Source organism: Salvelinus namaycush, chromosome 2 (genome assembly GCF_016432855.1).
Source record: "Salvelinus namaycush isolate Seneca chromosome 2, SaNama_1.0, whole genome shotgun sequence".
Lineage (NCBI taxonomy): Eukaryota > Metazoa > Chordata > Actinopteri > Salmoniformes > Salmonidae > Salvelinus > Salvelinus namaycush.
The window spans coordinates 78,316,693-78,367,458 of NC_052308.1; the positions used below are offsets into that span (position 1 = coordinate 78,316,693).

Consider the following 50,766-nt stretch of genomic DNA (forward strand, 5'->3'; position numbering starts at 1 on the left):
ATGTTGAAGGGTTGGGTAAGCTAAACACATAGCAGATCAACATGTTGAAGGGTTTGGGTAAGCTAAACACATAGCAGATCAACATGTTGAAGGTTGGGTAAGCTAACACATAGCAGATCAACCTACATGTTGAAGGGTTGGGTAAGCTAAACACATAGCAGATCATCCTACATGTTGAAGGGTTGGGTAAGCTAAACACATAGCAGATCAACATGTTGAAGGGTTGGGTAAGCTAAACACATAGCAGATCAACATGTTGAAGGGGTTGGTAAGCTAAACACATAGCAGATCACACATGTTGAAGGTTGGGTAAGCTAAACACATAGCAGATCAACATGTTGAAGGGTTGGGTAAGCTAAACACATAGCAGATCAACATGTTGAAGGGTTGGGTAAGCTAAACACATAGCAGATCAACTACATGTTGAAGGGTTGGGTAAGCTAAACACATAGCTATCCTACATGTTGAAGGGTTGGGTAAGCTAAACACATAGCAGATCACCTACATGTTGAAGGGGTTGGGTAAGCTAAACACATAGCAGATCATCCTACATGTTGAAGGGTTTGGGTAAGCTAAACACATAGCAAGATTCATCCTACAATGTTGAAGGGTTGGGTAAGCTAAACACATAGCAGATCAACATGTTGAAGGGTGGGTAAGCTAAACACATAGCAGATCATCCTACATGTTGAGGGGGTTGGGTAAGCTAACACATAGCAGATCATCCTACATGTTGAAGGGTTGGGTAAGCTAAACACATAGCAGATCATCCTACATGTTGAAGGGTTGGGTAAAGCTAAACACATAGCAGATCAACATGTTGAAGGTTGGGTAAGCTAACACATAGCAGATCATCCTACATGTTGAAGGGTTGGGTAAGCTAAACACATAGCAGATCAACATGTTGAAGGGTTGGGTAAGCTAAACACATAGCAGATCAACCTGTTGAAGGGTTGGGTAAGCTAAACACATAGCAGATCAACCTGTTGAAGGGTTGGGTAAGCTAATCACATAGCAGATCAACCTACATGTTGAAGGGTTGGGTAAGCTAAACACATAGCAGATCAACATGTTGAAGGGTTGGGTAAGCTAAACACATAGCAGATCAACCTGTTGAAGGGTTGGGTAAGCTAAACACATAGCAGATCATCCTACATGTTGAAGGGGTTGGGTAAGCTAAACACATAGCAGATCAATCTACATGTTGAAGGGTTGGGTAAGCTAAACACATAGCAGATCATCCTACATGTTGAAGGGGTTGGGTAAGCTAAACACATAGCAGATCATCCTACATGTTGAAGGGTTGGGTAAGCTAAACACATAGCAGATCAACATGTTGAAGGGTTGGGTAAGCTAAACACATAGCAGATCAATCTACATGTTGAAGGGGTTGGGTAAGCTAAACACATAGCAGATCAACATGTTGAAGGGTTGGGTAAGCTAAACACATAGCAGACCAACCTACATGTTGAAGGGTTGGGTAAGCTAAACACATAGCAGATCAACCTACATGTTGAAGGGGTTGGGTAAGCTAAACACATAGCAGATCAACATGTTGAAGGGTTGGGTAAGCTATACACATAGCAGATCAACATGTTGAAGGGTTGGGTAAGCTAAACACATAGCAGATCAACTGTTGAAGGGTTGGGTAAGCTAAACACATAGCAGATCATCCTACATGTTGAAGGGGTTGGGTAAGCTAAACACATAGCAGATCAATCTACATGTTGAAGGGTTGGGTAAGCTAAACACATAGCAGATCATCCTACATGTTGAAGGGGTTGGGTAAGCTAAACACATAGCAGATCATCCTACATGTTGAAGGGTTGGGTAAGCTAAACACATAGCAGATCAACATGTTGAAGGGTTGGGTAAGCTAAACACATAGCAGATCAACCTACATGTTGAAGGGTTGGGTAAGCTAAACACATAGCAGATCATCCTACATGTTGAAGGGGTTGGGTAAGCTAAACACATAGCAGATCAACCTACATGTTGAAGGGGTTGGGTAAGCTAAACACATAGCAGACCAACCTACATGTTGAAGGGGTTGGGTAAGCTAAAACACATAGCAGATCAACATGTTGAAGGGTTGGGTAAGCTAACACATAGCAGATCATCCTACATGTTGAAGGGTAGGATAAGCTAAACACATAGCAGATCAACACGTTGAAGGGTTGGGTAAGCTAAACACATAGCAGATCAACATGTTGAAGGGTTGGGTAAGCTAAACACATAGCAGACCAACCAACATGTTGAAGGGGTTGGGTAAGCTAAACACATAGCAGATCAACATGTTGAAGGGTTGGGTAAGCTAAACACATAGCAGATCAACATGTTGAAGGGGTGGGTAAGCTAAACACATAGCAGATCAACATGTTGAAGGGGTGGGTAAGCTAAACACATAGCAGATCAACATGTTGAAGGGTTGGGTAAGATAAACACATAGCAGATCATCCTACATGTTGAAGGGTTGGGTAAGCTAAACCACATAGCAGATCAACATGTTGAAGGGTTGGGTAAGCTAAACACATAGCAGATCATCCTACATGTTGAAGGGTTGGGTAAGCTAAACACATAGCAGATCAACATGTTGAAGGGTTGGGTAAGCTAAACACATAGCAGATCAATCTACATGTTGAAGGGGTTGGGTAAGCTAAACACATACCAGATCAACATGTTGAAGGGTTGGGTAAGCTAAACACATAGCAGACCAACCTACATGTTGAAGGGTTGGGTAAGCTAAACACATAGCAGATCAACCTACATGTTGAAGGGGTTGGGTAAGCTAAACACATTGCAGATCAACATGTTGAAGGGTTGGGTAAGCTATACACATAGCAGATCAACATGTTGAAGGGTTGGGTAAGCTAAACACATAGCAGATCAACCTGTTGAAGGGTTGGGTAAGCTAAACACATAGCAGATCATCCTACATGTTGAAGGGGTTGGGTAAGCTAAACACATAGCAGATCAATCTACATGTTGAAGGGTTGGGTAAGCTAAACACATAGCAGATCATCCTACATGTTGAAGGGGTTGGGTAAGCTAAACACATAGCAGATCATCCTACATGTTGAAGGGTTGGGTAAGCTAAACACATAGCAGATCAACATGTTGAAGGGTTGGGTAAGCTAAACACATAGCAGATCAACCTACATGTTGAAGGGTTGGGTAAGCTAAACACATAGCAGATCATCCTACATGTTGAAGGGGTTGGGTAAGCTAAACACATAGCAGATCAACCTACATGTTGAAGGGGTTGGGTAAGCTAAACACATAGCAGACCAACCTACATGTTGAAGGGGTTGGGTAAGCTAAACACATAGCAGATCAACATGTTGAAGGGTTGGGTAAGCTAAACACATAGCAGATCATCCTACATGTTGAAGGGTAGGATAAGCTAAACACATAGCAGATCAACACGTTGAAGGGTTGGGTAAGCTAAACACATAGCAGATCAACATGTTGAAGGGTTGGGTAAGCTAAACACATAGCAGACCAACCAACATGTTGAAGGGGTTGGGTAAGCTAAACACATAGCAGATCAACATGTTGAAGGGTTGGGTAAGCTAAACACATAGCAGATCAACATGTTGAAGGGGTGGGTAAGCTAAACACATAGCAGATCAACATGTTGAAGGGGTGGGTAAGCTAAACACATAGCAGATCAACATGTTGAAGGGTTGGGTAAGATAAACACATAGCAGATCATCCTACATGTTGAAGGGTTGGGTAAGCTAAACACATAGCAGATCAACATGTTGAAGGGTTGGGTAAGCTAAACACATAGCAGATCATCCTACATGTTGAAGGGGTTGGGTAAGCTAAACACATACCAGATCATCCTACATGTTGAAGGGTTGGGTAAGCTAAACACATAGCAGATCATCCTACATGTTGAAGGGTTGGGTAAGCTAAACACATAGCAGATCAACATGTTGAAGGGTTGGGTAAGCTAAACACATAGCAGATCATCCTACATGTTGAAGGGGTTGGGTAAGCTAAACACATAGCAGATCAACATGTTGAAGGGTTGGGTAAGCTAAACACATAGCAGATCAACCTACATGTTGAAGGGGTTGGGTAAGCTAAACACATAGCAGATCAACATGTTGAAGGGTTGGGTAAGCTATACACATAGCAGATCAACCTGTTGAAGGGTTGGGTAAGCTAAACACATAGCAGATCAACCTGTTGAAGGGTTGGGTAAGCTAAACACATAGCAGATCATCCTACATGTTGAAGGGGTTGGGTAAGCTAAACACATAGCAGATCAATCTACATGTTGAAGGGTTGGGTAAGCTAAACACATAGCAGATCATCCTACATGTTGAAGGGGTTGGGTAAGCTAAACACATAGCAGATCATCCTACATGTTGAAGGGTTGGGTAAGCTAAACACATAGCAGATCAACATGTTGAAGGGTTGGGTAAGCTAAACACATAGCAGATCAACCTACATGTTGAAGGGTTGGGTAAGCTAAACACATAGCAGATCATCCTACATGTTGAAGGGGTTGGGTAAGCTAAACACATAGCAGATCAACCTACATGTTGAAGGGGTTGGGTAAGCTAAACACATAGCAGACCAACCTACATGTTGAAGGGGTTGGGTAAGCTAAACACATAGCAGATCAACATGTTGAAGGATTGGGTAAGCTAAACACATAGCAGATCATCCTACATGTTGAAGGGTAGGATAAGCTAAACACATAGCAGATCAACACGTTGAAGGGTTGGGTAAGCTAAACACATAGCAGATCAACATGTTGAAGGGTTGGGTAAGCTAAACACATAGCAGACCAACCAACATGTTGAAGGGGTTGGGTAAGCTAAACACATAGCAGATCAACATGTTGAAGGGTTGGGTAAGCTAAACACATAGCAGATCATCCTACATGTTGAAGGGTTGGGTAAGCTAAACACATAGCAGATCATCCTACATGTTGAAGGGTTGGGTAAGCTAAACACATAGCAGATCATCCTACATGTTGAAGGGGTTGGGTAAGCTAAACACATAGCAGATCATCCTACATGTTGAAGGATTGGGTAAGCTAAACACATAGCAGATCATCCTACATGTTGAAGGGTTGGGTAAGCTAAACACATAGCAGATCATCCTACATGTTGAAGGGGTTGGGTAAGCTAAACACATAGCAGATCATCCTACATGTTGAAGGGTTGGGTAAGCTAAACACATAGCAGATCATCCTACATGTTGAAGGGTTGGGTAAGCTAAACACATAGCAGATCATCCTACATGTTGAAGGGTTGGGTAAGCTAAACACATAGCAGATCAACATGTTGAAGGGTTGGGTAAGCTAAACACATAGCAGATCATCCTACATGTTGAAGGGGTTGGGTAAGCTAAACACATAGCAGATCATCCTACATGTTGAAGGGTTGGGTAAGCTAAACACATAGCAGATCATCCTACATGTTGAAGGGTTGGGTAAGCTAAACACATAGCAGATCAACATGTTGAAGGGTTGGGTAAGCTAAACACATAGCAGATCATCCTACATGTTGAAGGGGTTGGGTAAGCTAAACACATAGCAGATCAACATGTTGAAGGGTTGGGTAAGCTAAACACATAGCAGATCAACCTACATGTTGAAGGGGTTGGGTAAGCTAAACACATAGCAGATCAACATGTTGAAGGGTTGGGTAAGCTATACACATAGCAGATCAACCTGTTGAAGGGTTGGGTAAGCTAAACACATAGCAGATCAACCTGTTGAAGGGTTGGGTAAGCTAAACACATAGCAGATCAACCTGTTGAAGGGTTGGGTAAGCTAATCACATAGCAGATCAACCTACATGTTGAAGGGTTGGGTAAGCTAAACACATAGCAGATCAACATGTTGAAGGGTTGGGTAAGCTAAACACATAGCAGATCAACCTACATGTTGAAGGGTTGGGTAAGCTAAACACATAGCAGATCATCCTACATGTTGAAGGGGTTGGGTAAGCTAAACACATAGCAGATCAACCTACATGTTGAAGGGGTTGGGTAAGCTAAACACATAGCAGACCAACCTACATGTTGAAGGGGTTGGGTAAGCTAAACACATAGCAGATCAACATGTTGAAGGGTTGGGTAAGCTAAACACATAGCAGATCATCCTACATGTTGAAGGGTAGGATAAGCTAAACACATAGCAGATCAACACGTTGAAGGGTTGGGTAAGCTAAACACATAGCAGACCAACCAACATGTTGAAGGGGTTGGGTAAGCTAAACACATAGCAGATCAACATGTTGAAGGGGTTGGGTAAGCTAAACACATAGCAGATCAACATGTTGAAGGGTTGGGTAAGCTAAACACATAGCAGATCAACATGTTGAAGGGGTTGGGTAAGCTAAACACATAGCAGATCAACATGTTGAAGGGTTGGGTAAGCTAAACACATAGCAGATCATCCTACATGTTGAAGGGTTGGGTAAGCTAAACACATAGCAGATCATCCTACATGTTGAAGGGTTGGGTAAGCTAAACACATAGCAGATCAACATGTTGAAGGGTTGGGTAAGCTAAACACATAGCAGATCATCCTACATGTTGAAGGGGTTGGGTAAGCTAAACACATAGCAGATCATCCTACATGTTGAAGGGTTGGGTAAGCTAAACACATAGCAGATCATCCTACATGTTGAAGGGTTGGGTAAGCTAAACACATAGCAGATCAACATGTTGAAGGGTTGGGTAAGCTAAACACATAGCAGATCATCCTACATGTTGAAGGGGTTGGGTAAGCTAAACACATAGCAGATCAACATGTTGAAGGGTTGGGTAAGCTAAACACATAGCAGATCAACCTACATGTTGAAGGGGTTGGGTAAGCTAAACACATAGCAGATCAACATGTTGAAGGGTTGGGTAAGCTATACACATAGCAGATCAACCTGTTGAAGGGTTGGGTAAGCTAAACACATAGCAGATCAACCTGTTGAAGGGTTGGGTAAGCTAAACACATAGCAGATCATCCTACATGTTGAAGGGGTTGGGTAAGCTAAACACATAGCAGATCAATCTACATGTTGAAGGGTTGGGTAAGCTAAACACATAGCAGATCATCCTACATGTTGAAGGGGTTGGGTAAGCTAAACACATAGCAGATCATCCTACATGTTGAAGGGTTGGGTAAGCTAAACACATAGCAGATCAACATGTTGAAGGGTTGGGTAAGCTAAACACATAGCAGATCAACCTACATGTTGAAGGGTTGGGTAAGCTAAACACATAGCAGATCATCCTACATGTTGAAGGGGTTGGGTAAGCTAAACACATAGCAGATCAACCTACATGTTGAAGGGGTTGGGTAAGCTAAACACATAGCAGACCAACCTACATGTTGAAGGGGTTGGGTAAGCTAAACACATAGCAGATCAACATGTTGAAGGATTGGGTAAGCTAAACACATAGCAGATCATCCTACATGTTGAAGGGTAGGATAAGCTAAACACATAGCAGATCAACACGTTGAAGGGTTGGGTAAGCTAAACACATAGCAGATCAACATGTTGAAGGGTTGGGTAAGCTAAACACATAGCAGACCAACCAACATGTTGAAGGGGTTGGGTAAGCTAAACACATAGCAGATCAACATGTTGAAGGGGTGGGTAAGCTAAACACATAGCAGATCAACATGTTGAAGGGTTGGGTAAGCTAAACACATAGCAGATCATCCTACATGTTGAAGGGTTGGGTAAGCTAAACACATAGCAGATCAACATGTTGAAGGGTTTGGTAAGCTAAACACATAGCAGATCAACCTACATGTTGAAGGGGTTGGGTAAGCTAAACACATAGCAGATCAACATGTTGAAGGGGTTGGGTAAGCTAAACACATAGCAGATCAACATGTTGAAGGGGTTGGGTAAGCTAAACACATAGCAGATCAACCTACATGTTGAAAGGGTTGGGTAAGCTAAACACATAGCAGATCAACATGTTGAAGGGTTGGGTAAGCTAAACACATAGCAGATCAACCTACATGTTGAAGGGTTGGGTAAGCTAAACACATAGCAGATCAACCTACATGTTGAAGGGTTTGGGTAAGCTAAACACATAGCAGATCAACATGTTGAAGGGTTTGGGTAAGCTAAACACATAGCAGATCAACATGTTGAAGGGGTTGGGTAAGCTAAACACATAGCAGATCAACCTACATGTTGAAGGGTTTGGGTAAGCTAAACACATAGCAGATCAACATGTTGAAAGGGTTGGGTAAGCTAAACACATAGCAGATCAACCTACATGTTGAAGGGGTTGGGTAAGCTAAACACATAGCAGATCAACATGTTGAAGGGGTTGGGTAAGCTAAACACATAGCAGATCAACATGTTGACGGGTTGGGTAAGCTAAACACATAGCAGATCAACATGTTGAAGGGTTGGGTAAGCTAAACACATAGCAGATCAACCTACATGTTGAAGGGGTTGGGTAAGCTAAACACATAGCAGATCAATCTACATGTTGAAGGGTTGGGTAAGCTAAACACATAGCAGATCATCCTACATGTTGAAGGGGTTGGGTAAGCTAAACACATAGCAGATCATCCTACATGTTGAAGGGTTGGGTAAGCTAAACACATAGCAGATCAACATGTTGAAGGGTTGGGTAAGCTAAACACATAGCTGATCAATCTACATGTTGAAGGGGTTGGGTAAGCTAAACACATAGCAGATCAACATGTTGAAGGGTTGGGTAAGCTAAACACATAGCAGACCAACCTACATGTTGAAGGGTTGGGTAAGCTAAACACATAGCAGATCAACCTACATGTTGAAGGGGTTGGGTAAGCTAAACACATAGCAGATCAACATGTTGAAGGGTTGGGTAAGCTATACACATAGCAGATCAACATGTTGAAGGGTTGGGTAAGCTAAACACATAGCAGATCAACCTGTTGAAGGGTTGGGTAAGCTAAACACATAGCAGATCATCCTACATGTTGAAGGGGTTGGGTAAGCTAAACACATAGCAGATCAATCTACATGTTGAAGGGTTGGGTAAGCTAAACACATAGCAGATCATCCTACATGTTGAAGGGGTTGGGTAAGCTAAACACATAGCAGATCATCCTACATGTTGAAGGGTTGGGTAAGCTAAACACATAGCAGATCAACATGTTGAAGGGTTGGGTAAGCTAAACACATAGCAGATCAACCTACATGTTGAAGGGTTGGGTAAGCTAAACACATAGCAGATCATCCTACATGTTGAAGGGGTTGGGTAAGCTAAACACATAGCAGATCAACCTACATGTTGAAGGGGTTGGGTAAGCTAAACACATAGCAGACCAACCTACATGTTGAAGGGGTTGGGTAAGCTAAACACATAGCAGATCAACATGTTGAAGGGTTGGGTAAGCTAAACACATAGCAGATCATCCTACATGTTGAAGGGTAGGATAAGCTAAACACATAGCAGATCAACACGTTGAAGGGTTGGGTAAGCTAAACACATAGCAGATCAACATGTTGAAGGGTTGGGTAAGCTAAACACATAGCAGACCAACCAACATGTTGAAGGGGTTGGGTAAGCTAAACACATAGCAGATCAACATGTTGAAGGGTTGGGTAAGCTAAACACATAGCAGATCAACATGTTGAAGGGGTGGGTAAGCTAAACACATAGCAGATCAACATGTTGAAGGGGTGGGTAAGCTAAACACATAGCAGATCAACATGTTGAAGGGTTGGGTAAGCTAAACACATAGCAGATCATCCTACATGTTGAAGGGTTGGGTAAGCTAAACACATAGCAGATCAACATGTTGAAGGGTTGGGTAAGCTAAACACATAGCAGATCATCCTACATGTTGAAGGGGTTGGGTAAGCTAAACACATAGCAGATCATCCTACATGTTGAAGGGTTGGGTAAGCTAAACACATAGCAGATCATCCTACATGTTGAAGGGTTGGGTAAGCTAAACACATAGCAGATCAACATGTTGAAGGGTTGGGTAAGCTAAACACATAGCAGATCATCCTACATGTTGAAAAGTTGGGTAAGCTAAACACATAGCAGATCATCCTACATGTTGAAGGGTTGGGTAAGCTAAACACATAGCAGATCAACATGTTGAAGGGTTGGGTAAGCTAAACACATAGCAGATCATCCTACATGTTGAAGGGGTTGGGTAAGCTAAACACATAGCAGATCAACATGTTGAAGGGTTGGGTAAGCTAAACACATAGCAGATCAACCTACATGTTGAAGGGGTTGGGTAAGCTAAACACATAGCAGATCAACATGTTGAAGGGTTGGGTAAGCTATACACATAGCAGATCAACCTGTTGAAGGGTTGGGTAAGCTAAACACATAGCAGATCAACCTGTTGAAGGGTTGGGTAAGCTAAACACATAGCAGATCATCCTACATGTTGAAGGGGTTGGGTAAGCTAAACACATAGCAGATCAATCTACATGTTGAAGGGTTGGGTAAGCTAAACACATAGCAGATCATCCTACATGTTGAAGGGGTTGGGTAAGCTAAACACATAGCAGATCATCCTACATGTTGAAGGGTTGGGTAAGCTAAACACATAGCAGATCAACATGTTGAAGGGTTGGGTAAGCTAAACACATAGCAGATCAACCTACATGTTGAAGGGTTGGGTAAGCTAAACACATAGCAGATCATCCTACATGTTGAAGGGGTTGGGTAAGCTAAACACATAGCAGATCAACCTACATGTTGAAGGGGTTGGGTAAGCTAAACACATAGCAGACCAACCTACATGTTGAAGGGGTTGGGTAAGCTAAACACATAGCAGATCAACATGTTGAAGGATTGGGTAAGCTAAACACATAGCAGATCATCCTACATGTTGAAGGGTAGGATAAGCTAAACACATAGCAGATCAACACGTTGAAGGGTTGGGTAAGCTAAACACATAGCAGATCAACATGTTGAAGGGTTGGGTAAGCTAAACACATAGCAGACCAACCAACATGTTGAAGGGGTTGGGTAAGCTAAACACATAGCAGATCAACATGTTGAAGGGGTGGGTAAGCTAAACACATAGCAGATCAACATGTTGAAGGGTTGGGTAAGCTAAACACATAGCAGATCATCCTACATGTTGAAGGGTTGGGTAAGCTAAACACATAGCAGATCAACATGTTGAAGGGTTTGGTAAGCTAAACACATAGCAGATCAACCTACATGTTGAAGGGGTTGGGTAAGCTAAACACATAGCAGATCAACATGTTGAAGGGGTTGGGTAAGCTAAACACATAGCAGATCAACATGTTGAAGGGGTTGGGTAAGCTAAACACATAGCAGATCAACCTACATGTTGAAAGGGTTGGGTAAGCTAAACACATAGCAGATCAACATGTTGAAGGGTTGGGTAAGCTAAACACATAGCAGATCAACCTACATGTTGAAGGGTTGGGTAAGCTAAACACATAGCAGATCAACCTACATGTTGAAGGGTTTGGGTAAGCTAAACACATAGCAGATCAACATGTTGAAGGGGTTGGGTAAGCTAAACACATAGCAGATCAACCTACATGTTGAAGGGTTTGGGTAAGCTAAACACATAGCAGATCAACATGTTGAAAGGGTTGGGTAAGCTAAACACATAGCAGATCAACCTACATGTTGAAGGGGTTGGGTAAGCTAAACACATAGCAGATCAACATGTTGAAGGGGTTGGGTAAGCTAAACACATAGCAGATCAACATGTTGAAGGGGTTGGGTAAGCTAAACACATAGCAGATCAACATGTTGACGGGTTGGTAAGCTAAACACATAGCAGATCAACATGTTGAAGGGTTGGGTAAGCTAAACACATAGCAGATCAACATGTTGAAGGGTTGGGTAAGCTCAACACATAGCAGATCAACATGTTGAAGGGTTGGGTAAGCTCAACACATAGCAGATCATCCTACATGTTGAAGGGGTTGGGTAAGCTAAACACATAGCAGATCAACATGTTGAAGGGTTGGGTAAGCTCAACACATAGCAGATCAACATGTTGAAGGGTTGGGTAAGCTAAACACATAGCAGATCAACATGTTGAAGGGTTGGGTAAGCTCAACACATAGCAGATCATCCTACATGTTGAAGGGGTTGGGTAAGCTAAACACATAGCAAATCATCCTACATGTTGAAGGGGTTGGGTAAGCTAAACACATAGCTGATCAACATGTTGAAGGGTTGGGTAAGCTAAACACATAGCAGATCAACATGTTGAAGGGGGTGGGTAAGCTAAACACATAGCAGATCAACATGTTGAAGGGGTTGGATAAGCTAAACACATAGCAGATCAACATGTTGAAGGGTTGGGTAAGCTCAACACATAGCAGATCATCCTACATGTTGAAGGGGTTGGGTAAACTAAACACATAGCAGATCAACATGTTGAAGGGGTTGGATAAGCTAAACACATAGCAGATCAACCTACATGTTGAAGGGGTTGGGTAAGCTAAACACATAGCAGATCATCCTACATGTTGAAGGGTTGGGTAAGCTAAACACATAGCAGATCAACCTACATGTTGAAGGGTTGGGTAAGCTAAACACATAGCAGATCAACATGTTGAAGGGTTGGGTAAGCTAAACACATAGCAGACCAACCTACATGTTGAAGGGTTGGGTAAGCTAAACACATAGCAGATCAACCTACATGTTGAAGGGTTGGGTAAGCTAAACACATAGCAGACCAACCAACACATGACACCAGTAGCACAGACCTTTAGCCGTGTTCCATTCCACCTGAGAGAAGCTGTGGATAAGGAACTACAAAACATGGACTTAATGGAGAGAGTGGATGGTGCCACACCCTGGGCGAATCCGGTAGTGTTAGTGCCAAAACCGGACGGCGATATAAGACTGTTTCTGGACATGAGACAAACGAACACAGCGATCATACGTGGCAGGGACCCAATCCCCACAGTGGATGAACTTTAGCAAGGAATGAATGGGTCAGGTCACGTTCAGTAAACTGGATCTTAAATGGGGCTATCATCAACTGGAGCTAACACCAGAGTCGAGAGGCATAACGACATTTGCAGTGCATTATGGGATATACAGATATAAAAGACTTTGGAGTTCCATCGGCAAGCGAGCAGAATCAACGTGAAATCGCAACAGCAACTGGCAGGCATCTAGGGGTTTGGAGAACATATCGGATGACATCATCGTCCACGTCCCAGACAAAGGAGACCCATGACCAGCAGGCTGCATGCTGTCTTCAATAGGCTGGAGTGTTTTTGGGGGGATGACTCTCAGCTCAGAGAAATGTCAGTTCAACATGGGGCAAATTGGTGTTTAATCGGCCACAGCTGAAAGAGTGAGAGCAGAGTGGTCGAGGCCAGTGAGCCTGCGAGACGGCATCAGAGGTTTGTAGCTTTCTAGTTCCACTTTGGACCAGGAAACAAAAGAAGGAGAATAAGGAGAAGAAGAAGTAGAAGAAGAAGGAGAAGAAGAAGAAGAAGACATTTCTGTCACGCCCTGACCATAGAGAGCCCTTGGTTCTCTATGGTGTAGTAGGTCAGGGCGTGACTAGGGGGTGTTCTAGGATGTCTATTTCTATGTTGGTGCTAATATGGTTCCCAATTAGAGGCAGCTGTTTACCGTTGCCTCTGATTGGGGATCATATTTAGGTAGCCATTTCCCTACCTGTGTTTTGTGGGATATTGATTGTTTGTTAGTGTGTCTGGGCACTACGTCCTCGCGGTCTTTGTAAGTTTGTTATTTTGTTTTGTTAGTTTCACTTCAATAAATATGTGGAGCTATACTCACGCTGCGCCTTGGTCCGCTCATTTCCAAGACCGTGACAGAATATCCCACCAACAAAGGACCAAGCAGTGTGAAAATGAGGTAAGGAAGTTTTGGACTTGGGAGGACATGAGAGGATGCGAAACCCTTCCTTGGCGGCAGACGGAAGGTAATAATGGATTGTTTTGGTGGGGGACATGCTGAGCCGCGGGAAGAGCCAGAGACTGTCAGGGAGGCAATGGATAAGTTGGGAGAGAGATGAGAGAGATGTTGTGCAAGTGTTTTCTGCTCAACATACGACCAGAGGATCCGGTTAGCAGTCTGATGCATCCTGTGCCAGCTCCCTGCACTCGCCCTGAAGAGCGGGGCACCAGTCCGGTGCCACAGAAACCCCAAGAAAGGGAAATCCAAGATCTATGCAGACAACCGTCGCAGAGCCGAAACACTCTGACGTGGACATCGGAGACCAGGTTCTCCTAGAACAGGACAAAAACAGACAAGTTCACAACAACCTTCAACAAGATACCACACGCTGTGATCAGTATAGAGGGAAACACTGTGGCTGTTTCAATCTCCAACTGCAGCCAGGTATTCCAGCAATACAACATTCAACAAGATACCACACGCTGTGATCAGTATAGAGGGAAACACTGTGGCTGTTTCAATCTCCAACTGCAGCCAGGTATTCCAATTGAGGAGCCGAATCCACAACCAAAGGACAGAGACCGAAAGAGACTGTGGGGAACAGAGTCCTACTCTGAGACATTACATAGAGGCCAAACCAGAGACCATCTGTGAGGGATCCCCACAAAGACCACGGACATCCAAGCTAGTCAGGCCTCACAGACAAATTAAACTGCCACAGAAGTTAACAGACTTAATAATTATCCTGTACTGTAAGGGGTAAAGAAAACAAGCATAAACTGAAAAAAATGACAAGTACAAAGGACTAATGTGAAGACTCTGAATGTTTGAATTATGTTGTGAAAAAGGTGCAACATGTTTTGTTACAGTAAAATAATAAAAAAATTATAATACTGTTTTGTTTTTCTTAGAAGTAGGCTTAAAATGGAAAGTCCATTAGGAGAACAGAAATAAGACATTGAACAGATTTCAGTTGTTTATTGGTAACACAATGGTTGCTATACAGGTAAAGAATGAGTGTTGTAGTTTGTCAGAGGCCCAGCGTCATCCGGGTTGGGGTTTGGCCCGGGGTAGGCCATCATTGTAAATAAGAATTTGTTCTTAACTGACTTGCCTAGTAAAATAAATAAAAACATGTCAAGTTGACATTAAAGTTCATGTCCAAGTAAAGGGGGAATGTCGTGTATTGATGTGACGAGCTGACATATGACGTCACCACTGGAATATGGGGCTTATTACACGGACAGTGATGGAGTGAAGACATGTTGAAGTTTACCTTCGAGTCTGGTTGATGTAATTCAGTATCATATCCTAATTTAGCACAAATTGTAAGTATACGATTGAACAAGAGAGGCCGGTAAAACATGCACAATGATTATGCTGATACGACGCTCACGAACACTTCCTGCCCCATCTCATAATCCAGACCAAACTCACTCGGAAAGTGGATACGTTTTTCCCGCTTGCTCTACTAGACCTCACCATTTTCTCAAGTTCTTTTCAGCCAAACAATTAGCTACAGGAAATCAGTTCCAGGTAACCTGTTGCTAATTTCTAACATTTTAAAATTATGCTTGTAGCACGGTCTGTAAACCAACACATTCCAGGATTAAACGGCAGTGGTTGCCGCGGCCTGGTTTTGTTGTTATCCCAGCTATCTAGCCGTTAGCTAGCTAGCTACACATCTCCCGTCCAACCCATGTGTGTAGCTAGCTAGCTAACATGCTAACTTTATTTCAGGGTCACGATTGAAGTATGACATTCATTTCATAGTTAGCCAGCTGTCGTCTCATCGTGAGTAAAATGACTGTACCGAGGAATTAGCTAGCTAGCTAACAGGCTGCTCATTGTTTAGCCACAGCTAGGTTGGTCACAAAATATTTGGTTTAGCTATCTAGGTAGCTAGCTAGCCAAATTAGCTGGACTAACCGTTGCTAAACTACCCGGCTACAGGTTTATGCATACAGCTAACGCCTCGATCATACCGACAATATTATTGCGTTTTGGTACTACCGAGTGACGCAGCGGTCTATGGTACTGCATCTCAGTGCTAAAGGCGTCACTACAGACCCTGGTTCTATTCCAGGCTGTATCACAACCGGCCGTGATCGGGAGTCTTATAGGGTGTCGCACAATTGGCCCAGCATCATTAGGGTTTGGCTGGGGTAGGCCTTCATTGTAAATAATAATTTGTTCTTAACTGGCTTGCCTAGTTAAAGGTTAAATAAAAGTATATTCCTTTCCAACGGGTCCGGCGTTTGCCTTGCAGCATTGCTTTGCAGAGGCAGTGGGTTCTGTTTGGTGATTATGTTGAATTTATTGAACATATGCGTCAAACTGTATGCATAGACGTCTTGACAGAAATGGTAGCAGAATGTGAATGTTGAATTTTTGTTGCACACACATCCAGATGATGCTGTGCACCTTTTTGTGCAATAATGCTGTTGATGTGATCAAGGCATAACCCTTTTCCCATAATATTTCCAATCAAATTAAGAAGGAATGTCGACATAAGAAGCTAAATTCGGTTTTCCATCATAATCAAATCAAATTTTATTTGTCACATACACATGGTTAGCAGATGTTAATGCGAGTGTAGCGAAATGCTTGTGCTTCTAGTTCTGACAATGCAGTAATAACCAACGAGTAATCTAACCTAACAATTCCACAACTACTACCTTATACACACAAGTGTAAAGGGATAAAGAATATGTACATAAAGATATATGAATAAGTGATGGTACAGAACCGCATAGGCAAGATGCAGTAGATGGTATCGAGTACAGTATATACATATGAGATGAGTAATGTAGGGTATGTAAACATAAAAGTGGCATAGTTTAAAGTGGCTAGTGATACATGTATTACATAAAGATACATATATATTATATTAAGTGGCATTGTTTAAAGTGGCTAGTGATACATTTTTGATCAATTCAATTAATGATACAGCTGTGAAGCAGGCAAGAATAACGAAGTACTTCTGGGTCATGGATCTTTTGGAATCCTCCAGAATAAGAGTCCCGTTATGTATACCAAACATTATGGAATCCTCCAGAATAAGAGTCCCGTCATGTATACCAAACATTATGGAATCCTTCAGAATAAGAGTTCCGTCGTGTATACCAAACATTATGGATATACTGAGAGGATGCATGTCTCTCCGCCCTAATAATGGGAGTGGTTGTCCACAAAGCTGCACGGTGGGCTGTCTAGCTCCCGCCTATCCTTTCTTTGAATTGGTGGGTACATCTCATTATTGTAATCCTTTAAAAAAATATCTGATGAGGGTTGTTGACATCAACCGCCTGTATTCATTGGAGAGATTGTATGCTACTACCATCTACTACCATCTCGGGACTACTCCAGTATAGTGTCCTACTTATATAAGTACACTCGTAACTTAAACATTACGAAACATTACGAAACTTCTATTCGATCAAATAAACCTTGTCGCAAATAATCAATTTTTTGTTGACCAAATTCGACACTCTCATTGACTTCCATACAAAACCCTGTTACTTCCTGCAACACAAACTCAAAAAAGTTTTGGGACATTGTAAAGTCCATGGAGAATAAGAGCAGCTGCCCACTGCACTGAGGATAGGAAACTCTGTCACCACCGATAAATCCACTATAATTGAGAATTTCAATAAGCATTTTTCTACAGCTGACCATGCTTTCCACCTGGCTACCCCTACCCCGGTCAACAGCACTTCACCCCCCACAGCAACTCGCCCAAGCCTTCCCCATTTCTCCTTCTCCCAAATCCAGTCAGCTGATGTTCTGAAAGAGCTGCAAAATCTGGACCCCCACAAATCAGCTGGGCCAGACAATCTGGACCATTTCTTCCTAAAATTATCTGCCGAAATTGTTGCAACCCCTATTGCTAGCCTGTTCAACCTCTCTTTCGTGTCGTCTGAGATTCCCAAAGATTGGAAAGCAGCTGCGGTCATCCCCCTCTTCAAAGGGGGGGGACACTCTTGACCCAAACTGCTACAGACCTATATCTATCCTACCCTGCCTTTCTAAGGTCTTCGAAAGCCAAGTCAACAAACATATTACCGACCATTTAGAATCCCACTGCACCTTCTCCGCTATGCAATCTGGTTTCAGAGCTGGCCATGGGTGCACCTCAGCCACGCTCAAGGTCCTAAACGATATCTTAACCGCCATCGATAAGAAACAATACTGTGCAGCCGTATTCATTGACCTGGCCAAGGCTTTCGACTCTGTCAATCACCACATCCTCATCGACAGACTCAACAGCCTTGGTTTCTCAAATGATTGCCTCGCCTGGTTCACCAACTACTTCTCCGACAGAGTTCAGTGTGTCAAATCTGAGGGCCTGTTGTCCGGGCCTCTGGCAGTCTCTATGGGGGTGCCACAGGGTTCAATTCTTGGGCCGACTCTCTGTATACATCAATGATGTCGCTCTTGCTGCTGGTGAGTCTCTGATCCACCTCTACGCAGACGACACCATTCTGTATACTTCTGGCCCTTCTCTGGACATTGTGTTAACAACCCTCCAGACGAGCTTCAATGCCATACAACTCTCCTTCCGTGGCCTCCAACTGCTCTTAAATGCAAGTAAAACTAAATGCATGCTCTTCAACTGATCGCTGCCTGCACCTGCCCGCCTGTCCAGCATCACTACTCTGGACGGTTCTGACTTATATGTGGACAACTACAAATACCTAGGTGTCTGGTTAGACTGTAAACTCTCTTTCTAGACTCACATAAAACATCTCCAATCCAAAGTTAAATCTAGAATTGGCTTCCTATTTCGCAAACAAAGCATCCTTCACCCATGCTGCCAAACATACCCTCGTAAAACTGACCATCTTACTGATCCTCGACTTCGGCGATGTCATTTACAAAATAGCCTCCAACACCCTACTCAACAAATTGGATGCAGTCTATCACAGTGCCATCCGTTTTGTCACCAAAGCTCCACATACTACTCTCCACTGCGACCTGTACGCTCTCGTTGGCTGGCCCTCGCTTCATACTCGTCGCCATACCCACTGGCTCCAGGTCATCTACAAGACCCTGCTAGGTAAAGTCCCGCCTTATCTCTGCTCGCTGGTGACCATAGCAGCACCCACCCGTAGCACGCGTTCCAGCAGGTATATCTCACTTGTCACCCCCAAAGCCAATTCCTCCTTTGGCCGCCTCTTCTTCCAGTTCTCTGCTGCCATTGACTGGAACGAATTACAAAAATCTCTGAAACTGGAAACACTTATCTCCCTCACTAGCTTTAAGCACCAGCTGTCAGAGCAGCTCACAGATCACTGCACCTGTACCTAGCCCATCTATAAATAGCCCAAACCACTACCTCTTCCCCTACTGTATTTATTTATTTTGCTCCTTTGCACCCCAGTATTTCTACTTTGCACACTCATCTACTGTCAAATCTACCATTCCAGTGTTTTAATTGCTATATTGTATTTACTTCGCCACCATGGCCTATTTATTGCCTTTACCTCCCTTATCTCACCTCATTTGCATATAGACTTATTTTTCTACTGTATTATTGACTGTATGTTTGTTTTACTCCATGTGTAATTCTGTGTTGTTATATGTGTCGAACTGCTTTGCTTTATCTTGGCCAGGTCGCAGTTGTAAATGAGAACTTGTTCTCAACTTGCCTACCTGGTTAAATAAAAAATAAATAAAAACTTTGCCAAACAACTGGGGAAAAAACACCACCTGCTGGATGGATACAGATTTGCACCCTAGCTGGGCCTCTCTCTTCAACTTCCTCTCTGTGTATACTTTGTAAATTAGTAATTAGTGCAGAATTATCCATGTATTTTATCCTTGTAATTATTCTTTGTTTGATAACAACTATTTCTATAAGATATTATGTGATTTATTTGTTTATTTCAAATCCTAAATGGTCAACAATGTTGTTTGTGTGTGTACTCTTATCTTGTGTACGTTGTGCTGTAGTAAAAGGTCCATTCTACCCAGGAGCACTTCTAGTTTCCAAGTCCACTGAGTTTACACCCCCAGAAGTGTCTCTGCTCATTTTGCGGACCTTAAAGAGTGGCCAATCAGCTTAAATCCAGTTGTTTGTCATATTGGACATAAATATTGCACCGTACATAATTGATTGTGTGTCTATAAAACCAGGGTCCAGCCTACTCACTAGAGACTATAGCATACAAAACAGATGCGTTTGAACCAAAAATGTGCGGGTCCAATATGAAAAATCTACTTGGATTGGCTACTCTTTTAAGGGCTGCAAAATGAGCTGCGGCACTTCTCTGGGTGTGAACTCAGTGAACACATTGAACTCAGTGACAGTGTGAAGGGACAGTGAACTCAGTGACAGTGAACTCAGTGAACACATTGAACTCAGTGACGGTGAACTCAGTGAACACATTGAACTCAGTGACGGTGAACTCAGTGAACACATTGAACTCAGTGACGCTGAACACATTGAACTCAGTGACGGTGTGAAGGGACAGTGACGGTGTGAAGGGACAGTGTGAAGGGACAGTGAACTCAGTGACAGTGTGAAGGGACAGTGACAGTGTGAAGGGACAGTGATGGTGTGAAGTTGGCAACGATAACAAGTAGCAGATAGCGTAGCTAATGCAAATACAGCTATTCGGGAAATTCATGAGCTGGAATGTATCGCTAGCTCTGACTACGGTAGCAGATTACTAACTTGTTCCAGCTTGAAGATCATTAGTTTGATAACGGATACGAGAGAAGGGGACTAATGATTTGTTTCACAGTGACTCTAAAAGAAAATAACATTATTCTCTTTATGGAATAAAGAAGTTCCATGAAGAGAACTGAAAGTCATTTGAAGACAGGTTGAGTCGATGATTTTTATTTAGAATTGAAACCGCCCCAAAAAAATAACTATTTTTTTCTATTGACAATTTTATATGAAATCAGATGTTTTGTCACCGGTGTAGACTTTTACAGTGAAATGCTTACTTACGAGCCCAAGTTGCTGGATCGAATCCCCGAGCTGACGAGGTAAAAATCTGTCGTTCTGCCCCTGAGCAAGGCAACTGTTCTACCGGGCGCCGAAGACGTGGATGCCGATAATGGCAGCCCACCCGCACCTCTCTGATTGAGGGGTCGGGTTAAATGCGGAAGACAAATTTCAGTTGAATGCATTCAGTTGTACAACTGACTAGGTATCCCGCTTTTCCCCTGTTTTGTCACAGGTGTAGACTTTACAGTGAAATGCTGACTGACGAGCCCTTTCCCAACAATGCAGAGTTAAAAAGGAAAATGAGAATAGGAAAACAATAAAATACAAGGAATAGCATTACCTGTGTGTGTGAGGTTACATGGACACAATATTACTGTGGATAGTCAGATTAACATAATAGTTTGATTAAAAACGTGCTTCGCAAGAAGAACGATTAATCTAATAATAATCCTGTTTCCATGGAAACATCTGAAATCCGGCTACCCGATGGCACTCTGATAAATGCAGAAGATTACTACTCAAAATGAATGTTCTACCACAGCGACCATGTTATTTTTATGAGCACATTTTGATTCCGAGTTCGGACATATAACATTTTGTTTGTGAAAAACTATTTCTAAGACACGTACATTCAGTTGTTTCCGAACTCACTTCACTTGCACTTAACAGGGAGGCTCGCTTTGCTGTTGCCAGCACATGTGCAGATCAAATACAATCTGCTGGAATTCAGATTTGAAATACAATCTGCTGGAATTCAGATTTGAAATACAATCTGCTGGAATTCAGATTTGAAATACAATCTGCTGGAATTCAGATTTGAAATACAATCTGCTGGAATTTAGATTTGAAATACAATCTGCTGGAATTCAGATTTAAGGTGCTACATGTCCTATAGTTTGAAATGTTGCTCAGAAAAACTTCTTTTAAATCGGCGTTGATGCTTGCTTTGATTTCTTGACCGTACACCGATTTTAAGATAAACAGAGTAAGGTGTTTACAATGACTATTGGATAATTTGCCATAATCAGATGAATATTGAGGTAGTTGAGGTAATATATGCATGTAGTTAGGGGTAAAAGTGACTAGGCAGTCGGGATATATAATAGAGTAACAGCAGCGTACAGAACCAGTCAGAAGTTTGCACAGTCCTACTCCTTCAAAGGGTTTTTCCTTATTTTTACTATTTTTTTAATTGTGAAGACATCAACTATAAAATAGCACGTGGAATCATGTAGTAACCCCCAAAAAAGTGTTAAATGAATGCTTTTCCAACGGTCTTCAAGGAGTTCCCACATATGCTGAGCACTTGTTGGCTGCTTTTCCTTCACTCTGCAGTCCAGCTCATCCCAAACCATCTCAGTTGGGTTGAGGTCGGGTGATTGTGGAAGCCAGGTCATCTGATGCAGCACTCCATCACGCTCCTTAGTCAAATAGCCCTTACACAGTCTGGAGGTGCGTTTGGGGTCATTGTCCTGTTGAAAAACAGATGATAGTCCCACTAAGCACCAACTGGATGGGATGGCGTATCGCTGCAGAATGCTGTGGTAGCCATGCTGTTTAAATGTGCGTTGAATTCTAAATAAATCCCAGACAGTGTCACCAGCAAAGCACCATCACACCTCCTCCATGAGTCACGGTGAGAACCACACATGCGGAGATCATCCGTTCACCTACTCTGCGTGTCAAGACACAGTGGTTGGAACCAAGAATTTGGACTCGTCAGACCAAAGGACAGATTTCTACCGGTATAATGTCCATTGCTCGTGTTTATTGGCCCAAGCCAATTATTGGCCCAAGGTGTGTCCAAACTTTTGACTGGTACTGTATGTACAGAGTGTGTGTGTGTGTGTGTTTTGTGTAGTATTTGTGAGGGTGCAAGAGAATCAGTGCAACAAACAAAAGGGGGTCAATGCAAATAGTCTGGGTAGCCATTTGATGAACTGTTCAGCAGTCTGATGGCTTGGGGGTAGAAGCTGTTCAGCAGTTTGATGGCTTGGGGGTAGAAGCTGTTCAGCAGTCTGATGGCTTGGGGGTAGAAGCTGTTCAGCAGTCTGATGGCTTGGGGGTAGAAGCTGTTCAGCAGTCTGATGGCTTGGGGGTAGAAGCTGTTCAGCAGTCTGATGGCTTGGGGGTAGAAGCTGTTCAGCAGTCTGATGGCTTGGGGGTAGAAGCTGTTCAGCAGTCTGATGGCTTGTGGGTAGAAGCTGTTCAGCAGTCTGATGGCTTGTGGGTAGAAGCTGTTCAGCAGTCTGATGGCTTGGGGGTAGAAGCTGTTCAGCAGTCTAATGGCTTGGGGGTAGAAGCTGTTCAGCAGTCTTATGGCTTGGGGGTAGAAGCTGTTCAGCAGTCTTATGGCTTGGGGGTAGAAGCTGTTCAGCAGTCTGATGGCTTGGGGGTAGAAGCTGTTCAGCAGTCCGATGGCTTGGGGGTAGAAGCTGTTCAGCAGTCTAATGGCTTGGGGGTAGAAGCTGTTCCAGAGCCTTTTGGTGCCAAACTTGGTACTCTGGTACCGCTGGCCGTGCAGTAGATGACTTGGGTAGATGGAGTCTGACCATTTTTAGGTCCTTCCTCTGACGCCACCTGGTATAGAGGCCCTGGATGGCAGGGAGCTCGGCCCCAGTGATGTACTGGGGCCATACACACTACCCTCTGAAGTGCCTTGCGGTCTGTGTTTTTGGACCATGATAGTTCCTTAGTGATGTGGAACACCGAGGAACTTGAAGCTCTCGACCCGCTCCACTACAGACCCGTCGATGTGAATGGGGGGCGTGCTCAGCCACTCCGTTTCCTGTAGTATACTGTCAGCGCCTTTTTGTCTCGCTGACGTTGAAAATTATACAAAAACACATTTACTTGAAGAACAGTGCAGATATAAAGTTTAATAACAGTTTAACGGTTTGTGCTGTTTGCTGTCATTGTTATCAAACGTTGTAGAATGTTCAGTGGAAATAGTCCCTGTGCATTTTTTTTTTTTTTTATGTATTTCACCTTTATTTAACCAGGTTGTCACGTTTGCCGTGACGATGAGACCAAGGCGCAGCGCGATATGTATACATTCTTCTTTTAATGAACGAATAAACACTAAACAAACTAACAAACTAACAAAACGAACCTGAAGATAATAATAACGAGTGCAGACATCACATAGACAATAACCCACCAAACCAAAATGGAAAATGGCAACCTAAATAGGATCCCCAATCAGAGACAACGATAAACAGCTGTCTCTGATTGGGAACCAATTCAGGCCACCATAGACCTACATTTACCTAGACAATACCAAAACCCCATAGATATACAAAAACCCCTAGACAAGACAAAAACACACATACCACCCTCGTCACACCCTGACCTAACCAAAATAATAAAGAAAACAAAGATAACTAAGGTCAGGGCATGATACAGGTAGGCCAGTTGAGAACAAGTTCTCATTTACAACTGCAACCTGGCCAAGATAAAGCAGAGCAGTGCGACACAAACAACAACACAGAGTTACACATGGAATAAACAAACATACAGTTAATAACACAATAGAAAAAAAGTCTATATACAGTGTGTGCAAATGTGGTAGGATAAGGGAGGTAAGGCAATGAATAGGCCATAGTGGAGTTGTATGGTTTGTTCAGTGGATATAGTCCTTGTGCTCCATGGAGTTGTATGGTTTGTTCAGTGGAAATAGTCCTTGTGCTGCATGGAGTTGTATGGTTTGTTCAGTGGATATAGTCCTTGTGCTCCATGGAGTTGTATGGTTTGTTTAACTTTGTATTCATTGGTTTTTCATACATTTTTAAAGTGACAACTCTGTGTCTCGGCATCACTCTGTTACCTTGGAATTGCCCCTAATTCTAACACACAGTGCTTGTGTTACCTGTTTGAATACTGAGGATGGGGTGGTAATTAGATATTAGTGATATGAATATCAACTGAATTTATTTTACCTTTATTTAACTAGGCAAGTCAGTTAAGAACACATTCTTATTTTCAATGACGGCCTAGGAACAGTGAGTTAACTGCCTTGTTCAGGGGCAGAATGACCTACGTTTTACCTTGTCAGCTCGGGGATTCGATCTTGCAACGCTCTAACCACTAGGCTACCTGCCGCCCCTGTTCTTATAGCCTAATCTGACTGGCTGTTGCCTTCTATCTTATATTTTTTTAGGGGTTCCTACGGGATGTGTGGTTAACTAGCTTAGAAACATTTTTGTTGTCTTTTCTGGAGCTATACCATAATCTAAGTTTCTGAAAATCACCCTGAACTCTTTCGGTCTCCTCTTTTAGATCTATCCAGCCTACCATGTCTGAACCAGGTTCTGGTTGTGGTGTTCCAGCGCAGAGAAGCTCACAGCGGGGTCCAGAGTTGCTGTCAGTGAAGCTGGGGGACTGCAGTCAAACAGTGGAACTCAATGTGATTGTCAAGGAGGAGGGCGAGGAGAGAGAAATCAATGAGGGGGAGGAGGAAGAGAGAGAGGTGGACAGGGACTCTGTTGACTCAGGTAAATTCAGGCTAAAATCCTCTTTGGTTCAGAGAGTTGAACAGCCCAAAATAGCCATTGATTTTCTGGTTCATTAAGAAATGTAAACATATGTTTTTGGTTGTTGAATAAAATGTTAATTCAGAATATTTAGGCAAGTTAGCTGGCTAACTCATTGATTCTGCTTTGTAGTATAACCCTCAGCAGTCTGATGGCTTGTAAGAGGGAAGGCGAGTGCCCCCAAAAAATGGCTACTGACCATTGCGCAATGCATTGTAATTTGACAATGGCGGCATTATCTATGTGCAATGCAACAAGCCCCTTGCAAAAGTATTTCTTTCAATACACTGTTAATCCTAATTAATGTTGAATCCTGCATTAAGCTAAAATACTTTGTTCCTCTGTTTCTTACCCTATATCTGTTCATATTCTTACAGCAGAGAGCCCCATCCCAGACTCAGTCAACGAACCCAGTTCCACAGCATCAAGACTGCCTGGTTGTGGGAGTTACCCCTGTCCTCAATGTGGGAAGTGTTTCAGTCGAGCAGGAGACCTGAAGACTCATCTGAGGTCGCACAGTGGAGAGAAGCCTCACCAATGCTCTCTTTGTGGGAAGTGTTTCAGTCGAGCAGGAGGCCTGAAGACTCATCAGAGGTCGCACAGTGGAGAGAAGCCTGCCAGTACTTTCAATGTGATTGTCAAAGAGGAGGAAGGTAACTGTACTCTCAATGTGATTGTCAAAGAGGAGGAGGATGAGAAGGAAAAGGGAGGAGTTGAGGAAGAGAAGGAAACTAGTGGTGTAGTTGACCCAGATACATCAAGACTTCGTGGTCGTTACCCCTGTCCTCAATGTGGAAAGAGTTTCAGTTCCTCAGGTAATCTAAAGAATCACCAGAGAGTTCACACTGGAGAGAAATCTTACCACTGCTCCCAATGTGGAAAGGGTTTCGGTCGAGCAGGAGGCCTGAAGACTCATCAGAGATCGCACAGTGGAGAGAAGCCTGCCAGTACTTTCAATGTGATTGTCAAAGAGGAGGAGGATGAAAAGGAAATCGATGAGAAGGTAAAGAGCGAAGTTAAGGAAGAGCAGGAAACTAGTGGTGTAGTTGACCCAGATACATCAAGATTACCTGGTCGTGGTCGTTTCCCCTGCCATCAGTGTGGGAAGAGTTTTCGTTCCTCAGGTAATCTAAAGAATCATCAAAGAGTACACACTCGAGAGAAACCATTTCACTGTGCCACATGTGGGAAGAGTTTCCGTGAAAAATTCAATCTCACGAGACATAAGAAGGTACATAGTGGGGAGAAGCCTTATCACTGCACCCAGTGTGAGAAAAGCTTCAATCGTTCTGGAAGTCTTAAGGAACATCAAAGAGTACATACAGGGGAGAAGCCTTACCACTGCTCTCTTTGTCGGAAGAGTTTTAGTCAGCCAGGAAACCTTAAGAAACACCAGAGAATACATACAGGGGAGAAGCCTTACCATTGCTCTCTGTGTGGAAATAGTTTTTGTTTCGCTGGAAACCTAAAGAATCATCTGAGATCACACTGTGGAAAGAAGCCTTACCACTGCTCTCAGTGTGGGGAGGGATTCCCTCAACTAAAAAGTCTTAAAAGCCATCAGAAAATGCATATTGGAGAGACGCCTCCCTCTACTTTCAATGTGATTGTCAAAGAGGAGGATGGTGACTGTACTTTCAATATGATTGTCAAAGAGGAGGAGGATGGGAAGAAAATTGATGAGAAGGAAATGAGAGAAGTTGAAGAGGAGGACAATAGTGGTGTAGTTGACCCAGATACATCAAGACTGCCTGATCGTGGTCGTTACCCCTGTCCTCAATGTGGAAAGAGTTTCACTTCCTCAAGTAATCTTAAGAATCATCAAAGAGTACACACTGGAGAGAAACCTTTCCTCTGCTCACAATGTGGGAAGAGTTTCAGTGAAAAAGTAAATCTTAAGAGACACGAAAGAGTACATAGTGGAGAAAAGCCTTACCACTGCACCACATGTGGGAAGAGCTTCAATCATTCAGGAAGCCTTAGAGATCACCAGAGAATTCATACAGGGGAGAAACCTTACCACTGCTCACTGTGCGGAAATAATTTTCGTTTTGCTGGAGACCTAAAGAATCATCAGAGATCACACAGTGGAGAGAAGCCTTATCACTGCTCTCGGTGTGGAGAGGGATTCACTCAGCTAAGAAGTCTAAAAAGTCATGAGAGAATATCCATTGGAGGTAAGCCTTCCTGTGCTTTCAATGTGATTGTCCAAGAAGAGAAATAAGTTGAGGGAGAGGAGCGTGATGTGAAATAAAGGTGAAGTGAGGATACATGAGCAACTCTATAAGTATTGAAATTCACACCTATCCTTGCAATGGTGTCTTCTGTGACAACATGGTCATGGACAGCACCATTTAGGGCTATCTTCATCTTCTTTTACTTCTATGACTGTATTGGAAGTTCACAAATTAACTCAACTTGAATACCATCACCACCACCACCTAATGTGCTGGAGAGTATATTAATCTGACCTTTATTTTGACAGGGAGTCAATGCTGAGACCAAGGTCTCTTTTCCAGATGAGGCCTGTATAGCACCACAATACACATTAATACACAATTAACACATTCAACTACCCGTTCATAAACACAATATACACGGTGTTATACACAACAATACACGAAAAGTGAAATGCAATCATAAAAAAATACATTCTTTAGTAACAAGGTCCCTAACAACCGTCTGAAAGGCCCTAGAGGGTCCCCCTATCAACCGTCTGAAAGGCCCTAGAGGGTCCCCCTAACAACCGTCTGAAAGGCCCTAGAGGGTCCCCCTAACAACCGTCTGAAAGGCCCTAGAGGCACCAATTCCTCCAATTTGAAAGTGCATTGTAGATCATTCCACACGCATAAGGGAACCAAATGCTGATCTACCGAACTCTATAGACACCAATGTAGTCTCTAGAGTTAACCAACCCTGTGAACGGGTTTGATAACTTATCATTTATAGGCAGCTGCTCTTTTATTAATAGTATCACCATAATTGAGAACCGGTAGAAAGGTTGACTACACAATCTGCTTCCTGCTGACTAGAGAGAGACTAGATCAGTTTCTGTAAAAAAAAAAATAACACTTCAAATCTTAGTTTCTTAACAAGCTCAGTCATATGTTTAAAAAAAAAAATGTTAACGTTATATCACACCAAGGTCTTTGTATGCTGGGACTTGTTCGATTTATAAAACCATCCGATGAGTGAGGGAAGATGTAATCCAACTGAGACAATTAAGTATGAGTTTTAAAAATCAGTAAGGGCTTTCCTGCACAACTGTAAAATCCGACTGTAGCCTTGTCACAGCCAGGTCAGCAGTCGGGGTAATTCCGTAACGTAATAGTATCATCCGTATTTAGATGAGATCGAGACAAGATCATTAACAACTATAGTGGTTGCTGTAATAGTGCTATGCCCAGGCCTAAAGCCTGATTGGTTTACATTAACAATACATGTCTCATTGTAAACCAGGTTGCCTGTCCGGGCCTAAAGCCTTTACACGAGATCGATATACTGAACAATACGTTTTCCATTCGCTGTTATTGAGCATTTTTCCTTTGCCAAGATAATCCATCCACCTGACCGGTGTGTCATATCAAGAAGCTGATTAAACAGCATGATCATTACAGCATGATCATTGACAAACCTTAGTCTAGTCATGGTAAAAACATGACGTCTGGCCTCCCGAGTGGCACAGCGGTCTAAGGCAATGCTTCAGTGTTGCGGCGTCATAATGACCTACTAATTGGTTGATGATGTCATCACATATGTTGATGTTGGGGTGGTGCTTTAGATGATGAATATGTAGTAGAATGTTTTTTTAAAATATATTTTTATTTCCTGTTAAAGTAGCGTATGCCCATGTACATGACTAACATGTAAAACAGTAGCATAGTCTATAGAGGCCTGTATACTGGGGACTGAGTCTATGTATAGTATATACTGGGGGCTGAGTCTGTATATAGTATATACTGGGGGCTGAGTCTGTATATAGTATATACTGGGGGCTGAGTCTGTATATAGTATATACTGGGGGCTGAGTCTGTATATAGTATATACTGGGGGCTGAGTCTATATATAGTATATACTGGGGGCTGAGTCTGTATATAGTATATACTGGGGGCTGAGTCTGTATATAGTATATACTGGGGGCTGAGTCTGTATATAGTATATACTGGGGGCTGAGTCTGTATATAGTATATACTGGGGGCTGAGTCTATATATAGTATATACTGGGGACTGAGTCTATATATAGTATATACTGGGGACTGAGTCTATATATAGTATATACTGGGGACTGAGTCTATATATAGTATATACTGGGGCTGAGTCTATATATAGTATATACTGGGGCTGAGTCTATATATAGTATATACTGGGGGCTGAGTCTATAGAATATACTGGGGGCTGAGTCTATATATAGTATATACTGGGGGCTGAGTCTATATATAGTATATACTGGGGGCTGAGTCTATATATAGTATATACTGGGGCTGAATTTCCAAAATGGTGCACTATTCCCTCTGTAGTGCACTACATTTGACCATGGGCCCTATTCTGTAGTGCACTACATTTGACCATGGGCCCTATTCTGTAGTGAACTACATTTGTCCATGCACCCTATTCTGTAGTGCACTACATTTGTCCATGGGCCCTATGGGCTATTCTATTGAATACAAAATAAGTCCATAGACTCCAGTAGAATTCAGTTGTGGATATTTTTTATACATGATTAAACTCAGTAGAAGGGCTGGTTTGTATTGACATCAAGTCTATTGTTATGTCATGATCTGGATGGAACCGGTGTTATTTAGAATATTGTTCTGTTCCGGAACAGTATAGATCCCTTTTGTTGTCAGTTCTGGTTCTGTTCCTTGAAATTCCGGTTTTCTTTTCTGTTCCCTGAACTGGTTCCAACCCCTTGTTTAGAATATTGTAAAGTATCCATTAATTAAATAATAAATTCTAACAAACTGTAATCTTCTTCTTCATTGAAGGTGGATGATGTTGGTAGATTGTCTTTATCCATGAAAAGTCAGTATTGTATCATGGTGGTGATAAATCACAAGAATAAAAGATGCCATACACTCACTGCGTTGTTGGAATATTATAAACTGGCTGGTTCGAGCCCTGAATGCTGATTGGCTGACAGCCGTTGGTATATCAGACAGTATGACAAAACATGTATTTTTACTGCTCTAATTACATTGGTAACCAGTTTATTATAGCAGTAAGGCACCTCGGGGGTTTGTGGTTTATGGCCAATATACCACCGCTAAGGGCTGTATCCAGGCAGTCCGCTTTCCGTCGTGCTTAAGAACAGCCCTTAGCCGTGGTATATTGGCCATATACCACACCCCCCCCCCCTGGCCTTATTGCTTAAATATAAGAGGCTACTCTGGTGAATGTTTGTGATGAATGGAGAGTGGATTATCTACTTTACACACAATCTCTGCTCTACTTGTTCAGCTTCCCAGAGAAGAGGCTACACCGGAGAATGTGTGTGAAGAATAAAGAGTGGTGCTCGTTTAATAAAGTTAGACCAAAACTGAATCAATGTAGGATCATAGGCTGAGTTTACACAGGCAGCCAAGATCTGATGTGAAAAAATGTCATGTGATTGGTAAAAAGACCAATGGATGGAGAAAAAACCCTCAATTGGGCTGCCTGTGTAAATGCAGCCATAATGACAGTATTCTACATTTGTTCTCACCCTCCTTTCACATTTCTCAAAGTGAATTAAAACATATATATAATTCTTCAAGTCTTTGATCTTGAGTTATGTACAGTGTTATTTTGAAGTAGCCTACGGCGTTGTGAATGATGTACAGTGAATGAATTTTAGAGCATATGGCGTTACAGAACTAGCCTGTCTTTTATTTCAATAAAAGCACGTGACCTATTGCCCATAGTGGCTCGCGGCCTATTGCCCATAGTGGCTCGCGGCCTATTGCCCATAGTGGCTCGCGGCCTATTGCCCATAGTGGCTCGCGGCCTATTGCGCATAGTGGCCGGCGTTGTTGAGTTTTGACGGCATGAGAGAAAAATGTGATCATTCACAAAATCATTCAAATCAATCTCATTTGCCAACACAAATAACAGTTAAAGACCGTTCGAAACACTTTCCAAATGTTTTATACGAAAGTGGTTGGGAAATTGTTTTTCACTCCGTGCAACGTTGTGCTGGAACACGATAGAAAGTCGACAATCAACAGTCACTTCGAATCAGCAAAGTATATGAGAATGTCAGAACAGTTCCCACAGAAGCGGCAGATCACCATGACTACAGTGGTAGCAGGGAAGACTGGCAAGCGCTGAAAGAATCAAGGTGAGTGGCGTTTTACTCAAACTTTTACTCCGCTAACCTTGGCTTTAGTAGGGTGGTCGGCACTCTGCTCTCCCCAGTCTGTCTATGGAGAGCGCTGCTCAAAGCGATGAGTGCAATTTGTCAGTTTTGCCGTATTAAAATTAATTAATACGTATGACGAAAGCACAATCTTTCTGGATTTAAACAGAAATGGCAATACCGTTTTAAAAGTACATATCAACCACAATACTCTATTTTTACGTTTTCTGTTCTTCATCTCCCTTTTTCCTTTCAGAAAAAATCACAATCAAGTATTTTGAAGACAACAAAAATCGATGCTCAAATTGAAAGCGATTGATCAGCTTTGAATCTATTTGTTTTGTTTGAGAGAGAATGTGAGTGTGAATGGGAGGTGCATCTTGTGTTGATAGCAAGCCCCAAGGCTGATGGAGAGGAGAGGTGTGTGTGAGTGGAATGTGTGAGTGGATAAGTGGCTCACATCATGAATCTGATAGGGAGTGCTTTCCACAAACCTTTTAATCAGTTGAACACATTCATGCTAAGTTGATGTTTTACCAGACAGGGGCACGCAAAACAAGATACCTTACCTTCCTCGCCAACAAACTGGCAGGGCGGAAGAGAGCGACTATGGCTCCCAATCCATGTGCAACACGCTGGAACTCATGATTCTCATCAGTGCAGTACCACTCAGAGCAGTATGGCCTCTACAATGGGTCCATGCTGTGTTGTCATGTGTTGCAGCATTGCTGTGTTGTCATGTGTTGCTGCATTGCTGTGTTGTCATGTGTTGCAGACATGCTGTGTTGTCATGTGTTGCCGCCATGCTGTGTTGTCTTGTGTTGCTGCCATGCTGTGTTGTCTTGTGTTGCTGCCATGCTGTGTTGTCGTGTGTTGCTGCCATGCTGTGTTGTCATGTGTTGCTGCCATGCTGTGTTGTCATGTGTTGCTGCCATGCTGTGTTGTCATGTGTTGCTGCCATGCTGTGTTGTCATGTGTTGCTGCCATGCTGTGTTGTTGTCTTAGATCTCTCTTTGAGTAGTGTTGTTTCTCTATCTAAATAAGAATTCGTTCTAAACTGACTTGCCTCGTTAAATAAATACAGATGGAAATACAGGTATGATTTATATCTACATGCATTCTACAATTGCTTAAGTCATTGTCATATCATTGTAATTATGCCGTGATGTCATTTTATATTTCATAGTCATATTTCCTATGTTCCTCTTTTTTTATTCTGTCATTCACAGACGTGGGGCCAAAGTGCACCGCAGTCTGTAGAGAATCTCCACGAGATGCTACAAGACCACGAGATGCTACAAGACCACGAGATGCTACAAGACCACGAGCTGCTACAAGACCACGAGCTGCTACAAGACCACGAGCTGCTACAAGACCACGAGCTGCTACAAGACCACGAGATGCTTCAAGACCACGAGCTGCTACAAGACCACGAGCTGCTACAAGACCACGAGCTGCTACAAGACCACGAGCTGCTACAAGACCACGAGCTGCTACAAGACCACGAGATGCTACAAGACCACGAGCTGGTTCAGTTGCTGCAGATTCAGCTGAACATCATGGCAGACAAGTGCAAAGTCATCCTGCAGCTTCTCCACATCTTCCAGAGCAGACACCCCGTGACGACAAAGATCTTTCACTATTGAGAGGACTTGCAGATGAATATTGCAGCCAACAAAGAACTACAATATGAGGCTTATTTACACTACTTTAACCCAGTTGACGACTTGCCCTTTGCTGTGAAAACAAAAAATATTGAGCACTGTTGAAGAGGCATACAGCAATGCAGAGTGGGAAAACGTACAAAGTACATGTGAGATGGCTTCAGTAAGGTACCACGAGATGAACTGGATGCCTTCTTGACCAATGTAGGACCAGCAGCACTGAGAGCCACAGTGAGATGGGGTGGTGGATTTGGATATCTTCTGGGATGGTCTTCAAGAGAGACTTCCTGTGCTGAGCACCCTGACCAAACGCTACAAAGATGCAGTCTCAAATTCAGCTGATGCTGAGCGAAGCAACAGTGTCTACAAACTTGTGTTGCCCAGCCGTAGGAGATCAACCTCTAACAACAACCTACGAGCCTTGGTCTTCATGTACCACAACCAACGACTCCGCAGTGGAGCAATTGATATGGAGGAGGATCAATCAATCAATCAATCAAATGTATTTAAAGAGCCCTTCTTACATCAGCTGATACCACAAAGTGCTGTACAGAATCCCAGCCTAAAACACAAAACAGCAAGCAATGCAGGTGTAGCACGGTGGCTAGGAAAAACTCCCTAGAAAGGCCAGAACCTAGGAAGAAACCTAGAGAGGAACCAGGCTATGAGGGGTGGCCAGTCCTCTTCTGGCTGTGCCGGGTGGAGATTGTAACAGAACATGGCCAAGATGTTCAAATGTTCACAGATGACCAGCAGGGTCAAATAATAATATGATTACATTGAGATATAGGCCTAGATTAGCCTGGCCCTTGGTCACCCCCCCACCTCATTATGTTCAGAAAATGAGCTGTGTTTGTTTTCAAAAAAGCACTTTGTCTCTAACTGTTTTCATGGAAGATGAACTTGAGATATATGTCTTAATTGCAGATTGGACCCCAGGTGTTTCTTTTGTCCTAGTTTAATCTTTTTTAGTACCTACAGATTATGGGGGCATTTTGTTATGTTGGAACTCTGAGCTTCCGCCCCATTTTTTGTTCAGAAAAAAAGCTGTTTGTTCAGGAAAACTTGAGCACTTTAAATGTTTCTAATTGTTTTTGTATTATGTATTCTGCTTAAAATCGTACTAAAACTGAGCACATATGACTTTTTATTGCTTTATATGAAATTAACGTGAGAAAAAAATATCATAATGTATCAAAAAGAATGTCGCAAAATCCTGTATTATGTTGGTAGATTGTCTTTATTGATGTCAGTATAGTCACTTTAAATACATTAAATAATGCTACTTTAATGTTAACATATCTTACATTACTCATCTCATATATGTATATACTGTATTTTATACAATCTATTGCATCTATGCCTCTCGGTCATCGTTCATCCACATATTTATATGTACATATTCTTATTCCATCCCTTTATATTTGTGTGTATTGGGTAGTTGTTGTGGAAGTGTTCGATTACTTGTTAGATATTACTGCACTGTTGGAACTAGAAGCCAAGCCTTTCGCTACACTCGCATTAACATCTGCTAACCATGTGTGACCCATACAATGGATTTGATAGTAACATGATAATAAAGGATAACAGATGCTATACACTGTTGTAATAATATAACATCACACTGCTGATAGAAATATAATGTAATGATAGCTGTCTTGTTTTGGTTGAAATATCTATTTTCGTTTGTTTTGCCTGACTTCTTTCCGTCAAAGGCCGGTAAAACATGCACAATGACTACGCTGATACGACGCTCACGAACATTTCCTGCGGCATCTCATAAACAAAACTCACTCGGAAAGTGGATACGTTTTTCCCTCTTGCGCTACGAGACCTCACCATTTCCTAAAGTTATTTTCAGCCAAACAATTAGCTACAGGAAATCAGTTCCAGGTAACCTATTGTTAATTATTATTATTTGTTTTAATGATGCTTGTAGCACGGTCTGTAAACCAACGCATTCAATGATGAAACGGAAGTTATTGCCGCGGCCTGTCTTTGTTGTTATCCCAGCTAGTTAGCCGTTAGCTAGCTAGCAACACATCTCCCGTCCAACCCGTTTGTGTAGCTAGCTAGCTAACATGCTAACTTTATTTCAGGGTCACGGTTGAAGTGTAACTTTTATTTCATAGTTAGGCAGCTGTCGTGTCATCGTGCGTAAAATGACTGTTGCGAGGAATTAGCTAACCGGCTGCTCCTTGTTTAGCCACAGGCCTTTTGGTAGGCCGTCATTGTAGATAAGAATGTGTTGTTAACTGATTTGCCTAGTTAAATAACTAAAACAGATGTTTGGTTTAGCTATTTAGGTAATCAGCTAGCAAAATTAGCAGGACTAACCGTTGCTAAACTAACGTTAACATGTGTTGTGCCGAAAATCACCCCCCTGCCAGAATTCAGCCCCCCCTAATGCGTGAACGCGCACGCACGCAATTCTACATTTTCTTGCCTGCCGAAAAGAAAATAGCCTTGCCGAACCCCCCCTTATAATTTCCTTAATTTTGTGTCGAGTCAAATACTTCCTGTGGCACACACTACTGGTCAACATGAGCTACCAAAATACTTTATATAGAACAAACTTCGCGTCAGGATATGCAACCGAAATGAATAATTAATGTATGTGTGTTATATTAAACGTAGAGGGAGTAAACGTGATCAGAAATCTCAACAAGGAAGCAAATCGCAGCAATGAAGAATTGAGTGCGTCCGCGTTCACGCGAAGGGGGGGATTCTGGCAGGGGGGGCATTTTCGGCACAACACCAGCTACCAGTTTATGCAAACGTCGAATCCCAATGCTTCGAACACACCTACAGTGATTTTGCGCAAAATGGTGCGCAGCAACAGTTCAACCTTCAGCTACCATTTCTGCCAAGCCGTCCAGGAATACACTTTTATGTATATCAATTCAACGAATGCGCTGCCTATGCAAAGCAATGCTGTAAAGCAAGCACATTGTCCCGTTGGAAATGAATGAATGTACTTCTGGTGTACCAAAATACAATGATACTGTCGGTGTGATCAAGGTGTAACACTTTTTCAAGCAAATTAAGGAATATTGACATAACTTGTAGCGACATAAGAAACAAAATTCCATCAAAATAATAAAATGCAGTTGTGAAACAGGCAAGAATAAGTAAGTACTTCCGGGTCAAGAATGTTTTGGAATCCTTCAGAATAAGAGTCCCGTCATGGATATATGGATATACTGACAAGATGCATGTCTCTCCGCCCTAATAATGGGAGTAGTTGTCCACGCACGGTTGGCTGTCTAGCTCCCGCCTATCCTTTCTTTGAATTAGTTGATACATCTCATTATTGTAATCATTTTTTGAATATTTGATGAGGGTTGTTGACGCCAACCGCCTGTATTCAACGGAGCGAGATGGATCAAATCAAATGTTATTGGTCACATGCACATGGTTAGCAAATGTTAATGCAAGTGTAGCGAAATGCTTGTGCTTGCAGTTCCGACAATGCAGTAATATCTAACAAGTAATCTAACAATTCCATAACAACTACCCAATACACACAAATCTAAAATCTAAGTAAAGAAATGGAATAAGAATATATGCTTATAAAGATATGGTAAAGTCTGTATGTAGGTAGCAGCCTCTCTGTGTTAGTGATGTTTAATAGACTGATGGCCTTGAGATAGAAGCTATTTTTTAGTCTCTCGGTCCCAACTTTGATGCACCTGTACTGACCTCGCCTTCTGGATGGTAGCGGGGTGAACAGGCAGTGGCTTGGGTGGTTGTTGTCCTTGATTATCTTTTTGGCCTTCCTGTGACATCGGGTGCGGGAGGTGTCCTGGAGGGCTGGTAGTTTGCCCCCACGATGATGCGTTGTGCAGACCACACCACCCTCTGGAGAGCCCTAGCGTCATGCCGTGAACATGCATGGCCATCTCGAGACAATGTTTTTTCTAAAAGTTGTGTGTCACGCATGTCACGTGTCCTACTTATATCAGTACATTCGTAACCACTTAAGGATGACACAACTTCTTTTCGATCAAGTAAACCTTGTGTAGAAAATAAGCCATGACTTTTTTTGTTGACCAAAATCGACACTCTCATTGACCTCCATACAAAACTCTCTGCTTGGTGGGCAAAACAACGAGAAAACGCCACATGCTGGAGGGAGACAGATTTGCAGCCAAGTTGGGCCTCTCTCTTCCTCTTCCTCTCTGTGTATACTTTGTAAATAAAAGTATTTCTATAAGATATTATGTGATTTGTTTGTTTATTTGTTTATTTTTTCCAGACTAAATGGTCAACAATGTGTTCTGTGTGTAGTCCTATTAATTATTGTCCACAATTATCAATATATTTTATACTAGTTATCATACAAAGAATAATTAAAATATTTATATAAAATATTATTTATTTGTACATTTTTTTAAGTCTAAATGGTCAACAATGTGTGTACTCCTATCATTTATTGCACCTTACACAATTATGTACGTTGTGCTGCAGTGTCCATTCTACCCAGGAACACTTCTAGTTTCCAAGTCCAATGAGTTTACACCCACAGGAGCGTCTCTTTTTTCGTAATTGAATCGCAATTGGATATCTTGAAATTGGGGATTAAAAGGAGGTAAAATACACACACAAAAAAACTATTCTAAACTACTTTTAACAATTTCCACTGAAAATTATACAAAAACAGTGCAGATTGACAGTTTTTGCTGTTTGGTGCTGTCGTTGTTACCAAACTTTGTAGAATTTTCTGTTAGAAATTGTTCAAATTAGTCCTTGTGCTCCATGGAGTTGTATGGTTTGACTTTGTATTCATTGGTTTTTCATACATTTTAAAGTGACAACTCTGTGTCTACATCACTCTGTTACCTTGGAATTGCCCCTAATTCTAACACAAGAAAATGCTTGTCTTGCCTAATAGCCTATAGGCGAATGTTTGAATAGGCTCCTGAGGATGGGGTGGTAATTTCAATCACTGAGTGTATCATATATTAGTAATGAATTTGAACTGAATGTTTGTACTCAACAGCCAGTGTTTTTCTTCACTTATGGCCTCATCTGACTGGCTGTTGGCGTCAATCCTATATTTATTTTATGGAAAAAGGTTTCCTGCTGGACGGGATTTGCGGTTAGCTAGCTTAGATACATTTTTGTTGTCTTTTCCAGAGCTAAGGTTTGTGAAAATCACCCTGAGCTCTTTGGGTCTCTTTTTTAGATCCACCTCTAGCCTACCATGTTTGAACCGGGTTCTGGTTGTGGTGTTCCAGCCCAGAGAAGCTCACAGCGGGCTCCAGAGATGCTGTCAGTGACGCTGGGGGACTGCAGTCAAACATTGAAACTCAATGTGATTGTCAAGGAGGAGGGCGAGGAGAGAGAAATCAATGAGGGGGAGGAGGAAGAGAGAGAGGTGGACAGGGACTCTGTTGACTCAGGTAAATTCAGGCTAAAATCCTCTTTGGTTCAGAGAGTTGAACAGCCCAAAATAGCCATTGATTTTCTGGTTCATTAAGAAATGTAAACATATGTTTATGGTTGTTGAATAAAATGTTAATTCAGAATATTTAGGCAAGTTAGCTGGCAAACTCATTGATTCTGCTTTGTAGTATAACCCTCAGCAGTCTGATGGCTTGTAAGAGGGAAGGCGAGTGCCCCCAAAAAATGGCTACCGACCATTGCGCAATGCATTGTAATTTGACAATGGCGGCATTATCTATGTGCAATGCAACAAGCCCCTTGCAAAAGTATTTCTTTCAATACAGTGTTAATCCTAATTAATGTGGAATCCTGCATTAAGCTAAAATACTTTGTTCCTCTGTCTGTTTTTACCCTATATCTGTTCATATTCTTACAGCAGAGAGCCCCATCCCAGAATCAGTCAACGAACCCAGTTCCACAGCATCAATACTACCTGGTTGTGGGAGTTACCCCTGTCCTCAATGTGGGAAGTGTTTCAGTCGAGCAGGAGGCCTGAAGACTCATCAGAGGTCCCACAGTGGAGAGAAGCCTGCCAGTACTTTCAATGTGATTGTCAAAGAGGAGGAGGATGAAAAGGATATCGATGAGAAGGTAAAGAGAGAAGTTAAGGAAGAGCAGGAAACTAGTGGTGTAGTTGACCCAGATACATCAAGACTATCTGCTCGTGGTCGATTCCCCTGCCATCAGTGTGGGAAGAGTTTCCGTTCCTCAGGTAATCTAAAGAATCATCAAAGAGTACACACTCGAGAGAAACCATTTCACTGTGCCACATGTGGGAAGAGTTTCCGTGAAAAATTCAACCTCACGGGACATGAGAAGGTACATAGTGGGGAGAAGCCTTACCACTGCACCCAGTGTGGGAAAAGCTTCAATCGTTCTGGAAGTCTTAAGGAACATCAAAGAGTACATACAGGGGAAAAGCCTTATCACTGCTCTCTTTGTCAGAAGAGTTTTAGTCAACCAGGAAATCTTAAGAAACATCAGAGAATACATACAGGGGAGAAGCCTTACCGGTGCTTTCTGTGCGGAAATAGTTTTGGTTTTGCTGGAAACCTAAAGAATCATCAGAGAGCACACTGTGGAGAGAAGCCTTACCACTGCTCTCAGTGTGGGGAGGGATTCCTTCAACTAAAAAGTCTTAAAAGCCATCAGAAAATACATATTGGAGAGACGCCTGCCTGTACTTTCAATGTGATTGTCAAAGAGGAGAAGGATGAGAAGAAAATTGATGAGGAGGAAATGAGAGAAGTTGAAGAGGAGGACAATAGTGGTGTAGTTGACCCAGATACATCAAGACTGCCTGATCGTTACATCTGTCCTCAATGTGGAAAGAGTTTCAGTACCTCAAGTAATCTTAAGAATCATCAAAGAGTACACACTGGAGAGAAACCTTTCCTCTGCTCCCAATGTGGGAGGAGTTTCAGTGAGAAAGTAAACCTTAAGAGACACGAAAGAGTACATAGTGGAGAGAAGCCTTACCGCTGCACCACATGTAGGAAGAGCTTCAATCATTCAGGAAGCCTTACAAATCACCAGAGAATTCATACAGGGGAGAAACCTTATCACTGCTCACTGTGCGGAAATAATTTTCGCTTTGCTGGAGACCTAAAGAATCATCAGAGATCACACAGTGGAGAGAAGCCTTACCACTGCTCTCAGTGTGGAGAGGGATTCACTCAGCTAAGAAGTCTAAAAAGTCATGAGAGAATATCCATTGGAGGGAAGCCTGCCTGTGCTTTCAATGTGATTGTCCAAGAAGAGAAAGAAGTTGAGGGAGAGGAGAGTGATGTGAAATAAAGGTGAAGTGAGGATCATAAGCTAACCCTTTAGGTATTGAAATTCACACCTAACCTTGCAATGGTGTCTTTTGTGACAACATGGTCATGGGCAGCACCATTTAGGGCTATCTTCATCTTATTTTACTTCTATGAGTGTATTGGAAGTTCACAAATAGGCCTGTATGCTGGGGCTGAGTCTATATAGGCCTGTATACTGGGGCTGAGACTATATAGGCCTGTATACTGGGGCTGAGTCTATATATGCCTGTATACTGGGGCTGAGTCTATATAGGCCTGTATACTGGGCTGAGTCTATATAGGCCTGTATACTGGGCTGAGTCTGTATATAGTATATACTGGGGCAGAGTCTATATATAGTATATACTGGGGAAGAGTCTGTATATAGTATATACTGGGTCTGAGTGTCCCAAAATGAGTGTCCCAAATGGCGCCATATTCCCTCTGTTGTGCACTACATTTGACCATGGGCCCTATTTTTAGTGCACTGCATTTGACCATGTGCCCTATTCTGTAGTGCACTACATTTGACAATGGGCCCTATGGGCTATTCTATTGAATACAAAATAAGTCCATAGACTCCAGTAGAATTCAGTTGTGGATATTTTTTATACATGATTAAACTCAGTAGAAGGGCTGGTTTCTATTGACATCAAGTCTATTGTTATGTCATGATCTGGATGGAACCGGTGTTATTTAGAATATTGTTCTGTTCCGGAACAGTATAGATCCCTTTTGTTGTCAGTTCTGGTTCTGTTCCTTGAAATTCCGGTTTTCTTTTCTGTTCCCTGAACTGGTTCCAACCCCTTGTTTAGAATATTGTAAAGTATCCATTAAATAAATAATAAATTCTAACAAACTGTAATCTTCTTCTTCATTGAAGGTGGATGCTGTTGGTAGATTGTCTTTATTCATGAAAAGTCAGTATTGTATCATGGTGATGATAAATCACAAGAATAAAAGATGCCGTACATTAATTGTTGGAATAATATAACATCATACTGCAGGCCTGTGTGGGATTATCTACTTTACGCACAGTCTCTTCTCTACTCGTTCATCTGCCCAGAGAAGAGGCTACACCGGAGAATGTTTGTGAAGAATAAAGAGTGGTGCTCGTTTAATAAAGTTAGACCAAAACTGAATCAATGTAGGCTGAGTTTACACAGGCAGCCAAGATCTGATGGGAAAAAATGTCATGTGATTGGTAAAAAGACCAATGAATGGAGAAAAATAAACTCATTTGGGCTGCCTGTGTAAATGCAGCCATAATGACAGTATTTTACATTTGTTCTCACCCTCCTTTCACATTTCTCAACGTGAATTAAAACATATCTAATTCTTCAAGTCTTAGATCTTGAGTTATGTACAGTGTTATTTTGAAGTAGCCTACGGCGTTGTGAATGATGTACAGTGAATGAATTTTAGAGCATATGGTGTTAAAGAACTAGCCTGTCTTTTGTTTCAATAAAAGCACGTGGCCTATTGCCCATAGTGGCTCGCGTTGTTGAGTTTTGATGACATGGCATGAGAGAAAAATGCGATCATTCACAAAATCATCCAACTCAATCTCATTTTCCAACAGAAATAACAGCTAAAAGACCATACTAAACACTTTACAAATGTTTTACACAAAAGTGGTTGTGAAATTGTTTTTCACTCCATGCAACGTTGTGCTGGAACACAAGAGAACATCGACAATCAACAGTCAATTAGGGTGGTCGGCACTCTACTCTCCCCAGTCTGTCTATGGAGAGCGCTGCTCAAAGCGCTGAGTGCAATTTGTCAGCTTTGCCGTATTTAACTTAATACGTATGACGAAAGCACAGTCTTTCTGCATTTAAAAAGAAATGGTAATACCGTTTTAAAAGTGCATATCATCCACAATACTCTATTTTTACGTTTTCTGTTCTTCATCTCCCTTTCAGAAAAAAATCACAATCAAGTATTTTGAAGACAACAAAAATCGATGCTCAAATTGAAAGCGATTGATCAGCTTTGAATCTATTTGTTTTGTGTGAGAGAGAATGTGAGTGGGAATGGGAGGTGCATCTTGTGTTGATAGCAAGCCCCAAAGCTGATGGAGAGGAGAGGTGTGTGTGAGTGGAATGTGTGAGTGGATAAGTGGCTCACATCATGAATCTGATAGGGAGTGCTTTCCACAAACCTTTTAATCAGCTGAACACATTCATGCTAAGTTTTTTCGCAGATGTTTTACCAGACAGGGGCACGCAAAAGAAGATACCTTACCTTCCTCGCCAATAAACTGGCAGGGCGGAAGAGAGCGACTATGGCTCCCAATCCATGTGCAACACGCTGGAACTCATGGTTCTCAGCAGTGCAGTACCACTCAGAGCAGTATGGCCTCTACAATGGGTCTATGCTGTGTTGTCATGTGTTGCAGCCATGCTGTGTTGCTGCCATGCTGTGTTGTCATGTGTTGCTGCCATGCTGTGTTGTCATGTGTTGCTGCCATGCTGTGTTGTCATGTGTTGCTGCATTGCTGTGTTGTCATGTGTTGCTGCATTGCTGTGTTGTCATGTGTTGCTGCCATGCTGTGTTGTCATGTGTTGCTGCCATGCTGTGTTGTCATGTGATGTTGTGCTGTGTTGTTGTCTTAGATCTGTCTTTGTGTAGTGTTGTCTCTATTGTCATGATGTGTGTTTTGTCCTATATTTTAATTTAATTTATTTTAATTTTTAATCACAGCTCCCGTCCCCGCAGGAGGCCTTTTGCCTTTTGGTAGGCCGTCATTGTGAATAAGAATTTGTTCTAAACTGACTTGCCTCGTTAAATAAAGGTTAAATAAATAGAGATGGAAATACAGGTATGATTTAAATCTACATGCATTCTACAATTGCTTAAGTCATTGTCATATCATTGTAATTATGCCGTGATGTCATTTCATATTTCCTATGTTCCTCTTTTTTTATTCCATGTCATTCACAGACGTGTGGCCAAAGTGCACCGCAGTCTGTAGAGAAACTCCACGAGATGCTACAAGACCACAAGATGCTACAAGACCACGAGATGCTACAAGACCACGAGATGCTACAAGACCACAAGCTGCTACAAGACCACGAGCTGGTTCAGTTGCCGCAGATTCAGCTGAACATCATGGCAGACAAGTGCAAAGTCATCCTGCAGCTTCTCCACATCTTCCAGAGCAGACACCCCGTGACGACAAAGATCTTTAACTATTGAGAGGACTTGCAGATGAATATTGTAGCAACAAATAACTACAGAATGATGCTTATTTCAGTAAGGTACCACGAGATGAACTGGATGCCTTCTTGACCAATGTAGGACCAGCAGCACTGAGAGCCACAGTGAGATGGGGTGGTGGATTTGGATATCTTCTGGAATGGTCTTCAAGAGAGACTTCCTGTGCTGAGCACCCTGACCAAACGCTACAAAGATGCAGTCTCAAATTCAGCTGATGCTGAGCGAAGCAACAGTGTCTACAAACTTGTGTTGCCCAGCCGTAGGCGATCAACCTCTAACAACAACCTACGAGCCTTGGTCTTCATGTACCACAACCAACGACTCCGCAGTGGAGCAATTGATATGGAGGAGGATCAATCAATCAATCAAATGTATTTAAAGAGCCCTTCTTACATCAGCTGATACCACAAAGTGCTGTACAGAATCTCAGCCTAAAACACCAAACAGCAAGCAATTCAGGTGTAGCATGGTGGCTAGGAAAAACTCCCTAGAAAGGCCAGAACCTAGGAAGAAACCTAGAGAGGAACCAGGCTATGAGGGGTGGCTAGTCCTCTTCTGGCTGTGCCGGGTGGAGATTGTAACAGAACATGGCCAAGATGTTCAAATGTTCACAGATGACCAGCAGGGTCAAATAATAATATGATTACATTGAGATATAGGCCTAGATGAGCCTGGCCCTTGGTCCCCCCCCCCACCTCATTATGTTCAGAAAATGAGCTGTGTTTGTTTTCAAAAAAGCACTTTGTCTCTAACTGTTTTCATGGAAGATGAACTTGAGATATATGTCTTAATATATGTCTTAATTGCAGATTGGACCCCAGGTGTTTCTTTTGTCCTAGTTTAATCTTTTTTAGTACTTACAGATTATGGGGGAATGCATTTTTTTATGTTGGAACTCTGAGCTTCCATCCCATTTTTTGTTCAGAAAAAGAGCTGTTTGTTCAGGAAAACTTGAGCACTTTAAATGTTTCTAATTGTTTTTGTATTATGTATTCTGCTTAAAATCTTCATAAAACTGATCACATATGACTTTTTATTGCTTTATATGAAATTAACGTGAGAAAAAAAAACATTGCAAAATGTTTCTCAGAATTTCTGAAAAGCTTCCACAAAACCAAACATTTTCGGAAGTAGAAATCAGAAAAGAATGTCGCGAAATCCTGTATTATGTTGGTAGATTGTCTTTATTAATGTCAGTATAGTCACTTTAAATACATTACATAATGCTACTTTAATGTTTACATATCTTACATTACTCATCTCATATATGTATATACTGTATTTTATACAATCTATTGCATCTATGCCTCTCGGTCATCGCTCATCCATATATTTACATGTACATATTCTTATTCCATCCCTTTAGATTTGTGTGTATTGGGTAGTTGTTGTGGAAGTGTTAGATTACTTGTTAGATATTACTGCACTGTCGGAACTAGAAGCCAAGCCTTTCGCTACACGCATTAACATCTGCTAACCATGTGTGACCCATACAATGGATTTGATAGTAACATGATGATAATAAAGGATAATAGATGCTGTACACTGTTGTAATAATATAACATCACACTGCTGATAGAAATATAATATAATGATAGCTGTCTTGTTTTGGTTGAGAAATCTATTTTCGTTTGTTTTGCCTGACTTCTTTTCGTCAAAGGCCGGTAAAACATGCACAATGACTACGCTGATACGACGCTCACGAACATTTCCTGCGGTATCTCATTATCCAGACAAAACTCACTCGGAAAGTGGATACGTTTTTCCCGCTTGCGCAACGAGACCTCACCATTTCCTAAAGTTCTTTTCAGCCAAACAATTAGCTACAGGAAATCAGTTCCAGGTAACCTATTGTTAATTATTATTATTTGTTTTAATGATGCTTGTAGCACGGTCTGTAAACCAACGCATTCAATGATGAAACGGAAGTTATTGCCGCGGCCTGGCTTTGTTGTTATCCTAGCTAGCCAGCCGTTAGCTAGCTAGCAACACATCTCCCGTCCAACCCGTTTGTGTAGCTAGCTAACTAACATGCTAACTTTATTTCAGGGTCACGGTTGAAGTGTAACTTTTATTTCATAGTTAGCCAGCTGTCGTGTCATCGTGCGTAAAATGACTGTTGCGAGGAATTAGCTAACCGGCTGCTCCTTGTTTAGCCACAGGCCTTTTGGTAGGCCGTCATTGCAAATAAGAATTTGTTCTTAACTGATTTGCCTAGTTAAATAACTAAAACAGATGTTTGGTTTAGCTATTTGGGTAACCAGCTAGCAAAATTAGCAGGACTACCCGTTGCTAAACTAACGTTAACAGGTGTTGTGCCGAAAATCACCCCCCTGCCAGAATTCAGCCCCCCTAATGCGTGAACGCGCACGCACGCAATTCTAAATTTTCTTGCCTGCCGAAAAGAAAATAGCCTTGCTGAACCCCCCCTTATAATTTCCTTAATTTTGTGTCTAGAGTCAAATACTTCCTGTGGCACACACTACTGGTCAACATGAGCTACCAAAATACTTTATATAGAACAAACTTCGCGTCAGGATATGCAACCGAAATGAATAATTAATGTATGTGTGTTATATTAAACGTAGAGGGAGTAAACGTGATCAGAAATCTCAACAAGGAAGCAAGTCGCAGCAATGAAGAATTGAGTGCGTGCGCGTTCTGGCAGGGGGGACATTTCCGGCACAACACCAGCTACCAGTTTATGCAAACGTCGAATCCCAATGCTTCGAACACACCTACAGTGATTTTGCGCAAAATGGTGCGCAGCAACAGTTCAGCCTTCAGCTACCATTTCTGCCAAGCCGTCCAGGAATACACTGTTATGTATACGTTCGATCGATTCAAAGAATGCACTGCCTATGCAAAGCAATGCTGTAAAGCAAGCGCAGGTGTCCCATTGGAAATGAATGAATGTACTTCTGGTTGTACCAAAATACAATGATACTGTCGGTGTGATCAAGACATAACACTTTTCAAGCAAATTAAGAAGGAATATCGACATAACTTGTAGAGACATAAGAAGCAAAATTCCATAAAAATAATGAAATACAGTTGTGAAACAGGCAAGAATAAGGAAGTGCTTCCGGGTCAAGGATGTTTTGGAATCCTTCAGAATAAGAGTCCCGTCATGGAAATATGGATATACTGACAAGATGCATGTCTCTCCGCCCTAATAATGGGAGTAGTTGTCCACGCACGGTTGGCTGTCTAGCTCCCGCCTATCCTTTCTTTGAATTGGTCGATACATCTCATTATTGTAATCCTTTTTTGAATATTTGATGAGGGTTGTTGACGCCAACCGCCTGTATTCAATGGAGCGAGATGGATCAAATCAAATGTTATTGGTCACATGCACATGGTTAGCAAATGTTAATGCAAGTGTAGCGAAATGCTTGTGCTTGCAGTTCCGACAGTGCAGTAATATCTAACAAGTAATCTAACAATTCATCCATAACAACTACCCAATACACACACATCTAAAATCTAAGTAAAGGAATGGAATAAGAATACATATGTTCAAATTAGTCCTTGTGCTCCATGGAGTTGTATGGTTTGTTTAACTTTATTCATTGGTTTTTCATACATTTTAAAGTGACAACTCTGTGTCTACATCACTCTGTTACCTTGCAATTGCCCCTAATTCTATCACAAGAAAATGCTTGTGTTTCTTATAGCCTATAGGCGAATGTTTGAATAGGCTCCTGAGGATGGGGTGGTAATTTCAATCACTGAGTGTATCATATATTAGTAATGAATTTGAACTGAATGTTTGTACTCAACAGCCAGTGTTTTTCTTCACTTATGGCCTTATCTGACTGACTGTTGGCGTCAATCCTATATTTATTTTAGGGAAAAAGGTTTCCTGCTTGACGGGATGTGTGGTTAGCTAGCTTAGATACATTTTTGCTGTCTTTTCTGGAGCTATACCACGACATAGGTTTGTGAAAATCACCTTGAACTCTTTGGGTCTCCTCTTTTAGATCTATCCAGCCTACCATGTCTGAACCAGGTTCTGGTTGTGGTGTTCCAGCCCAGAGAAGCTCACAGCTGGGTCCAGAGTTGCTGTCAGTGAAGCTGGGGGACTGCAGTCAAACAGTGGAACTCAATGTGATTGTCAAAGAGGAGGAGGAGGAGAGAGAAATCAATGAGGGGGAGGAGGAAGAGCGAGAGGAGGACAGGGACTCTGTTGACTCAGGTAAATTCAGGCTAAAATCCTCTTTGGTTCAGAGAGTTGAACAACCCAAAATATCTATTGATTTTCTGGTTCATTAAGAAATGTAAACTTAGATATGTTTTGGGTTGTTAAGTCAATTAAATGATGCCAATTTCAAGTTAATCTTTTAAAAAATTTATATATTTCTGAATATTTAGGCAAGTTAGCTGGCTGACTCATTGATTCTGCTTTGTATTATACCCCTCAGGCTTCTGTATGTGTAAGAGGGAAGGCGAGTGTCCACTGACCATTTGGCAATGCATTGTAATTTCACAATGACATTATCTATGTGTGATGCTATGCAACAAGCCCCTTGCAAAGTATTTATCTCAATACTCTGTTAATCCAAATTAATGTTGAATCCTGCGTTGGTAAGCTTAAAGCCTTTGTTTCTTTGCCAGTTTCTGACCATATATATGTTCATATTCTTACAGGAGAGATCCCCAACCCAGACACCGTCAACAAGCCCAGTTCCACAGCATCAAGACTACCTGGGCATGGGAGTTACTCGTGTCCTCAATGTGAGAAGAGTTTCAGTTCCTCAACTATTCTAAAGAATCATCAAAGAGTACACACTGGAGAAAAACCTTTTCACTGCTCTGCATGTGGGAAGAGTTTCAGTGAGAAAGTAAACCTTAAGAGACACGAGAGAGTACATAGTGGAGAGAAGCCTTACCACTGCACCCAATGTGGGAAGAGCTTCAATCATTCTGGAAGCCTTAAGGAACATCAAAGAGTACATACAGGGGAGAAACCTTACCACTGCACTCTTTGTAGGAAGTATTTCAGTCAGCCAGGAAGCCTTAAGAAACATCAGAGAATTCATACAGGGGAGAAACCTTACCACTGCTCACAGTGTGGAAAGAATTTTCGTTTCGCAGGAGACCTAAAGAGTCATCAGAGATCACACAGTGGAGAGAAGCCGTACCACTGTTCTCAGTGTGGGGAGGGATTCACTCAGCTCAGGCGTCTTAAAAGTCATCAGAGGATACACATTGGAGGGAAGCCTGTCTGTGCTTTAAAGGTGATTGTCAAAGAGGAGGAGGTTGAGAGGGAAATCAAAGAGGAGGAAAAGCGAGAAGTTGAGGAGGACAATAGTGGTATAGTTGACCCAGATACATCAATATTACCTGGTTGTAGTCTTTACCCCTGCCATCAATGTGGAAAGAGTTTCCGTTCCTCAAGTAATCTACAGAATCATCAAAAAGTACACACGGGAGAAAAGCCTTACCACTGCTCTGAGTGTGGGGAGGGATTCACTCAGCTACTACGTCTTAAAAGCCATCAGAGAATACACAATGGAGGGAAGCCTGTCTGTGCTTTAAATGTGATTGTCAAAGAGGAGGGGAGTGAGAGGGAAATCAAAGAGGAGGAAAAGCGAGAAGTTGAGGAAGAGGAGGACAATAGTAGTGTAGTTGACCCAGATACATCAAGACTATCTGGTCGTGGTCGTTACCCATGCCATCAATGTGGGAAGAGTTTCCGTTCCTCAAGTAATCTAAAGAATCATCAAAGAGTACACACTGGAGAGAAGCCTTATCACTGCTCACAATGTGGGAGGGGTTTCAGTGAGAAGGTAAACCTTAAGAGACATGGCAAAGTACATAGTGGAAAGAAGCCTTACCACTGCACCCAATGTGAGAAGAGCTTTAATTATTCAGGAAGCCTTAAGGAACACCAGAGAATACATACAGGGGAGAAGCCTTACCACTGCTCTCTTTGCGATAAGAGTTTCAGTCAGCCAGGAAACCTTAAGAAACATCAGAGAATACATACAGGGGAAAAGCCTTACCACTGCTCTCTTTGCGGTAAGAGTTTCAGTCAGCCAGGAAACCTTAAGAAACATCAGAGAGTACATACAGGCGAGAAGCTTTACCACTGCTCTCATTGTGGGGGGGGTTTCACTCAGCTAAGAAGTCTTAAAAGTCATGAGAAAATACATATTGGAGGGGAGCCTGCCTGTGCTTTCAATGTGATTGTCAAGGAAGAGGAGGAGGAGGAGGAGGAGGAGGGAGAAAAGAAAGAAGTTGAGGGAGAGGAGAATGACGTGAAATAAAGGTGAAGTGAGGATACATAAGCGAACTCTGTAGGTATTGAAATTCACACCTATCCTTGCAATTGCATCTTCTGTGACAGCATGGTCATGGGCAGCACCATTTGAGTTTTAAATCAGTAAGGGCTTTCCTGCACAACTGTAAAATCCGACTGTAGCCTTGTCACAGCCAGGTCAGCAGTCGGGGTAATTCCGTAACGTAATAGTATCATCCGTATTTAGATGAGATCGAGACAAGATCATTAACAACTATAGTGGTTGCTGTAATAGTGCCATGCCCAGGCCTAAAGCCTGATTGGTTTACATTAACAATACATGTCTCATTGTAAACCAGGTTGCCTGTCCGGGCCTAAGCCTGTGTTCCTGGCCTTGACCCAAGCATCATTTATTTTATGAATTACTTCTGAACAGGATACCACCACCTAATGTACTGCAGTGTGAATAGACTGAACAAGATACCACCACCTAATGTGCTGCAGTGTGTACAGTCTGAACAGGATACCACCTCCTAATGTACTGCAGTGTGTACAGTCTGAACAGGATACCACCTAATGTGCTGCAGTGTGTACAGTCTGAACAGGATACCTCCTAATGTGCTGCAGTGTGTACAGTCTGAACAGGATACCACCACCTAATGTACTGCAGTGTGTACAGTC

The 50,766-nt window shown here is 42.2% G+C and overlaps 2 protein-coding genes across 5 annotated transcripts; both read left to right on the forward strand.

The window, feature by feature from the left end:
* Positions 1 to 15,316: 15,316 nt before the first annotated feature.
* On the forward strand, positions 15,317 to 44,216 carry LOC120018405 (zinc finger protein 345-like). 4 transcript variants are annotated; one of them, XR_005472217.1, is made up of 5 exons: positions 15,317 to 15,420; positions 25,124 to 25,338; positions 25,755 to 27,554; positions 32,941 to 33,543; positions 43,883 to 44,216. XR_005472217.1 is itself a non-coding variant. In XM_038961589.1 (4 exons), exons 2-4 carry the CDS (start codon positions 25,140 to 25,142, stop codon positions 33,402 to 33,404), a joined length of 2,463 nt encoding a protein of 820 aa, XP_038817517.1. In that variant the 5' UTR covers positions 15,317 to 15,420; positions 25,124 to 25,139; the 3' UTR covers positions 33,405 to 33,947. The 4 variants fall into 4 exon arrangements, 3 of the variants coding, with proteins under 3 accessions (XP_038817517.1, XP_038817539.1, XP_038817529.1); XM_038961589.1 differs by lacking the exon at positions 43,883 to 44,216 and having other exon boundaries at positions 32,941 to 33,947; XM_038961611.1 differs by lacking the exons at positions 32,941 to 33,543; positions 43,883 to 44,216 and adding an exon at positions 27,863 to 29,391.
* Positions 35,175 to 41,467, forward strand: LOC120018600 (gastrula zinc finger protein XlCGF26.1-like). The gene is made up of 3 exons (XM_038961810.1): positions 35,175 to 35,268; positions 38,564 to 38,780; positions 39,200 to 41,467. The coding sequence occupies exons 2-3, from the start codon at positions 38,582 to 38,584 to the stop codon at positions 40,618 to 40,620; spliced, it is 1,620 nt and encodes a 539-aa protein (XP_038817738.1). The 5' UTR covers positions 35,175 to 35,268; positions 38,564 to 38,581; the 3' UTR covers positions 40,621 to 41,467.
* Positions 44,217 to 50,766: the final 6,550 nt, after the last annotated feature.

Bases quoted from the DNA above. Each gene is read 5' to 3' on its own strand.
- LOC120018405 (XM_038961589.1), top strand. From the start codon at position 25,140: ATGTCTGAACCAGGTTCTGGTTGTGGTGTTCCAGCGCAGAGAAGCTCA. The intron at 25,339-25,754 runs GTAAATTCAGGC...ATATTCTTACAG, and splicing joins CAGGGACTCTGTTGACTCAG to CAGAGAGCCCCATCCCAGAC. The intron at 27,555-32,940 runs GTAAGCCTTCCT...TGTCATTCACAG, and splicing joins TGAGAGAATATCCATTGGAG to ACGTGGGGCCAAAGTGCACC.
- LOC120018600 (XM_038961810.1), top strand. From the start codon at position 38,582: ATGTTTGAACCGGGTTCTGGTTGTGGTGTTCCAGCCCAGAGAAGCTCA. The intron at 38,781-39,199 runs GTAAATTCAGGC...ATATTCTTACAG, and splicing joins CAGGGACTCTGTTGACTCAG to CAGAGAGCCCCATCCCAGAA.